Raw genomic sequence first — 59,813 nt, 5'->3', positions numbered from 1 at the left:
TTTCACCGTATCATCAAATTCATATCAAACAAATATTTGAATATTTCATTTACATAAATTTATTTTTAGTTTGTTTTCAAGAATTAAGCTTTTAAATTTAGTATTTAAGGTTTGTATTTGTATTTATTAGGGCTTTAAGATTTATGTGATTTATGTGATAATCGAATTATTTCATGATTAATAAATAATGACACAAGATTAATTCACAGTTATATACAAGGTCTAAATCATGTATTAATAGAATTAGTCCAAATCAATCAAAACAATATCATTTTAAAAAAATTATTTTAAAAAATTAATTCGAGTTTTTTTATCATAACATAAATTAACAAATCATTCTAACTAAGTCACATTAGATCATTTTTTTTTCTTAACTCATATATAATCTAAACTATAAATTGAATTTAGAATCTCATCCAACATCTCCATATCTTAGTGTGATTGGATACAAGATAATGTTTGGCGAGATTTAAATAAAAGTAATAAAATGAAATAGAGAAAGAAGATGATCATATAGTTATCATGCTTCTTCCAATGTATCTTCCACCATTATTCCTCTCAAGTACTCTTTGGAGTCAAGACAAGAACATGTTTTCCATTATGCCTATAAACTACCATATATCATTAACATTACGAACACAAGAACAGATTCACCAGAAAAGAGTTCCCATTTCCAAGAATTCAAGAAACTGTTGCAATCATGGCTTGTTGCCTCACGTACAAGGGTTGTTCTTGCTACAATCATATCGTTCTCCATGTACGCATACTCATTATCAATGGTGAAAGTTGCCACAATTTTACCTCAATCCACCTCAGTCAGTCCCTTAGCCACAAAATTTGATAGTGACTTTGTAGAACATGAGATTTCAAAAAGATTTGAACAACCATTCATATTATATACATAGAAAGCAAAGATTATTCCATAACTTAGCTAAACCTAGGTCATGAATTGATTTTTAAAAAAGTTTTCAATCTAGTTTATAAACTCAAATAGGTTTATCAGGATTGACACGGATCAATTAAAAATATTAAAATAACATCGTTATAAAAAAAATCAAATCCAATTTTGATTAAATTGACTGGTTATAGATTGACTTGTCTAGTTGACCGTGTTAAACTAGACTACTTCTAAGTTTTAATTGAATTAATTGGATTGTAAGTTGACTTATCAAGCCGACTATATCATACCAAATTATTTATAAGTTGATTTTTTAAAAATTTAATATAAACTAGTTTATAAACTCAAATGGGTTTATTGGGATTGACACAAATCAATTAAAAATATTAAAATAACATTATTATAAAAAAAATCAAATCTAATTTTAATTAAACTGACTAGTTATAGATTAGCTTCTCAAGGTGACTGTGTTAAATTAAATCATTTTTAAGTTTTAATTGAATCTAATAAATTGTAAGTTGACTTACTAAGTGATTATATCATACTAAATTATATTTATGATGATTTTTTAAAATATTTTTAATATAAACCAGATTAACCGAATTTCAGTTGACTCGTCGGATGATTATCGCTTAGGGCGTTCAACAAGCAAAAAAGGTAGTGGCTTCGGTGAGACATGGCCACATGGGCGGGGGAGGGGACCATCGACATTAGTTTTGAGAGCAAAGCATGTGGGGGTCTGTGGTCTCCTGAAGGTCTCCATTAAAATACTACGAAGCTACTAAAAGATGCCAGTTGTTTGGTTCTTATTGGTACAGGTTATCACCTGCTCACGTGAACCTATTTTAGAAACTGTTTGAGAATGAATGTTGTGAAAATCATATTTTTAAAAAATTTAATTTTTTTACTAAAATTTGATATGATTTATATATTTTAGATCTATGTTAATTTCAAAAATAATTTTTTAAAAATAAAAAAAATTATTGGAATATATTTCAACACGAAAAGTTATTTAAAAAACAATCACTATTACACTGTCAAACACTCTCTAGTACACAAAATATAAAAGGTACTCCTTTTTCTTTTCTTCCTGATTTCAAAAGTACAATTTAAAAACAATAAATTCCTTTTTTCAAGATGGAATTAATTGGTTTTCAAAAATTTGAATACAAAAACAATATATATATATATATATATATATGTGGAGATCTCAAATAATACCAAATGAACTAGTAAATTCTCTAGCATTACAAAATATACTAAAAAAGCATATAGGTACATACTGTAAACTAAAATAAGATTTAATTTTTAAAAAAAATTAATCAATTTTTTGTATGGCTTAATAAAAGTCTAGTGCATAATAATGAAAGCACTTCTTTGAAATTTCTTTTTTGATTCTGATAATTTTTTTATTCAATGAATAAATATTTGGATAAAGAATTATCAAAAAAATCATATTAATATTATAAAGAGGTGTTAATTAAAGTAATTCCTTTTATTCCTATTTTGGAAAGTTCCAAGTCTACTAAATATTTATTCTAATCTTCTTCGGGTTTTTATTAATGATGTACATTGCTAACCTATGTCATTATTAGAAAATCAATAAATACAAATAGAAATATCGATGGAATATTTTCATTGATAAATTTGTAATGAAAATATTTCTTCGGTATTTATTGATAGAATTATAGTGAGAAAAAAAATAATTAAAACAAAGCAAAAAAAATAATGACGTGCCAATTTTACCAACGAAATTACTGATGGAATAAATTTCGTTGGTAAATGTGAACATTATTCATCATGTCAATTATAAAGGGAATTACTAACGAAAAATTCCGTCGGTATTTTCCAGAGAGCTCTGAAACTGTTCACTTTCCAATTGCACTGTTAATTAATGTTCTTTACAGACAAAATCACCGACGGATTGAAAAGTCGTTGATGATATTTGACGGTTTCTGAAATTTTTTTTATTAAATTAAAAATTTAAATTAAATATGACAAACAGAATCACTGATTGAATAATTACAAATATTAATATTTAATTATTCATTGGTAAAACGCCCCAATAAAAAGTCTAGAATCCTTAATTTCACAACAAACAAGGCTCCTTTCTTCTTCTTCTTTTTCTTCTCCATATGTAAAAAACATCAATATCCATTTCTTTCTTTTCTCTCCTCAACTCCTTCTCTTCTCTTCCATTCTCAGGTATGTATTCTTTTACTTTCTTTTTTTTTCTTCTCAGTTTTTTTTAATTAATATACTTTATGAATTTTTTTTTCTCTTCTTAGCTTCACTTGCAACCATATTAAGGTATCATTTTTTTCTTCTTCTTTCATGTTTTTTTTCACTATATTTGTTTTTTTTTTTTAATTGTTTTTGTTCTTAATAATTGTATGAATATTATTGTAGGATTTTTTTATATGATTTTCTTTTTTTTCCAAGCGTTTTGAGTATTATAGAGTGTTGATTTGTATTAATTTAATTATTTTATAATTTTATAAAATGGATTTTTTAAAAAATATTTTTAAATAATTACCGATAGAATTACATACGGTATTTTTCTGAGGAAAATACAGAAGAAATGAAGCGGATAATTTTTTTTTGCGCCCTTCTTCCATCATGAAATCCATCGGTAATAATATTTTTTTATTACCGACGGATAAAAAATTACTGACGAAAGATTCACCAATGAAGCATTTCCGTTGATGATTTTGTTGGTAAATTAATTACCAACAGAATGATAGTACAAATACCAACGGAAAATTCCGTCGGTAAATCTAAAGATTTGATAGTGTGTCTTGGCCCTTCTTTTTTTTAATTTAATTATCTTATTTTCTTAATGGTATAAAATAAAATTATTTTTAAATAAAATAATTATAATACTAACTTAAAAATCATAAAATGATAACATATTTTTCAAATAAGATTATAAGTTTTTATGGTATTATTAGTTGTTACTTTATGAATAATTATATATCACCCTATATATAATACTTTTTAACTGTGAGTATTTTTATACAATCCTCTCAGGTTAATTATTTATTTATTTTCACATATAATCACATAAAAATTATTAAAATATGATTTTTGCCTTCAAAGAGAATCTTTTTTGGCGTTACTCGAACCATCTCGACATCCCATCATGCCAAGGTGGCACGTGTAAGCTAACTTTCCATGACATGGTACCGACAACTTTTCTCTCTCTCTCTCTTCTTCTAATAGATTTCATGAATTTTTTTTTTATCTTTACAACCTTTATTATTTTTTTGTATTAATTCAAGTTCCTCTACTTCGAATCTCTTTGAAAATGGAAAACTTATCAAATTTTCTGCATAATCAAACTAAAACCCACCACCGAGAAGGTCTCAAAAAGAAAATAAAAACAAAATACCAAGATCAATTGTGAAACAAACCAACTGAAAAGAATCAAATGAAACAAAAAAGTAAAGTGAGAAAAATCTAAAAAAAAAATACATTATACAAATCTACTTAAAACATTATGCAACAACAATTATATCGGTCAATTATCCAATTCAATTAGTTTTTATTAATTAAATGATGTTATTAAGAAAACGAACATGACAAGAGAAAGTAAATTAATATTTGCCTTTTGTTTTTATTTAATTATTTATGGAAAAGGGTATAAATATAAAAAAAATAATATAAAACAAGCATCTCTATGGAATTTAATTTTTTGTTTCATTTTTCAAAGATCAAGAAACAAGGGGGTGAGTGATCGACAAAAGAAAATCTCTCGGAGACAACAACTCATTCATGTCTTTTATTTATTATTTTATTTATATCTAGAACAAATATCTAAATAAATAAATGGAAGTATATACTCTGACCTCACATGCCTATTTGAATATTTGTTTTTAAAAAAGTACAAAAGCCAATCAGAATTCACGTGAGGTTAAGGTGGCAGCTAATAGGCTGATGATGCTGTCTTCCCCTCCCCTCCTGCCTCCACCTCCTCCTCTCTCTCTCTCTCTCTCTGCCAGACCTAGCCACTTGAATTTTTGAGGGCCATATGAGTGGCTGGCGGTGGCGGCTGGCTATGATTCACCTGTAGAGATACTAATAGATTTTCAGATTTCTTTTTTTTTTTAAAAAAAAAGCATGGTTTGCCAAAAGTTTAGGATATTAAAATAAATTAAAAAATTATTTAGAAAGCAGCTTGGTTTGAACATAACTATATTTTACAATATAACTTTTGTATACAATCACTATTTGGAATAGTGGTCAATTCTTATGATATGTATTGTTTTTGCATAAGTAATCTCTTAAATAGCAGTTGTTTAATGAATGTTTTAAATTTTATTTATTTACAAATTAATTAATCTGAACAAATATTAATCAATTTTTTTTATGAAAATTCAATGGTTAAAAAATGAAATTCATGATCCAATAGTTAAGAAAAAAAAAAAAGATAAGGTGATATGACAAGAGAGAGAAATTAGAAAAGAGAATAAAAAAAAAGAAATAATGGGTTATTGAAAACACATCGAGACTTTGTTTTTGACACACTCGGTACCACTAGAAAGATGTCGGTGAGAAAATTCTAACCGCACATTAAAAAAGTATCAAATAAAGTTATAATTAACCATAAATTAACCCCAAACAAAACCCCTAACAAATTACAATCATATTTGGTGGTATTTCAAGGTGTGATTATAATCGTCTCGTCGAAATATTTCTAATGATAGTGGGTGTATAAACAAAAGAATTTCAATATGTCTCCGATAACTCATTCTTTCTTAACTATTAGATCTTAAATCTTATTTATTAGCTATTGGATCTTCATACAATTTAGAGTTGACTTTTCATACATATCAATTAAATTGAGATGGACATGGTTTTTGGACTTAATAATGATTGTTTTTAAATTATATTATTTTCCTAATACTTTTCTAACATATGTTACATTTTCAAAACATCTATGAAATTGTATTAGAATTCTAAAATACACTAGATATTCATGATTGAGTTTTTTACTATTTATATTCGATCAAGTCTACAACTTCTCTGTATATTCATGTTAATTTGGATTGATATTCATCCGGGTCGAATGAAACTATCATCTTTACTTTTCAAGAATCTTGCACTTTGGACTTTGATTATGCAATTTTTTAAAACACAAAAATCAATTAAATGATCATTGCATTTCCATCTCATATGATTTTTTTTTATCAACTAATGCTCAAGGCTTGATTTTTGATTTTTTAAGTTTTAATAGTTAATATATTCTTATAAAGTCTATTAAATTTTAAGAAAATTATTCATCCCACTTGGTAAATTACTGTATTATTCTTTTTAGATTTCAACTGAACATGTGTGCCGAAACTTATATATTTTTTATATTATATTAAAAAGGAAAGGTAAGATCAAAATAAATATCAGTGAAAAAAAAGATATCTAATATATCATATACAATGTAATTATAACCCTTCTTTTCTTTTTTTATTCAGTATTAAGAATATCCTCTAGTCAATTTAGAAATCAATTAAAATTAAGTTATTTTTTTCCTCCTGTTTTTAAATGATTTTAAAATACATCCTTTGTATCAATTTAATATATATTTTAAAAAATTATCATATAAAATAGTAATTATTTAATATGGTTTTTCTAACATGTATTCTATTATATAAATTGACTAATATAAATAAAATGTTTCAATTTCATAATCGAGTAAAATCCTATCCCATGATTCTAATTTATTGATTATATGAATTAAAACATTTCATTTTATCGATTAAACTTTGTTTTTAGAAACCCCCCAACAAAATTTGTTTTTATTTTAATATTATATTTTTATTTCCTTTTTCCTAACCCAATTAAAAAAATCTAATAAATATATTTAAATGATACTTGATATATGTCTTAAAAACATTTGTTATCCTTTGCCATTTATACATAAAAATAATTACATCCATCCATTTAAATGGAAGCCTTCAAGATTCTAAAAAAAAAAATCCATAAAAAAAAAATCATCTTGAAGAAAATCTTTCTTTATATCGACGACAACAATGCAGCCCAAAATCTCTAGATTTTAGTTGCATTTATTAAAGGATAATTAATCTCTTGTCAAATCCGATATGTAGATTATTTTTTCATTTTATACAAAACAAGATATATCTCATTTTGTAATTTTGGTAAAAAACAAATTAATCTCATTTTCATTGGCAGCATTTGCTTCAGAATGCAGTGGCAGAATCAAGCATCATTGGATCTCCTGAACAAAAATATTTGTAATATTTTTTCAAAATATTTTTTATTTAAAATTATATGAAGATAATATATATATATATATATATATATATATAATTTTTTAATATTTATTTTTAATATTATTACATTAAATATATTATTTTTTAATATTTATTTTTAATATTATCATATTAAAATGATAAAAAATATAAAAAATTAATTTTTTTTAAAAATAATTTTTTTTTCAAATGAAATTTTAGTCTAAATCAGGCTATGATAAAAATTATAAATCATCAAAACTTCAAATTTAGATTCATACTCTCACTCTAAAAAAATTTAAATTATAATTATCAGATTTCATCCGAATACCAACTCGAATAAATACTTGTATCATTGGATCACAAGGTTAGCTTGTAGATTATTGAGTCATTTTCTAGGTAATCCAATTAACTTATGTGAATCTTTTATATTAAAATGATATTATTTTATATTTTATTTTTATAAACTCAATCATTAAAAATCAAATTAAGTTGAAAGGTTTTCATCAATCGATATTAACACAAATTGTTAATATGTGTTTAGTAATGCGGTACACTTAGTTTTAAAAAAATATTTTTAATTAAAAATATATTTAAATAATATTTTTTAATTTTTAATATTAATAATCAAAACTATAAAAAAATATCTAAAAAATATAAATTTAATATTTTTTCAAATAAAAAAAGTTTAAGATCTTATTTAGCATTGTGGTCCAACCATGTTTTTAAAACTTTTGAATTTGTTTTAGCTTCAAATTAATTTTTTGAGTGTTTTTTGATTGTTATACTAATGTTAAAAATAAATTTCAAAAAATAAAAAAAATATTATTTTAATATATTTTTAAATAAAAATTATTTTAAAAAATAATTTTTACCCCACTTTCAAGTAAATCCTAAATCTCTCTCTCTCTCTCTCTTCTTTATTAAATGAACCGTAAGAATAAATACATCCGGTCGATCCTGACCGTAGAAATTAAGTAAATTCCAAACTATTGAAGATACCCAGGAGGCCGCGCGCCACGCGCCACCCACTGCTACAATCAGTAAGGACCAGTTTAGCCATGTGGAGAAAAGGGGATAATGGCATGCTTGTAATATTTCAATAGCCAAGGGCATCTTCGTATTCTCTCGCTTTCTGAAGAAAAAATTTTGCGGATAGAGAAAAGAGACAGTTAAAAGAGCCAAAGCAAAAGAGAAAGGAAACAGAGAGAGAGAGATCCAATTGAGTCCGCGACCGAGTCAGGGTCACGTCAATGTACTGAGTTAACACTGTTTGTTAGAGTCGATCCTGACCGTTAGATCGTGCCGATATCAATCGTCCGGTTCTTCTTCGTTTCCTCCTCTCTCGTTCTCTCTCTCTCTCCCCCCCGTTCGTATTGGAAATAATTTGAAGCGGATAATCCAAAGGAGCGGTCGGGCCTGGTCTGGTCGGGTTTTGCGGTTATTCTTGTGTTGTGGTTTCGGGATTTTCTGGTAATTATATTGTTTGGTTGTGAAGAGATGGTATTTTTACTGTTTGGCTGCTGAGAAAATGAAGGAAAAGTCAAAAAGACTGTTTTTTTTTGGGTTTTGGAATTTTATTAATTTTTTTTAGTATTACTGTTGAAAAGTGAAAAGAAAATTGAGTTAGATAAAAACAGTTATATATTTTATTGGGTTTGTTAGGCTTTTAGTTTTTAAGTAAGCAAAAGAAAAAAAATAAGTAAAAAAGGAAGGATATTTTTTTGGTAAGTAGTTGGTAGCCAAACACATAGGATAGTGATCTTTTATGTTTAGTAAAATTTTTAGTTTTTTTTGCTGGTAACCCAGAAAGTTTTTTTTTTCTGGGAATTAATTATGGGGTCTAATTGTTTTGTTCTAATTTATTTCAGATTTGAGCTCTGTGAAAGCTTGATTACAGTATAATGGAGCTTTATTGAAGCGGGGTTAGTGTTTTGAAGGTTGAGATAATGGAGGACATTTGGGCAAGAAAAATGAGCCAGGGTTATTTTTTTTTGTACTAGATTTTGATAATTTGTTGATCTCTTTGGATTGGGTTTATTTTGGTTCTCCCTCATAGAGTTACAAGTTTATTGAGGGAGAAGAAGAGGATTGAACTGTGTAAAACCCTAACTTTGCCGGGTGAAATGAAAACCTAGAATTTGTGGAAGAGAAATGGAACAAAGTTTGTAGCCTAGAGATTGGAATAGAAATATTGCTGGAGAGAAAATCAATGGAAGATTTTTCCAAGTATGCCCATAGCCCTGCTCATTTGGCAGTTGCATGCCGAGATTATGCTACTCTTAAGGGAATTATCTCAACTCTCCCACGGCTTGCCAAGGCTGGTGAAGTTAGTAACGAAGAAGAGTCTCTTGCTGCTGAGCAACAGGCTGATGCTGTCTCGGCTGTCATTGACCGCAGGGATGTTCCTGGCAGAGAGACTCCTTTGCATCTGGCTGTCAGGTTGCGGGATCCAATCGCAGCTGAGATTTTAATGGCGGCTGGTGCTGATTGGAGTCTGCAGAATGAGAATGGCTGGAGTGCACTTCAAGAAGCGGTTTGCACGAGAGAGGAGTCAATTGCCATTGTAATTGCTCGGCACTACCAACCTCTTGCTTGGGCAAAATGGTGTCGTAGGCTTCCGCGAATTGTTGCTTCAGCAGCTCGTATTCGTGATTTTTACATGGAGATCACGTTTCATTTTGAGAGTTCTGTCATCCCATTTATTGGACGCATTGCCCCATCAGATACTTACCGCATTTGGAAGCGTGGTTCTAACCTCCGCGCTGATATGACTCTCGCCGGCTTTGATGGTTTTCGCATTCAGAGGTCAGATCAAACATTTCTATTTCTTGGGGAGGGATACTCCTCAGAGGATGGCAACATATCTTTGGCACCAGGTTCTTTGGTTGTTCTTGCTCATAAAGAAAAAGAGGTGACAAATGCTTTGGAGGGGGCTGGCGCCCAACCAACTGAAGCGGAAGTTGCACATGAAGTGGCTTTGATGTCTAAAACTAATATGTATAGGCCAGGCATTGATGTCACTCAGGCAGAGCTTATTCCAAACTTGAATTGGAGACGGCAAGAGAGGACTGAAATGGTTGGAAATTGGAAGGCCAAAGTCTATGACATGCTTCATGTGATGGTCAGTGTAAAGTCAAGACGGGTTCCTGGTGCTATGACTGATGAGGAGCTTTTTGCAGTGGATGAGGAAGAGAGATTAGGAAATGCTGCTGAAAATGATGAGTTTGATGACGTGTTGACTGCTGAGGAGAGGAAACAGTTAGAATCTGCACTTCGTATGGGGAACTCTGATGGTCTTGGTGATGATGAGGAACCTGGTGTTGTTGATAGCCAAGAAAATGGCTCAGGAGGTGTATATGAAAATGGTGAATCTAATGGTGCTGTTAAGGAGAAGAAGAGTTGGTTTGGTTGGAAGAATAAAGGTTCTAAGAACACTAATGATGATTCTGAAGATTCGAAGATTTTGAAAAAAATTTCAAATTTGGCCCCAGAAGGTGGCGCCCAGAAATCTGACGATCACCAAAAATCATCAGAATCTGCCAGGGAGGATACGGGGGATGCCAAGAAAGGAAAAGATAAAAGCAGCAAGAAGAAAAAGAAGAAAGGGCCCAGTAGTGAATCTAAGCATGAGAGTGAGTACAAGAAGGGTTTGAGACCTGTCTTGTGGCTCACACCAGATTTTCCTTTGAAAACCGAGGAGCTCCTGCCTTTACTTGACATATTAGCCAATAAAGTCAAGGCTATTAGGAGACTCAGAGAGCTTTTGACAACAAAGCTTCCTCTTGGAACATTTCCTGTCAAGGTAAACCAGATCCTCAGATCTCTTGCATTATTTAATTGGTTGCACTGCCTGCACTGTTTTTTATATCTTAGTTTGGTCAATTTACAGTTTCTCCTCCAGTATTTGCTTATGTTATTTTCTGCTTTTGTCGTGATACTAAGCAATCAGCTCTTGTTTTAGACAGTGAGAGGTTTTCTTTTATCTTCGGTGCTTTCTTTCTTCACACCCCCCCCCCCCCCCCTTTTTTTTTTCCCTGGGAAGGAGGAGATAATTAGTTAAAATTTTTGAGCTATAGGTTTTTAAGGTTCTTGGGTGCCTTCTGTTCTGGGGTTTAACAGGAATATCACCAAAGCATTGTTCAATGACTCAATTGTTGGAACTTTTAATTGGGCTTGGCATTCTTTTGTGGAAATCTTAGTGGATAGTCGCTTTTGACTCACAGAAAAATCTCCAATGGTTTTCCTTCAAGCATCTTGGACTGTTCTCCATGTTTTAACCTCTCCTTAGTGGCACATGTGGTTTACTTTTTCAGTGAGCTCAATCGTGTTTGTTCATAGGGCCAGTTGAGATAGTACTAATGAGTTATCATTATCACGATGAAGATTTTTTTAATACACTGGAGATAATATGACTTTTAGGTAGTTAGTACAGGGGAAGTTAGAACTAGCTGACCACTGTGAGAGATCTAACCTTGAATTGATGAATGAATTAATTCAGATTATGAAATCAGAAAAAGAGAATGGTTTTGTTATTGAAGTAATCCAATAATCATTTTGCATTGTTTGGCCTTTATATGACTGTCTTTTTCATCACTTTTCTTATCTCCTTCATTCATGAATGCATCTAGTGGTCTTACCTAGTTGGGGTTTGCCTTTCAATGATACTTCTACTGCATCATGCATTTTGTCGGAAGTTTATGTTAATTGTCAAGTATTATATTGTTTCCATTGATTTCTCATTAAAATGAGTGAGAAATTCTACCAGTTAGACTTGTCATGCCTCCATTTTTTAGTGCATCTTAGTTTCTACTTGTTGGTGGTATGGCCATTAGAATTAATAATGATCAACAATTATGTTATTCTCATTGTATGCGTATTGCATGTCTTTTTAGTGTGTCATAAAATTTCCTCTTAGGTGCTTTCATTCAGAAAGTTTCCGAACAGTATGAAAGTGAAGAACTTTGGTCAAAGATGGTTATCATGCTGCCTTTGACATTTCAGAAATCACTTTATGCATTTCTATTTCTGATTTGGCCATTCAAGTTGCCTCATTTATCATTCGTGCTGCACATAGCATTGATCAAAGTGTCTGTTTTTCTCATGATTTTTTACTGTCATCCAAAAACCACAAGCCATGTGTAGAAGGATGAAGTTGGGACTTAAGCTTGTGGTAGTATAATGGTGCCTTCCATATGTTAGCTGATATTCACTGTACTTTGATACCGCTACAGGTCGCCATCCCTATTGTCCCAACTGTCCGGGTGCTTATTACTTTTACAAAATTTGAGGAGCTACAGCCTTCAGAAGAATTCTCAACACCTCTCTCCAGCCCAGCGCATTTCCAAGATGCAAAGTCCAAGGAATCTGAGGGGGCTTCATCATGGATTTCATGGATGAGAGGGAGTCGAGGTGGGCAATCAAGTGATAGTGATAGTCACCGGTACAAGGATGAAATTGACCCTTTCCTCATACCATCAGACTATACTTGGGTTGATGCCAATGCGAAGAAACGCCGCATGAAAGCCAAGAAAGCCAGGAACAAGAAACATAGGAGAGGTTATCCTGCATCACAGGCTGCAGCCAGAGGTGAGGATGGGCGGGCGCATCATTTGAGTGAAGATGTGGAAGAATAATTGGAACAAGTAGTCCGAGGTACTTGGCCACTTCAAAATCCTTTGCATAATAGGAAAGGGAGGTAAGGCTCTCTGGCACATACACTTGTGACTTGTGATGGATCTTCGTGGAATGAAGCTGTGGATGATTTACAGGATGTCTGTCAGGCGATTACTTCATTAGGAAGACTGCTGCTTCTTCTGTCTATTTTTGTGTGATGTCAAAATGGGGAGGCACAAAATCTTCTTTCCCCCCTTTAATAGCTCACTTTCTTTCCCTTCCCCCCCAGACATCAATCCTTGTATCTAAGCTATCGCTTATCAAGTTTACATTTTTGTGATTGTCATTCTTTCCCTCCTGGTTAAATTGACAGTTTCTTAAAGCTATAATGATTTTGACTTTTATAAAATGTTTGTGACTTGCATTGCTTGTGAGAATAACTAGCGGTTGCATGTGATTTGAACTTTGATCATCAACTGAACTGCTCTGTATCCAGAATTTTGAAGCAAACTTTTACAGTTAGTTGATTCACAAACCTTTAAAGGCTTGAAGTGTCAAAGCAAATTATTTGTATCTAGCATGTGGTTATGAACTGACTCGGTGGAGATTTTTTAGTCAGGAAGTTTAAAGCAACTTGGGGTATCTAGACAGCGCATCTTCTTATTTACAGGTCGGACTTTGGAGGGAGCTAAAGAAGAAAAGAAACAAGTATGTAAGCCGTTGCTGCCATTATATCTTTCTAACCCGTCTTCCTTTTTTTCTGTTGAATATACTGTACAGTTCAAGAGCTCATTTTTATCTTGTTTGTTGCGGAACAATGAAAAAAAAAAAAGAATTAAAGCAAGAAAGAAATAAGTTTTTTTTTTTAAAGCTAGGAATTAAAAGCAAAAGCCAGAAAGGAAATTTTTTAATTTAATTATAAAAAACTGACTCACAAACTGAAAAAGAATCATATAAATAACATAATCTTTAAATATTTAATTATAAAGCTCAATTCATCAATTAAAATTGTCTAACATAAATAACTCAAATAAATAAAGTAAAACAACGAATAGGCTCAAATAAGCGCAGTCTCCCAACCAAATAGTGACAGGCTGGGCCATTATATGTCATCTTCGTCTATATACTCGTGTAATCTGCGGTGTAGTTCTAGTGTCCCCACCAACTTTCTCAGGGTTGGAGAAACTCGACCCTGTTGAGTGTAGCTGTGGGCGACTCTGATAGTACTCCCAAAGATTTGGATTAGTTTGTTGCAAAGCATCTCTAGTGATTCAAGTGCAATCTGAATCAGGTTGGGTCACCCAACGAACTAGAAGCTATTGAACCTTACAATTCCTGGTAAAAATAATTTGTTTATCCAAAATAGTATCAATATTATTCTTTTGTGTTGAGGTCGATGTGAAAAGAGTAGAGGTTTTAATATGATCATTAGGAGGGGAGTTAAGTGGTATCTCAAAAGGATCATTCATAATATGATGTGGTTTCTAGTATGCAACTAGATCCTTAATGTTAAATGTAGAGCTAATGCCCAAATCAAGGGGTAAATCAAGAACATAAACATTTGGACCTTGTAGCACTTTGAATGGCCCCGCACTACGTGCATGCAATTTTCGATTAGTTCCCAAAGGAAATGGCTTGGGTCTAATCCGTATCATAACATATTCCATATTAAATTCATTATGTCACTTATGTAAATCAACTCGAAGTTTATATTGCGTATTATTTGCCTGAATCTGTTTAGTGATCTCAACATGCAAATTCTAAATTCTACGTGCAAAAGACTCGGCTGACTCAGACACCCTAACATGAAAAGACGTAGAAATAAGGTTTAAAGGTTTTCTAGGCTTGTAACCATGTACAACTTCAAAGGTTCTCATGCCTATTGACCTATTGATATAACTATTATAGGCAAACTGAGTTGTAAGAAGAACCAAATCCAATTCCTATTATGATCACTAACTAGACACCTCAAAGATCGTCTAAATTCCTATTAACCACTTCAATTTGACCATCAGTTTGATGATGGTAGACATTATAAAACTTCAACTTAGTTCCCATCATATAACAAAGGGTTTTCAAGAAATAACTCATAAATATAACATCTCTATCTGAGACTATGGTTTGGGGAAGACCATACAACTTGACAATCTCGTCAAAATACAGTTTCACAACTCAATAAGCATCTGTGGTCTTAGTACAAGAATAAAATAGGTCATCTTAGAGAAACGGTCGACAACCACAAAAATAGAATCATGCTTCTTTGTAGAATATGGAAGTCTAAACACAAAATCTATACTTAGATCTTGACAAGGGTAAGTGGGAACATGCAACGGGGTGTAAAAACCAGTATTATGTTTTCTATCCTTAGCTAGTTGACATGTTCAACATTGATCTACCAACTGAGCTACATCTTTTTTCAAACTAGACCAAAAAAACAGATGTTCCACCTTTTCAATGGTTTTATTTCTTCCAAGATGTCCTGAAAGACCTCCAACATGAATCTCTCATATAAAAAATTCACGCACTGATGTCTTTAAGATACAAAGTTTATTATCCCAAAACAAATACCCTTTTTGGATGTGATAACCATTTACAATACAATTATTCTTATCTCTCAAAGTCATGTATATTTCTTTAAATTCTGGGCAAGATTCATACTCCTCTTTAAGTCTCTCAAATCCAGTAACTTTAACACTCATTATGGATAACAGCGTTATCCGGCAACTCAAGACATCTATCGCCTTATTCTCTATTCTAGATTTATGTTTCAAAACAAAAGAATATGGTGATACAAACATGAATAAGATGATCTAAATACTCTTTTTTTTTTTGTTTTGCTATAAATAATGATATCATCAAAATACACCACTAAGAATTTTCCCACAAATGACCTAAGCACCTGTGTCATTAATCTCATAAAAGTGCTTGGTGCATTAAAAAGGTCAAAAGACATGACCAACCACTTATATAATCCATTCTTAGTCTTAAATGCAATTTTCCATTCATCTCCTGAACGAATCCTTATCTGATGATACCTACTCTTTAGGTCAATCTTAAAGAAGATTTGAGCTATTGTCATCATATCTAGCATGTCATCCAATCGAGAAATGAGAAAATAATACTTGATTGTAATCTTATTGATAGCTCGACTATCTACCAATATTCTTTATGATCTATTTTTCTTAGGTGTTAATAGGATATGTATTGTACAGGGGCTCAAACTCCCTCATATAAACTATATTTGTAACAATTTATATATTTGCCTTTGCAATTTAGCATGTTCACTAGGGTTCATCTTATAATGAGACAAGTTTGGTAATGTGGCGCCAAAAACAAAATATATGGCATGTTGAATGTCAAGCATATTGGGTTAGACATTAGGCAGTTTAGAGGGAAAAACATCTAGAAATTCTTTCAACACTTTCCTTATCTTTTCAGGTGGCTCTTTTAAGGAATTTAATATAACCTTCTTGGCCACTAAGGTAAACATAACAAACTCCTTGCAAACTTCCTTGTCAAATTCCTTAGGACTTATTATGTTAAGCCCTATTTCTATGATGTTTTCCTTATTCAAAAAGTTGAATTTTTTTACCAAGAAAAGTGAATGGACAAGAATTTGATCGTCCAAAGATTGTAACATCCAAATCATATAATCAAGGTCTATCCAAAGTAACATGTCCTATGTTCATGGGAATAACATCACACCAAATTTTATTATGATAATCCAAGATCTTTATGGAAAAAAAGACATCTCTTTGATCAATATAAATGTATCATTAACCCATGACACACTATATAACTTAGGGTGTGGAACAAACTTTAATCCTAAATGAGAAATGCTACCCGAAGAAACTACATTGATATAACTACCACTATATCTATAATGATCTTACAACTTTTATTTTCACATTTAATGTAAGTGTAAAAGATAGCAGTTCTCCTCCAATTCCCAGTTCTTTTGGGTTGTGTTAAGGCACATCTAACTACATTTAACCTAATTATCTCCCATCCTACAAAGTCCTGCTCAATTTGAGTGGATATAGACCTAACACATTCTAGTAGATTGGACTCACTCTCCTTATCATTTAGGTCCTGAAAATCATCAGGATTGAGTTCATACACCTTATCATTACAATTGTCGTCCTCATTCATATCCTCTTAATCCTTAATGAGCAAAGCTTTATTGGGACAACTAGAGAAAACATGATTAAAACCCTGACTCACAAACTAAAGAAAAACATATAAATAATAGAACCCTAAAACATCAAACTATTGGGTTCAACCCATCAATTAAAACTGTCTAAAATAAATAACTTAAATAAATAAAATAAAACAATGAAATAAGCTCAAATGAGCTCAGTTTCCAAACCAAAAAGTGACAAGTTGGGCCATCCTACATGATTTCTGTCCATATACTTGTGTAATCTACGATGTGAGTCTAATATCCCCTTCCACTTGTGCATTACATATTGTGGCTTGGTGACAAGCTTAGATTCCTGCAAGGATATTTAAATTTCTCGTTAGTCTCAGTAACAAATCGAGACATCCATAAACAATTTATCCAAATTCATGCTTTTATAAATTTTCATGGGGTGAAGACATTTTGTATATGATACTTACTGAATATATGATCAGTCCAATCGACCTATGCAAAAGATACTACTTTCGGACATGAATTATCGGTCTACAGCTTGATAATGAGAAAAAATTCCAGTCATCATCATCATCATCATCATTTCAGGGCCAATGGAGAGAGGATGGTGTGAAAAAAGGCAGTTTTGAGCTGAGCTTTCTGCATCTCCAGAGTCACTTCTATGCCTCAAAGTCAGCACCTTTCGCTACCGTTGTGGATTCCATTGCCATTGCTGCCAGACAACAGTTGTAACCTGTACGTCCCAGGAAGGCAGCAGCCTGGAGGAATTTGATTTTGCTCAAGTAATCCATGCAGGATTCTGGGTTTTGACTCTTAAGTGACTTGTTAATGCCCTAAATGACTCGTAATTCAGAGTCATCAAGTGTTTGTCTCACTTGGAAACTTGAATTACTTGTCGCTCAATAATTGTTTAAGATAGAATTGTCTCTTTCCCATCGTTCTTTAAGTCAATGTTTGTGCTTGAGTTGATTGGAATGCAGAGATTTAAATCCTAAACAAATATATCATTTCACTTCGTTATATTATTATATTATAGAAAACAATTTTTTTTTTAATTCAAGGGCAATTGAATCAAATTTATTACTATTTATACAGAGAATGCACAAGTGGAACATTATGGTGCAAAAATTAAAACTAATTTACAGATGAGAAATCCCTGACCATCACTCTATTGTTTACTTACAAATCTTCTTCTTAGGGCATATATATTATCCTACCAGAACCGATCTTTGTTAACGCTCAGGTAACCAGCCATTACTTTCCCTCTAGTGTTCCTCATACCATCTATGAGATAGCACCATGTCGAACCCAATGCTCCGACGAAAAAGTCGGCCTCTGTTGCCATCAAGAAATTAACAAGGGGATAGTTTGTGCTGGTTTGCCTGCCCAGACTTGCCTCATATGTGGCCATTGTCATGTTCCCAACTTGTCGTGTTACATTCGTGTAGTAGAAATCCCATTTCGTGTATTGCTTTGACTTGTCGACAACTTCCTGAAAATATATCATTAGATCGTCGACAGTGACGAGAGGAGAGATGGGTGGAAGTAAATGAATAAGAACGCGAACAACTACGAAGAAAGCATGGAGTATGAAGCTCTAACCTGCATTTCAGTTGACAGCCAAACAGTCTTGAGGTGAGGAAAATGCTGTCTGATCCGGTCAGCAAGATGCATGTAACCTTCAAACTCAACCACCTTCATTTCACATGCCTTGTCTCCCATTCTTACATGCACGCTCAACAATGGCCTAGGAATCCATGGTCTGTGACTGGACCATACGAATTCTTCAATATCTGATCTGTGCTTCTGAAAATCCTGTTAGAAGAGGGTGGCGTCACTGTAAGAATCCTTTCACTTCAGGTGTTATAGTGAATATCTACCAACGTAGCTAATTGGGGTTCACTTGAGATCAAGGATTAACAGAACCTTTGGCCATTCTGTTCGGAGACTTGTAAGAACCATCCTCGCGGCTTCCTTCCCAAAAGCAGCATTTCGGGCAATATTCATCAAGCCACACATATACTGAGTTTGGAATCTCATCAAGTATCGTATTGCCTGATGACAGATAAACAATATCTCAATCGCAAAAAAGGAACAAATCTCATGTTGTTTAGGGTGGCAGAACATGGAAGCCAACAGGCTTTAATTCCACAGCGATATCATTGTAAGAAACAAGCAAGACACCACATTCAGGAAGTTTGTTCACTGCCCTCAGCCTCCATCACGCTCGCACTCCTTTTTCTATATGGCTATGGCTAATCATCTCTTAACTAATCTTGGTTGTATCTGGATTAAAATCATAAACTATTTCCTCTAGACGCAAATATATGATAAAGAGAGATGCAGGCAACTTGCAACTCCATGTTTGTGAGATGGAATGTTGGCAAGAAAGTAAAATCTGAGAAGGTTAACAATACCAAGGAACAGCACGAAAGTGAGTCTCACTCCTTTCTAGATTAAATTTAAGTTTTACCTGTGCTCTCCACCATCTTCGATCCATTTTACGATGAAAAGCGACCAAACTCCCATTTATTTCTGTTGTTGGTTGCAAAAAACTCCAGGGTTCTCCCCATACCCTGTAACAAATAGTGTCAATCAGTTGGGAACAAGGACAACAATTATCTCCAAGGGCTAATTCTGATTACACATGCAATGATCACTTGCCTTGGAGTCCTTCCAGTCCATATTTCTTTTGATTTATAACTGTCTTTTGTAGTTATAATTCCCCTTTCCAATGCTTCTTTATTACCCAATAGCTCAAATGCACGATCTCGACATTCTTGGGATGTTTCTGGAAAGAAGTAGCATGACCAACTGGAGTTGTAAGAACCTGCAGAAAGTCGATGGTTGTTTATCAATAACATGATGGTTTTCTTCAAAGTGTTGTCTGCAGTCAAGGCTTCAAACCAAAGAACGCATTCTTGAGATGTTAAAACACAAGGTACACAAAATGTGGCGATTTCTGTTCATAACTTTTGATGCAAGGAACACATCGGATGAGGTTTACACATGCCATCATATCAATTTAATACAATAATCAATTAGACCTGCTATCCATTAATAAGTAAACAGTAAGAAGAAACATTCTTCAATCATACCTTTACAACCATCATGGTCAGCTCTATTGTAGTAGCTGGTAACAAGGACTCTTTTCTCGTTGACTGCAATCGCAAGAAGCCCGCACATTCCAGCTAGCTGGGCTCCAATACCAAAACCAGGTAACCTCTCCCAGTCAGCAACCAGAAATCTTACATTAGGATCCCTGCAGTTCTCGGGATGCTGATGGAGCCATATGTCACGCTGCACTTCCCTAGTAAGAGGATAGTTTTCTTCATCCGATCCGGTAATCTGGGAACCTTAACAATAAGTAAGGAAGCTAAAAAATAGAAACAAAATGCAATATTACATATCACAAATCATGCTAACAAGATGCAACATGACGGATCACAAATCATGACCAAAGTGAGAAGAAAGCAATGTTTGACAATATTTAGTATGATCATGGCCCAGTTTGTTTGACATTTCAAAAGGTTAAATGGAATTAGTATAAACAATCAAGTTGCAACTTGAAATTCTCTTATCTTCCCATCAAATTATTTCAACAAACGATACTTTGAATTCTCTCCACTCCACCTAGCTCCATCTCTCTCAATCCAAATGGTGTTAAGTAACTAATTCCAAGATTAAGTGTGTGTGAAATGCGACAATGGAACTAAACTATAATTACTTTCCGTTTAAGCACACCAGAAACATACCCAGGGAGGATAAGCACCTTCAAATATTGCTTGGTGCCTAAAGTACTTAAGCTGCTCATTGGCCATGGATGCAGGGTGTGTGTCTAATAACCCCTTCCAAGTTGTCCAAGGAGGTAACCTCTCATTTTCAGCGCGCCTATCAAGACGTTCGTTTGTTTGTTCACTCAATTTGCAGTTCTCCAAATGAGGGGCATTTGGCACGGAGGATTTGTCAAGTCCAGCACTGTGCCAGAAAGCACTCTTTCCATCATCTGCTTCGGATAGCAAGGCACTCCAAGCTGAATGCAATAACGAAACTCTCTCATCATCAGTCCCATCTTTACTTCTCTTTGAATCAACCCACCTCTCTGTAACAACTTCGTTTGTTTTAAATTTGCAATCTGCATTCGCAACTGTATCTGCAATTAAATTCATCGAAGGGCTTTCAGGTATAGAATTAAAGCACTAAGTTACATGTGATCAACAATCCAACAACAACTAATCAACAGCAGCTAAAGCTCAGGGATGCACTTGACAGCGATTACTTAAAAGACTGACTACAACAGAATTGAGTTAGATACTTCTTTTCTTCATGAAGGCTAATTTTTGAAGACCACAATTCTTTCTGAAGCATCATCTTATCAATTACAACCTCAAAAACAGTAGTGTTATAGGCTGCTTCAATTCTAAGTATATCAGAGAAAATTTGGATAGATTGATTATGTAAAACACTAGTAAACAGTGATCTAGAAGTTCTGGAGAAGTAACCAACAAATGTATCTAAGAAGTCACTTGAAGTTTATGTTGCTTCAAGTGCACCCTTTGATCATTCCTAGCCTTACTTTGCATGCATGAGGTTGTGCCTTATCTTCACCAAAAACCAATTTAAAATTACTCTGGTCAACCTCAACTAGCAGTTAAGACTTATGAATTTAATAGTAAAACTTGTCTGGACTAAATTCCCTGTTGCAGGACAGGTACCAAAGACAAACAGCAAGTGAAGAACACTGGTAACTTATACTCACTGATAAACCCAGAACTTGAAGAATTCAATGGAGAATTTCCCTGAGACATGGCAGAGAATGAAATGCCACCAAACTCAAAAGTCCCCAGAGAAGTAAGAAGAGCCAAAAACAAAGAGGTGAGGCAAACTCCACTGAGAAAACCCACCACACAAATTTGACATGGAAATGAACTACCAATTTGCAAAGCTTTCTGTGACACCACTCTCTCAAGAGATTTCTGGTTCAATGGCTCCATATTCATGTTTTTTTAATCCAAAACTAGAAAGCCCTAAAGAATACTTGAAACCTTTGCTCTAAGTTTGTGGCATGACAACCAACCACTTCCAGCAATGACTCACATGAAAGTGTACTACCAAACCAAACTTTTCCTGCTCGTGTAAATACCAAGTTTCCTTTTCTTTTGATTTTTTCCGTGTACAAGAAAACTTGAGTATGGCTTATCTGAAAGTACGGAAAGAAAGAACAAAGTTCAAAGAACTGTCCCTCTCTAGCCTCAACCACTCTTTTTTACCGTCCCATAAGTTTTTCTAAATTTTGTGGTCCACTTCCATGTCCCTCCAACTGCAAAATAAATAAGAAATCTGATTAGAATTCACACAAAAACATATGAAAAAAAAAAACATAAATTTGGGCAGAGAAATAGACAGTTTACATAAATATTAAACAATCAAAAACCAACATGGAAAACTCAGAAACCATTAAGAAATCATCATTTTGTTGAAAAATCTGATGGAAAAACAGATTGCCATTGTGTATAATAAAGGAAAAACAGAACAAAGTCACAAACAGCTGGGCTAAAATCCCATTAGAAATGCCATGCACATAGACACATACCATGCTGACACAAAACACTGGCTTCCCACTACGAAGCTTGACAGTTTTCCACCAGATAAACATCCACAAGAACCGACCAGAAATCCCAAAACGTTAAATCTTTACAAGGAGTTGACAAAAACACACAATTTAATCTGTTACCAATAAAAACAATATCAAAGAATAAACCCCTTTTGTCAATCAAAGCCGAAAGAGAAAAGAAAGTGCCAGAATTGTCAGTATGTGATCAGAAAGTACGTTGGGAAGCCAACCACTAAAATCTCATTTTTCAGTTTCTAAAGAAACACACAGGCATGGCATCATCCTTTCACTCACGCTGACTTAAGTGATTGTGGTGTCTTACTTTGGTCAAGTTTCTGCCACTGTCAAGTCCAGTGGTAGTAGAGAAGTATCTCATCATGGATTATTTGGTGAGGTAGAATATATAGAATGGTGGGACCAAGGTTTTAAAGCTCATTATCATCATTATGGATCATCAACAACTGTCAATATCTAAAATGCCAAGAATTACAGAGAATATATAGTATATGGAGTTTGGACCAATCATTCAGGGTTGTTGAGTTGAGCAAGATTAAAGCATGATTATTTAGTGGATTAGTGGTTGGTGAGCTGGGTGATAGTGATGGAGTGTACTAGGTAGTGTTTGGGAGAGAAGCATGAGGTCAAGGTTGTAGATGCTGTCAATGTTTGCTTTTGTTGAAACATGTTTGATTTGGACATAAATTCTCATCTTCATCTTTGTTTAGTTATGTAAAATGAGACAGGGAAAAAGATATAGAAAATATTTAATTTACCTTTATGCATGCTCTTATGCATTATATGCTTAGGATATGGATTTTTTTTTAATTTTTATTATATTATACATATTTTCTATTTTTTACTTGTTTTTATATTTTCTTACTTGTTCTATTTGTTTTCATAAAATTCAATAATAAAAAAAATACATAATAAGTTTATACTTTATTTTCATTAAATAATTTACTTCAATATTAATTTAATAATATGATAGTATATAAATATAAAGTAAAATATTATTAAAAGAATAATGAATTAACTCTTAAATAATTCAAATATAAAACACAAAAGCATATATTTATTGTATTATTTTTGTATAACATAAATAACCAAAAAAATACAAAATTAATATAGTTATAACATAAATAACAAAAAAAATACAAACTTAATATAGTAAATTATTATAAAAAAAATTAGAAAATGATAAGCGAAAGAAAAGTAAATAAAATTGGGTGGGCGAGAATATGCCGGTTGTGAGTTTTTTAAAAAACTGAATTTTCTTGTTTTTTTTTTATCAAAATAAAATATCATTGATAAAAAAAAATCAACACACAATTTAACTTTAAACTTTTTTTACCTAAAAATTCAATATTCATTTTCTAAAGATGAAATAATTTAATTTTAGTGTTTTTATTCGCTTTAAAATAATATTTGTTTACTATTTTGAAATAGAAAGAACAGAAATAGTATAAACAAAAATGTATTTAGTTGAAGAATCAAAGGTAAATATATAAAAATAAATCTATTTCTAAAATAATTTTAAAGTGATTTTCTGTAATTTTAAAATATGAGGTATAGAAAAAACATGTTTCAAGAGATAATATTTATTATTTTTAGTTCTAAAATATCATTGTTAAAATCTCTTAATTCCAAACTTTTACAACAAAGACATGTAATTATTATTATTATTATTATTATTATTATAGTTTTAAAATTCAACTCGTGGGTCAATTCAGGACAAATCCTGGGTCATTGATCAAGGCCTGGGTCACGAGCCAGGTTGACTTGAGTCAACTTAAAAATAAAAATAATTATTATCATAGTTTAAAAACTCAATTCGAATGTCAATCTGGGGTAAAATCCAAGTCATGAGTGAGGTTAACCATTGACCCGAGTCAATATAAGAACAAAAATAATTATTATTATATATTTAAAACTCGACTCGAGGGTCAACCCAGGATAAAGCTAAAGTCACATGTAAGGAGGATCAACTCGAGTTGACTCAGTTCAATATAAAATAAAAATAATTATTATTATAGTTTAAAAACTTGATTTGGGAGTCAACCTAGGGTAAAGCCTCGATCACGGATTAAGAGGATTAATAGAAAAATAAAAATAATTATTATCATAATTTTCAAGGCACATGTCACAAATTAGCAGGGTGAACATGGTTTGACACGAGTTATTGTATAGATAAAAATAATAATTATTATAGTTTTAAAATTTGATGATGTCGACCCAAGACAACGTTCAAATCTTGGGTTGAGAAGTTCCACTCAATTAACGTAAAATTTTAATTTTTTTTTAAAAAACTATAAGGATTTTAACCTCTTTTTTATCCATTTTATTCCAAAAATAGTGATAATTTTGGACTCTCTCTCTCTCTCTCTCTCACACACACACACACACATCCCTTCCTTCTAAAACTTTTACCTCGACCCAAACACTACCTTAAGGGCTGCACTCCTTTATTTCATGATGCAGATATTCATGAAACTCTCTCTCTCTCTCTCTCTCTCTCTCTCGGGTGTGTGTGTGGGGGGGTTGTTTGTAGGGGAGGTTGCTAATGCTATCTATTAATTTATTGGGAGCTTTATTGACAAAATAAAAATAAAAATAAAAATAAAAATAAAAATAAAATTTTTATGCATTTATCACTTATGACAGGCGAAATTGATACACTAAATGAGTCTCAAAATAAAACAATGAGATAATTATCTTTTATCTTTAACATTTACCATTTTTTTAAGGATTGAAATTTGAGACCTCATAATAAAAATTATAAATATTAATCATTAAAATAAAATAATATCCAGAATTTGAAATTGCAGTTTGATTATACTTTTGAAAAAGTCTGTTTTTTTTTTAAGTTTTAAATTATTTTTAGATATTTTTGAATCATTTTAATGTGCTAATATCAAAAATAAATTTTAAAAAATAAAAAAATATCATTTTAATGTATTTTTAAACGATAAAAAACAACATAAACCACACTTTCAGAAACATATTTTTAATTTATTTTATTTATAACATATTATTAACTTCCAAATTTCTATACTTTTTTAGATTGGAATCCATTACTTACCTTCCAAGTCAAATATAAAAAAGCAATTGAGTAAGTATTGTTACTTTTATAATTTCTCCTCATCACATTTTCTAGATTATTTTCCTCAATTATTAAGTCAAAATCTACATCAATTTGCAAGAAAAGCTTCATGCTCTTGAATTTAGACACGTTAATATTTGGATCTAAATTAATTTTTTTTTAATATTTGGGTAATTGAGAGTAGAATATAATGAGCAATCCAAAGCATAAATCAAGTGTAGACTGTAGACTAAAGTGCCTGACAAGCAAAGCATACTTTATTAAGTGAAAGCCAACAAAGATATGTTTGGATTTTAATTGTTGGAAAAGCAAAGCAAGTCGCCATCAGTGTAGCAAAGCAAAGCTGTGGTGATGTGCATTTTAGAGCCGTGTTCTCTCTTTAATCTGGACTGTTGATTGTTTTGATCAGGCAAAACAATACGGGCCCGCATGGATGGTGGTTAGGGATGAGATTCTAGCAATTTCCAGAGTGATTCACAGGCCTTTAACGAGGTGGTCGGCCGTCGGCTGTATATAATATAATTTGAAAAAGTTATTGAGAGATAGCATGCTTGGGAGAATATCGTAGTTTCTAAGCATTGCATCTTAAAAGGCGCACCCTTTTAGAGAATATTTAATTTTTTAAAAAATAAATTTTAAAAAATATTTTTATTTGTAGTTTTTAAAAAGTATATGTTAAATTAAAAATATTACGCGTTGAACTTTTACACGCCGGTCCAATAAATAAAAAATATGTTATTTTAGTTTTTATAAAACTAAGATTTAAAATACAATTATGCATGAGTTCCAATGTAAAAATCAAAAATAATTTTTTAAATGTTTTTCAAATTATTTTTCACACGAAAAATATTAAATTGATGTTTTTTATATGTTTTTCAATAATTTTAATATATTAATAAAAAAATAAAAAAATATTATAGGAGTGAAAACAATTTTATTTATCCAAAATGCCATCTTGTATTTTGTATAGAGAGTTTAAAGATGTGAATTAGAATCGAGGAACATTGTTTAGAATTGATTGTGTTTAGTGCGTGTAAGCTTTCATTTACTTTGAGAACCAAATCCAGGATTAAGAGACTCGTTATCATCACTTATCATTAGATGTTGATAATAATCAATCGAGTATTTAGATTGAAAAATACATATTTTTATGATTTTCATGTTAGATTGTGTGTGTTGTGTTGTGAATTTGCTATCATTTATTGCAAAATCTGAACACAAGATCATGCCACTTGTTCTTGGCTCATATCCCTGAATGTTGATGATCAAGCAAGACACCACGTACAGGAAGTCTGTTCACTGCCCTCGGAAGACGTAGCACGAAAGTGAGGGCTCACTCAACTTTTACGTGAAAAGCGTTCAAACTCCCATTAATTTCTGTTGTTGGTAGCAAAAACCTCCCAGGCTCACCCCATACCTTGATTATCTATCTCCAATGGCTAATTCTGATGGCACCTGCAATGATCACTTGCCTAGGAGGCCGTCTAGTTCGTATTATTAAAAAATTAATTCAATTTAATAGTTTAAATGGTTAGGTAAAGTTTTAAGATATGATATATATTATTTTTTAATATATTCTCTTAAATGAAAACTCTTTAGGTTTCAAACTTGTACATATTTACATTACATTATGTTTAATTTTTATCAAATACATAAGAATAGTAAAATTTAAACTCATGACCGTTTGATAATCAATACTATAATACCATGTTAAAAAACCAATTCGATCCAACAGTTTAAAGAATAAAATCTATAATTCATATTATTTTCCAACCCATACTTCTTTTGTTGTCGGATCATCTTCGATAGCTATGATTCCCTATCCGATGCTTCTTCACTACCCATCAGCTCGGACGCACGATCTCGAACTTCTTGGGATGTTTCTGGAGAGAGCAGCTGGAGCGGGACAGAACCTACAAAACAATATCAACATGGTTCTCTTCGAAGTGTTGTCCTCAGTTATCTCGAAGGCTTCAGGCCAAATAATGCATTCTTGAGATGTTAAAACTGGAGGTAAACAAAATGTGGCGATGAGAGGTCATTCGAAGAACCAATTTTTACCCCTCGAGGCCTTGGGTTTCCTCGGAGGAGCCATTTACCATTGAAGGTGGCCAAGGTCGTAACTTTTTTATGCAAGGAACAGTAACGAATTCGAGGAGGTTCTTACATGCCATCATATCGATTTAATGCAATAATTATCAGTTAGAACTGCTATCAACAATGTCAGGTTCTATATTTGATAAAGTTGATAAAAAACAAAACAGTTAGGAGGTGATTGGAGAGCACAAACATCACATATATATTTTACGAGGTGGTTCCTAGTCCTATTTCTATGAAAAATGTCCAATTTAGATATAATAAAGAATTAAAATATATATAAATGAACTCTTATACAATCATATACTTTTAAATAATTTAAAAGACTTTGATATTAATTGATCTGGCATAAAAGATGGATTTATTGCTTAAATTCTTATTGATTACAATTTAAATATAGTAACATATAAGTAAACCATATATCATAATTATAGCACTAATTTTTTAAATTACATCTAAAAATCATACATGTGAAAAAAAAGATTGGAAATTGTACACTTACCATAAAAAAGTGGATGAGATGTTCACTTTTAGGGCATTAAAAAATAAAGCTATAGTTTTCTATATAAAAGAAATAAATAGCTTGTATAAAAGAAATAGCTATAGTTTTCTATATAAAAGAAATATATAGGGCATTAAATCAAGCTTTATTTAGCACTGAGTTGCTGAGATACATGTCCAGAGTGAAAGAAAAAGGAAAAAAAGAAGAGAGAATGGGAAAAAGACCTTGATAATTTACAATTGTAAATAGGTGACATCTATTATTTGCCTGCAGAAATAGAGGGGTCAAGTACGGTCCTGGTAGGACAATGTCACATGGATTGATGCTGAAATGAATGGGGGGTTCAGAACGACTGCAAATTGTACATTATTTTGCGTAGCTTGCAATGGCTTTGCCTGCGTCACTGAACCTTTTGTATAAAACTATGTGGATTTATCTCCTACAGTATCTCCACGTCTCTACATATCATGGAACAACCTCCGTATCTGATCAACGTTTGCTGGCATCAATGTCACTGGGCAGCGGTTATACTGCAGCAATGAAATAAAATGGCATCATGGAATAAGTATATTTTGGCCACGTAGGGCAGGAGAATTGGGAGGAAAACCAAGCTTGAAGCAGAAATATGGATATTGACAGAGAATGGAACTAGATTCCTTACCTGAGATAGATATTTGAATATGCAAGCGTAACAGAAAACAAATCCTGAGATTGTAACAACCGAAGGGTTTGCACGCTTTTGGGAGCACAACGGGCAAATTGTTCTATCGGGTGGCAGTGGAATCCCCTCTTTGGCAACCTGTTTAATAATAAGGAGACCATTATGTATCTTTGAACCTTTTGGATTTTCACGTCTGACAGAACCTAATAACAAGATCATGAAGAGCTGAAAAATATTTGATAATTGTTGAAATTTGACATGCGGGAGACAGTTACATGAAAAGTAATGATTAAACTTCATTATCAACAGCATGACATAATATATTTTCCATCATCTCTATCATTAAAACACCATAGCTCTATCGACCAAATAAAAAATATAGGTGCTCATGCATAATTTTCTATTATTTAAAGTAGATGCTTTCATGGATTTACATAGGAAAAGGAAACCATTAATATAACACTAGTATGTGTGAGTTTGTTTGCACGAGGATGCGAGGATGGGGGGGGGGGGGGGGGGGGGGGGTACCCCGTCATGAAATCCAAGACTGAAAAGCTCCTTTCTCACCTTTGGGGCTGGAGGTGGTGGGGGCGGGGGATACACTGTTGGAGCTGACATTCTCTCCTCAGCAGATTGGTACCACCACTCCATCATCTGCGTGGTTCACACTAACAAAAAGTTAATGCCAGTCTATACTTATTGTAAAGAGCAAAGATGTAAAAAGAAAAATGAAAATTAATGCATGAAAAACATAAATAGGACCATCAAATCATTGCTATTGCATGAAGTCTACTATCTCGACGTTAAAATGAACATGATATAACAAGATATAAGCTTAGTTCTGAGAGGTTAGGGTCTCAAGACAAGTAAAGGCATGGAAATGAGTGCAGTGGAACTTTAGGGAGTGTCAGATTTGATACTGTCCAGCTGAAATAGGTTAGATGCCAAAAACATTTTACCATTATTTTGTAAAAAGAAATCAGTTCACATTTGGTTATAAAGGTAAAACTTTTTTGAAACAGAAAGCACTGTTCAGCAAAGGATCGTAAAAACCTGCAACTGTAAAGGATCACTGGTAATGTTGATTGGGAAGGGGAAGCGAATTGAGCATTGCTAGCATTAGAAACAATGACAACAAGAACAACATGACATCTACAAGTAGCTACAGTTTTTGCAGACAATATTACTTGATAATGGACAACTCCCCAAGCAGGTAAACCACACTCACTTTAAAGATGAACACTGCTGCAATTAAGCCAGTTTGTGCATAGTCAAGCATTGTATATGCGCAGCTTAGCAATGCTCCTTGTAACGTCTGCACAGTTATGATGGCATGTCAATATTCTACAGTGGAAAACAGCTATACAACTATATTGTTAATTTCTGCAAACAAATACTGAATAGCAAAAGGTTCCAAATCAAGTTACTCAAGCAACTAAATAATTTAAATTATTATACCTTCAACCATGGGGGGCCATGAAGTCTCTCACGTTCATTGCTTCGTATCTTTGAAATTCTAGAAGTAGTGTCCATCTACCTTGACATCAAAACAATTGGACAGAGCACTAAGATATGTATCATTTGTTGAGGTTTTTCGAACGTCAATAAAATAGCAGCAAGCACTATAATTGAATATTTGTATTTCTGAATTTATGTATATCTGAATACTTATTGATAAAAATACAAGGGTAAATTCTCTATTCTATTCAAATCTAGTACCAGCTCTTGCCCTGTAGCTCGACAAACATGAATCCCAAGCGCATGTAGTCCTAACGAATAGAACCCGGTAGCATCCAGCAAATATAAGAGCTGATAAGCAAATGACATTCCTGCATTGCAACACTTCAGATCAGATTCGACATTTTGACAAACACAAACTATTTCCAACCAAACATGAAGACAGAAACCGGTTTGGCACACAACAGCATGCTATAAAAGTTTCAGAATAATGATCAGGATACTGCATTGTAATATTCTAGATTAGATTAAAAAAGGCTGTATTGTTGGTCCAGAGCTTTGCTTGGGGTTCAGTAAGTAGCTAAGGGAAAGGATCTTCCAATTGACCAGTAAAATATAGAACAACTTCAGTAGCCAATACTGGAAACATGTCACAAATTTGTCAGAAGATACCCTAATTGGATTGCTAAACATTAGAATTCCCTCACAATACACAAAAAGTTACAACGGCATTCGTGCTTCTAAAATTATTTAGTATCCATACATAAACGAGCATAAGGAAATATGTTGAATGTTATTGCAATAGATGAAACTTGAATACAACTTCTTCATGATTGATGTTTATGTTCCATGAAGAATACAGACATGTAAACTTTACATCATCATGTTATGAATTAACTCATCCCAACTTTCCTCAATTGCAAGCTCTTGCATTTGACTTGAAAGACTAGATTAACAAGTACTATTCGAATGAGGACAAAATGAAAACTTTACCTTCACTACTAGCATGCAGCCATGGGTAGCAAACAAACATAATTTTCTGAATTTTCTTCATCAAACGTGTTCTAATTGTTGTTTCTCTAGAAACAAGAGAAGCCTCCCCTCCACTAAAATATTCAGCATCTTCAACTGTTTCATCACCATTTCCCCACAAACTTGCTTGAAGCCTGGCTTCCCTTTCTTTGTTATATATTGAATACAATTTTGACTTAAAATAAGGCAACACAACCTAGCAAGATGCATAAAAAAAGTCATTAACTTACATCGTAATGGTTTGAAAGTAATTTACTTATTATGATACCATTTATATAGAGTGAAACTAGGTAACAGTTACTGTTTATAAACTTGTTTTAACTACCCTTCACAATGTTATGAGGAAAACAACTTCAGGGAAGAAAAATATATCAGCTAAAGGAAGGAGGGGATGGTACCAAAAATACAACTGAAAGAATTCTTTGCTGCTTTTCTAACCCTGAGTGCTGAATTCCATCCCCTGAGTTTGGACGCGCATCTTCCTTCTTTACTCTTATCTTCGCTGTCCTTCTTCGCAATCCATATAGGGATTCAGAAAAAGAAGCATCTGCAGAGGAATATACATACAAATTAATGAGCCCTATGCAACAAGTAAGGAACAACCTTAGTAGTCCAACTTAAACAAACAGCATGCTCAAATTTAGAGACAGCGCAGCAATTTAAGAAACAAAATTAAATCAAACCATCACCACAGCCATGTACCCAACAAAGCCTAATTAACAGCTTTCACACAACCAACCAACCAACACCACCACCACGTACCCAACAAAGCCTTATTAACAGCTTTCACACAACCAACCCTCCAACATCAATTTGGAAACATCCCCGATCCCATTTAACCAAATGAGGATTAACCTCATCATCTATTCTTGAAAAAAAAAATGAATATCTCTAATATTTACTTTCTATGTCACCAAGAGAGGTTATCTAATCCAGGGAGGGACAAACAATGGGATTAAGCAAGTTACCTAACTCACAGAGCACATAACATGTCAAATAAACTAGAAGGATGGAATCTCCAGTCAAATAAGAAACAAGAGAAAACACAATCGATCACCCACTCACTTGGTAGTAGCAATGGCAACAACATAAGCCAAAGTTAATGTGAGTATGCAGTTAGATTTATTTATATAAAAAAATGCAAATGGAATTATCAAAGAAACAGCAAGGCCATAGAAAGACGAAATTAAACCTGTAGTCCGCAAGCTATGAGTCTCAAGGACCAACATAAGCAATGAAAAGAATTCATCTTCATGGTCCAACACCTTATGCAGAAATGGTCTTCTTAATGCCAATACCTTCAAGACGACAAATCCACAATATTCAATAATGCAAATATTCAAAGGAAACATAAGCACAAGCCAACCTTTTGAATAAAAGTAAGTCAAGTAATTGCATCTTACCAAGAACATAAAAAAAACATTTAAAAAAAGAGATTTGATTAACACATGAAATTGACAAACTCAAACAAAAATGAGAGAATTAAGAGAAACCCAGATGAAAATCTCAAGTGGGTCACAAAAATATCAGCTTCCCATCCCTTAAAAACTTGAAAAATTAAGTTGGTGGGCAAACAATTATATGCAAAACGAGAGATGTGGACATGCAGGTATGTATAAGTATGGGCAAACAATTACACCGATGGAGTAGGTGAGGGCAGCACGGAGACTGGCCGGGAGTTGTTGAGCAGCAGCCATCTCGAAGAAGGTGGGTCGTGTCCCTTGTCCTCCTACTTGAAACAACATCTTCTTCTTCCTTCCTTTCTTGCTTGTTTTTCAAATTTCTCAGTTCGGGTTTCCTGAGGTTTTATAACTAGAAGTCTTTTGGACTCTGCAGTTCTTATCCTTCACTTTGGCCTAGCATATGATTGTTGTGCAAGGTTTTTTTTAAAATGATTTTTAGTTTAAAAATATGTTAAAATATAAATTTTTTAATTTTTAATATCAAATATTTAAAACTATTAAAACACTATTTTCTAAATGAAATATATTTAAAAACAATTATCACACTCCTAAATACTAACTCAAAATCAGGTGATTTCCTTTCACGTCATATATATATATATATATATATATATATATATATATATATATATATATATATATATATATTTATATATAAAATTAAATATTTTTCCTACTTAGAATATCTCATAATAGATTTTGATAGTAATTTTATTTTCCAAAGAAAAAAAATAATATGTTATCCTTTCTTTTTATTCTACTATAATGTATTTTGAACTAGTTTTAACCGATACTATTATTTTTTAATATTTCAAATATACATTTCACATATTATATTTTAAAAAATAATTAAGTGCATATATATATATATATATATATATATATAAGGTCAAGTCTTTCAAATAACGATGACTATTCATGTCTATCTAAATTTATATATTAAGAGAGAGTAAATTTCTTTTTTTATACTCAAACGGTAACTTTTAAATTTTAATACCTATTCAAATAGATACAAGAAAAGAGATAAATTAAATTTTTTATTATTAATTTTGATGAGATCAAATATAATTATATCTCATTTTATTATATCTTTCTCCTATATTGAGTAAGTATTGCTTTATATTTGATAATTCATTTGTTATCTAAATGATAATGTTTTTTTTTAATAAAAAAATATGTTAAATATTAGGAAATATAACAAGAACAACTTCAAGATCATGATTCAACTGACTTGTGCGTGTGTGTAAAAACAATTGTCATATAATTGTTTTATATATATATATATATATATATATATATATATATATATATATATATAGCATTAATCAATTTTAAAAAGATGAGAAACTTGATTTTAGTAGAAATTAACTACTATAAATTACTTAATTTATTTTTGTATAATTAAACAAATCTGTAAATGTCACTATGTTTTTAATAATATTTTTGTATAATATCCTCTTTTTCAATAATTACTTTCGTCAAGTTCTTACATCCAAATTTAAAATAATTATATTTATATATTTCAGAAAACCCCTTAATTTATACAAAAATTTAATTTTTATTTTTTAAAATTGTAATGATTAAATAATTTTGAGATTTCTTACTTCTTAAAGTATTTTAAGCAATTTTCTGTACATTTCAACAACATTTTTTGAAACTACATCAAAAGACACATTTATCCCGCAGGAGAAACCATAACAAAACCCCCTAATTCCGGCAATGAAAATTTAAAAAACCATCCCTGAAAATTACTCAGGTAGGTAGGTTTTTCATAAACTAATAAAACAACATCTTTACTAAATATACACAAATGGGTATCCATTATTGTATCTATACAGTATGTTGTCACTGCTTCTCTCCTGTATGGAACTCTTTATCTTTCCTTTTGATTTCTCTACTTCCGAAAGAGAAAAAAAAAGGTAAAAAAGCTTCTTATTGTAAAAGACTGATATTCTTGGAGGTATGTATTTGCTAAGAAATATATAATTATTTTATTTTATTATTTATTAAGGATAGAATAGACTTTACATGTTCTTACCCCACTACCTTTAAATTCTACTTGACCAATTCATACTAATTATTACACAGGTATTGACACTTTATTCTTTGGTAATGTTCTTACTCCATTTTCTTTTATGGTCCCCAAGCTCCATTATTTGAGATTGTGGATCCATTTTTACGTCAATCCATACGTATTTGTAAGTTCACAAAGTTATCAAAATTTGCCTAGTTATTCTTTATATTTTACTTTTTTTTAGCTTCTATTCATTATCTCTCTAAGTCCTCTTTCTATAAAAAGACAATTCTTGATTCTCTTTAACAGCAAGCTGTGAATGAGGAATTTTCAGTTTTGCATAAGACAAATACTTGGGATTTGATTCCCCTACCTCCTAGTAAGAGTGTTGGTGGTTGTCAGGGTGTATAAGATTAAGACTAATTCTGATGGATCTATTGAGCGATACAAAGTTAGGCTGGTTGTAAAATGATACTCTCAACAATATAATATGAATTATGAGGAGACATTTGCTCATATTGTAAAAAATGACTACTATTCATACTCTCATTACAGTAGCTTCGGTTCGTTAGTGGCATATCTCTCAACTTGAAGTTAAAAATGTTTTATTGAATGAAGATCTTCAAGAAGAAGTTTATATGGCACCCCTTCCTAGTATTTCACATGATTCTGGGTATGTTTGCAAGCTTAAGAAAGCGTTATATGGTCTCAAACAAGTACCTCGTGCTTGGTTTGAGAAATTTTCTGTTGTGATTTCTTCCCTTGAATTTGTTTCTAGTAGTCATGATTTTGTTTTTTTTTTGGTAAGTGCACTGATGCAAGTCGTATTATTTTATATTTATATGTTGATGACATGATTATTACTGGTGATAATATTAATGATATTTCAGTTTTGAAGACAAAGTTAGTTAGGCAGTTTGAAATGAAGGATTTAGGTTCTTTATGATATTTCTTGGGTATTAAGATAGCCTAATCACCCATAGGATATCTTCTTTCTCAGTTAAAATATGTTACAAATATTCTTGAGTGTGTTAGACTTACTGATAACTCCCATTAAGGTTAACTCAAAGTATTCTTCTTCTGATGGTTTGCTTTTATCAGATCCTATTTTATACCGTACTATTGTTGGGAGCTTGATACATTTACTCATTCAGATATTGTATATATTTTTCATGTTGTTAGTCAATTTGTTGCTTCTCCTACTACTACTCATTGGGAAGCTATTTTTTGTATTTTGCGAAATCTTCGGGGTATAGTTTTTCAGAGTCTTTTACTTTTATCCACCTCTTCCTTGGAGTTGCGTGCATGCTCTAATGTTGATCATGACAGTGATCCCACAAATCGCAAGTCTATTACTAGTTTGTGTATTTTTTGGGTGATTCTCTTATTTCTTTGAAGAACAAGAAACAATTTATTGTTTCTCAATCTTCAACTGAAGCAGAATATAATGCTATAACATCGATTACTAAAGAAATTGTTTGGTTACGTTGGTTACTTGCAGATATGAGAGTTTCTCTTTCTCATCCCACTTCTATGTATTGTGACAACTAGAGCTCTTCAAATTGCTCACAACTCAGTTTTTCATAAACGAACTAAGCATATCGAAACCGATTGTTATCTTACTCATCATCTTCTCAAGCATGATACAATTACTTTGCCCCTTGTTCTTTCTTCTTTGCAAATTGCAGATTTCTTTACGAAGTCGCATTCTATGTCCTGCTTTCATTTTCTAGTTAGCAAACTCTTGATATTTGTAGCTACCGTATCGTGAGTTTGAAGGGAGATGTTAAGAAATATAAAGTTATTTTTTTATTGTTTATTAATGGTAGAATAGTCTTTACATTATCTTTTTAGTTTTCTTTGTTTAGCCTATATATAATTTTTTTGTATTTAAGTTAAACTTATTTATTTTGATTGCATTATTTAGTATTAATGAAACTCTAGCTTTCTTATTTTTTATTTTTGTATTTCTTTGGATTGTTTAACAATACTTGCATGTCTCGCTTTAATACAATATTTTTTTAATGCTTATCTATCACTTTCCAAGTGTCCTTTTTTTTTTTATTGTTTGTTTCATTATTTTACTCTCAAGGTCTCAAATTTTGCTTTAGCAGTTGTAGTGTTGTGATGTTGTGTTTGATTCCTGAGAAAATAAAAGGGAAACGAATAGGAAACTTGGTGAAAAAAGTGATCCTGGGAAGCCTGTGAAATTATCTTTATTAAATGAATAAACTTTGAACAATGGTTTCCAGAAATGCCAAGTTATTTTCTACTGGCTGATAGAAAACGATGATCTTTGAAATGGGTTTTACACAGGATAAAGACTATTTTTCACCCCTTGTAAATGGTCTTTCGGGGTTAAAGTCTGTAGCCCACTAGTGGCAATTCTTTATTATCATGTGGAATTTAACTTATATATTGTTGTTTTTCTTGCTTTCCCACCGCTGATAATATACTGTCTTGATAAATCACTTGCATTTCTCTCTCTTTCTAAGATGGAGAATGGACAGTTCAGCCATGAGTCCCATGGCCATGCGTTGACTTTTTATGAGGAGAGTGAGGAGAAGCTCAAGACGATTGCCAAGCTATCCGGGGAGGAGATTGGATCTCCCTTATGCTATGGTTGCTTTGAAACCATTCATGGTCCAGCCTATTTTTGTGAAATTTGTGGTGACTTTTGGCTGCACAAATCATGCTTTGAATTGCCCTCTGAGCTACCAAAGCATTCTCTTCACTCAATTCATCCTCTCACCCTCATTGTTAGACCTCCTAGCCTTGCTGGGTTCTTTGTCTGCGATGGATGTAGAGATATGTGCCCTGGCTTTGCCTTCCACTGCAAAGCATGCCGGTTCAATCTTGATGTCAAATGTGCGATTTCAACTGACGGCGAGGATCTGAGATCAAGAAAAGGTGTGAAAAATACCGAGATTCCCTACTTCGGTGATGAGCACCTGCTAGTTTCCTTCAATGCCAAGCAGGAAGTTGAAAAAACTTGTACTGGATGCCAACTGCTCCTTTCAGGTCCTGCCTACGGTTGCTTGGACTGTGAATTCTACCTCCATGAATCGTGTAAAGACATGCCATCGGAAATACAACATCCATACCACCCTCTGCACCCTCTCCACGCTCAAGTTGCTGAATATGGCTCAGAATGTGATGCCTGTCACACGCCAATTAGGAAGGTTTTTTATCGATGTTCTGAGTGCGACTTCAATCTGCATATTCTATGTGCTAACAAGTCTCTACAGGTAGCATCTTCCTTAAAATTCAAGGGCCATGAGCACGATCTCTATTATTTTGTGGCGAGCTATTTCAACGAGTATTCTCTATGCAACACTTGCCGTAAGGTTTGCAAGGGCTCCTACTATATCTGTTTAGAGTGCAAATATTATGTTCATCTGGACTGCATTCCTTTACCGCGAGTTGTTGAGAATGATCACCACTCCCGCGACTATTCCCATTGCCTCACCCTTAAGGATTGCTTTGTTGAAGACGACTCGGGCCAGTATTACTGTGAGCTTTGTGAGAAAGAAAGGGATCCAACGTATCCTGTTTACTACTGTGATCAATGCCCTGATCGCAATCCATATCTCGCTCATATTGAATGCCTGATGTTGGAGGTAAGGCCAAATTAAAGCCCTTATGGAGGAAAAAAGTGAAAGCCATGTTTGAATTGTTGTCTAATTTTCAACTAGTATCATGCAACTTCAATTTGCTTTGCTATATATACATATTCAAAATCTCTTAATCAGACATATAATGCTCTGAACTTCATGCGGGACTCGTCCTTACATGCTTTGAGTTGCATTTGTTTGTGGTATAATGAGTCTCATGTTTTATTTGTTGGACATGGTGGACTTTCTTCGTTTGGAAGAAACTTCTCTAGAGGCGATAACATGGGTTGTTTTACAGTTAATGGAAGCAGAGCTCAACTCTGCGAGGACCTCTGCCAAGATGGTTGATGATGGAGATGTAAAGGGTGATACGAAGTGCCTTGCTCTCGTCAAGTACACAACTATCCCACCTGAGAATCAAATCAAGGTTAGGCCATTTGAGTGATCTTAGTTTATTTTTGTTATTTCAACTTCTGCTCCTCTTCTCTTGATTTAGAATGGAGGTTTTAAAATGTCATTTCCTTCTAGTTGTTAATGTGAAAGAACCAATTCAGCTCAAAACTTTAAGTTATTAGACAATATTTCAAGATATAATTTATATATTTTTTTATATAAACCTACATTACTTTATGTTTAATTTTTATCAAATAAATAAGGATGATGATATTCGAACTCGTGATCGCTTGATCATCGAGGCTCTAATATCATGTCAAAGAACCAATTTAACCCAAAAACTTAAGATATTATATAAGATCCCAAGATATAATTTATATTATTCTCCCGTTATTTCTACAGCCATTAGGCTGAATGACATACTTACTCTAAATTTATAAAGTCTATTTTTGTAGCGTTTACTTGAATACTACAGCAATTTACTTGAATCAACATAGAAAGAGAAGGCACTGATGCATTCAAAGCTGCTCACAATGTTTTACCCTCCAATTATATTGAATAGACGTGTAAGTTTTGTTTGTTAATTCTCTTCTTTCTCTAAGATGCAGCTTAAAGGTTTCAGGCATGAACATATCCTGGTCCCTGACAATAAGGAATCAGATGCAAGGGGAACTTACTGTTCTTGGTGCAATGGCAAAATTTTTGGTCCAGGCTATTTCTGTCGAGAATGTTCGGGAAACTGGCATATATCATGCGCTAAATCGCCCCCTAAAAAGACACACTATCTTCACTCACAGCACACCCTAACTATGTTTTATCCTCATTATTTTGAGTACTTTATATGCGATGGCTGTAGGGATCTTTGCCATGATGTTGCCACTTATCATTGCTATAAATGCCGCTTCTTCCTTGATATGAAATGTGCTTCTCTACCTGATGATCAGTGCGAGAAATTGAAGAAGACAGAAAGCAAAACTATAGATTTTTGCCACAAGCATAAATTAACAAGAGCCAACTGTGCAAAAGGAATTAAAGAGAAATGCAAGGTCTGTCAGCTGCGTATCTCCGGTGAAACATATTGCTGCATTAACTGCAACTTCTTCCTTCATGAATCCTGCCTTGAAACACCACAAGAAATACAACACCAGTATCACCTGCAGCACCCCCTTCTTGGTCGGGACTTTGATGGAAATCCAAAAAACTGCAGAGCCTGCAATCTGCAAATTTGGGATATTGCCTATTACTGTGATATCTGCGATTTTGCTCTCCATTTTACATGTGCTACTTACTTAACTTCCACTCTCAAACATGAGTTCCACCATGAGCACACACTCTTTTCCTTCGTAGCATCGGATCTAGGGGATCAGGGCTTTATCCAGTCGCTAGAACCACAACCTTCAAAAGGCAATTTTCGTTGCGAGACCTGTGGAAATGATTGCAGTGATTCCATCTATCGTTGTGTTGAATGCAACATTAATCGACATCTTGAGTGCATTCCATTGCCATTTAAAGTTCAGCATGAAGACCATTCGGATCCTCTTACTCTCATGGAAAATGTAGTCGAAGATGATTATGGAGAATATTACTGTGAGATTTGCCAGGATAAAAGGAACCCAAATCATCCTGTTTATTGCTGCAAGATGTGTAAGGATAACTGGTTCATTGCTCATATTGGATGCGTGATTAAAGAGGTGAAACATGTTATTCCATAAATTGCTTTGATTATTCGTTAAAAAACCTCGGTAACAAATCATCTGCAAGCCTATATCTTTAGTACCTGCTACATTTTCTTATGTTGATCATTTAAAATGTTTGATTTATCAGGGAGACACTTCATTAGAAATACTGGAATGGTGGAATAAAGATTTGGGACCAGACTATGAGGAGACCTCTGGCAAGGAGGATGATGGGACTTCCCTTGCCAGTCATTCTGATCTAGAGAGTTATGCAATGGGAGAGCATAATACGGAAGGCCCTGGAATTACTGAGCTTGATTAAAACATCGAGGGTAATGCAAAGGCAGTAAGGCAATGAGAGAAACGTGCCTGCAGGGATCCTTGCGATGTTTTCTTGCCTGCAATAGACCAGTGATTGGTATGTTGAAACATCTTCAGCTAGCTTGTAACGCTCGGTATATTGGTGAATGCACATAAAACAATCTGTACATTGCAAATTACTAAGAACATTGTTACAAAATTTATCTTATCGAAAGTGGCGAAGGAGCATTTGTTCTAAGTAATTAGAAATCTCATATGCTTTTGGTTTGAATCATAGTTATAAGATGTTAAGATCTGATTAGTCCTTCCTGTACCAGAAATTCTATGTATTTCCTTCAGGATAACTATACACATAAAGGTAGGAATACTAACATAAATATTTAGAAGAGGTTGACAGAGGCTAAGCATAGATTCAACCTGGGAGATATGCAGAGGCTTGTACATTTAGAATTAACTCATAAGAATTTAAATTTTATTTGAAAAATTCATAAAATTAAAAAAATTTAACTTGGTGTATTTGATTTTAAAGAACATATATATATATATATATATATATATATATATATATATATTATGATTTTCAAAGTTAGGGTATGTCTTCTTAATGGCAATTCTAAACTAAGAAAAATTAAAGTTAATGGATATTAATCAAAATGAAAAAGAATTAGTTCTTCTTTGACAAGATGAACATTTACTGTCTTTATTATTCTATTACTTCAAATCACATTTTTGTTTATTGTGTATCCCAGGGGTAATTATTTTTGATTCAGTTCGGTTTTTATTAAAAAAAAGTAACTAAAACAATTTTTTTTATAAAAAAACCAAAATCAAACCGAAACCGGTTCAAAATGACCGGTTTTGGTTTTTTTTTAAAATCAATTTTTTTTTTGTTTTGACTCAGTTTTGGCTTGGTTTTTTTTCTAGTTTGGCTCGTTTTTTTCGGTTTGGTTTTTCAGTTTCAGGCTTATAAAACCGAATCGAACCGAACCGAACCGGTCAGTTTTTTCAAAATTTTAATCGGTTTTTTTCACGGTTCGATTTTTTCAATTATTTTTTTCCAGTTTTCTCGGTTTAATTGGTTTGTCAGTTTTTTTACTCACCCCAGTGTATCCATTCAATCCTTACGAGATTACATTTATATTCTGATATGTTAGAAGAAGATTTGAGAGGAAAGCAAGTTTTTCTCTTGTTTATATTCCTTTTTATATATTTTTAATCACAAGTTTATTTATAAATATAAAATCCTAGACAATTAAACATTTAAACTAAATAAAAAAACTAATTCTAATTAATCTGATCGAGAAAGCATGCCTAGAAAGCATACTGTTGACTTCACCTATGCACCAATTCAGACAATTCTTTACCATATCAAGAACAACAATTTCCTATTTATTTTAATTATCAAGTATCGAGAAAGCATGCTTTTAACGTTACTGCTTTGCTTTGCTTTGCTGAGTCCTCGAGTCATCATCAGTTACCACTCAAGATTCCTGCTCAATATTGACCAGCACGCGGCCCAGGAAAGTTAACGACTTTTCGACCTTGCTCCTTCTCCTTTACGACTTTTCGACATGGCTCCTTCTCCTTTTTCCGAAGTCAATAACGAAGCAGTTTCCTTTTTTTTCGGGGCTCTAAAGGGAAAGTTTACGACTTTTCGACATTGCTCCTTCTCCTTTACGACTTCTCGACATTGCCTTTGGAATATTCCGAAGTCAATAACGAAGCAGTTTGTTTTTTTTTGGGCTCTAAAATGATTATATATTTTTCAGAACAAATTTCCTATTTTAATTTCTGAAACAAGGATAAATCATAATTAAGCCCCATAAATAGGTAATTAAACTATATGATTGATTTGTTGATATTAAAAATAAAAAAATGTTAAGATATATTGTTTTTTATATATTTCTAATTAAAAATTATTTTTAAGAAGTATAGCAAGACAAATATACAAGATGCACCTCTTCTTTTTAATTTCAATTGTATTCATGAAAAAAGAAAATTTTCTTTCTTCTCCGTATAGACGCCTCACAACAGCTGTTCATTTAGATGAATTTGAGCGTGTTTGGAAGTGTGGTTGTTTTTTAAAATGTTTTTTATTCAAAAACACATTAAAATAATGCTCCACTTTGCTCAAGTTTTGATAACTATCGTCCTGGAACATTGCCTAAACCAATTTACTTTACATTGCAGCAATGACATGTTGCAGCAACTTCATAAATTCTAATACCATTATCTACATGGAGCATAATTTTGTGATTGACTTTGTTGTTGTCTTGGGTTGTGAAATAAAAGATAATTCTAAAACAGTTTCAGTTGTAAGTGTCCAAATATCTTCTCTCTGCTTCTGCCATTTTGCACTATTTTCTTTCTATATGAGAAATAAAGTCGCTGCTTCTGGTACCAGAACCTGTTTCCTGGCCTTGCATAATGTCGGATCAGATGGAAATATTAGCTTTTAAGATCCTCAGATGATGAAGTGACAGGCTCAGTTTAACTCCCGTGAACGCTTCCTCTTTTGTGAAATGAATCATCTTCTTTCTGCAATGCTAGTCCGGCAACAGGTTAAGCCTGTGTGATGCAATAAATTCCACAATGTATCAGACTCTGTCGCATATTATCGTGGTTGAATGCTCTTCAGTACTGAATTGGCATGTATTAAATGAAAGGCATGCAGATAGGTTTTAAAGTGATAACTACAGCACTTAAAATAGTTGTTTTCTTTTCTTATTATATGCCATTCAAGGAATCTAATCTTCATAATCACTTGTTTTAGTAGATTATCTTTCGGCGTGGGATTGGAATTGATAAAACAACTGATTATTTTGCCCTGGAGAAAGTGTACACGTCTTTCGGGATCTCTTTTAAGAGTAACTTGGTAATAACATAAAAATGATCTAAAATAAAATATAAAATAAAATATTTTAATTTTTTTTTAAAAACACTTTCAAAATATAATGTAAACACTGCTGAAGAGTCATGCTAGCAATGAGTATAAGCAGGTCAATAATTCTAGCTATGAATATAAAATATAAAATATTTTATATTTTTTTAGTATATGATTGAAAAATATTTTTTAATAATGATAGTGATAGTAGTGATTGTGATGGTGATAAAAATAATAAAATGATAATGATGAAGGAGATAATTATAGTAATGATGGTGAGATAGAAATAATGATAGAGATAATTGGATGGTATTATAAACAAATTATTATTTGTAAAATTATTTGCTGAATTTTGTGAGTTAAAAATATTTCAGATGGGCTTTTTCAGAAATTCCAAAACTGGGGTGAGTTCATACGTATGATTGACCAAACCATTACAAATACTACGGTAGTGTTTTTTAAATAAACTAGGTGTTATTTTTTAAAGTATATTTTATTTAAAAATTTATTAAAATAATATATTTATTTTTTTAAAAAATAATTTTTAATATTAATATATTAAAAAAAATTAAAAATATTAAAAAAATTAATTTAAAACTAAAAAATTTTCAATTTTTTTTTAAAAAAGCAATTAGACCTTAATACCAAACCAGACTCATGAATGCTAGCTAGCTTTAACATTATTGAGGCCTGTCAAATTTGTTTGGAGTTGCTTGATCCTTATACTCTTCTCTCTGCGCTATTACTGTAACAATCTCGTTATACCATTCTCTGCTCCCAGTAAATCATTTCTTAAAACCATATACTCTTCTCTTGCCTGTGCTTAATTTCTCCTCTCTTTTGTCTGAATACTGCTCAGGCAAAGCAGCTCTTGCAGAACATCTTGAATCCACGTAAAGTATTTATACTTCATTATTGAGGTCCAACGGGTTTCTCCATTATTGTTTCTGCTCGATCCTTGTACTCTTCTCTCTGCGCTATTACTGTAACAATCTCTTCCACATCTCATCTCATTATACCATTCTCTGCTCCCAGCTGTAAATCATTTCTTAAAACCATATACTCTTCTCTTCCCTGTGCTTTCTGCTCTTTTTTTTTTCTTTCTGAATACTGCTCAGGCAAAGCAGCTCTTGCAGAACATCTTGAATCCAGGTAAAGTATTTATACTTCATCTTGTCGGTGTTTTTGTTTTTCACAAGCAACTATTTTTTGAATCTTTTTAAGTAAAGGACAAGTATCACCAGTAGTTTCCAAAAATAAATCAATCGATCTTTCTCGGTTTTTATAATCCATGTCTTATGGAGTTAATTGACCCTTAACCTTGAGCTTTTATATATATATATATATATTCTGTTTTAATCTTTCTTTTTCCAATTAATGTAACTTCCATTAATTTTTATTCAATACTGTGACTTTTTTTTTCTATAGGAAAAAATGGTTCGATCAAACGATCCATTTTGGAATGATGTTGAAGATATGAGAAATGGTCGCATGAAGTGTAAATTTTGTGGGCATTTATTTTCCCAGAATACTTCCATTTCGAGGATCAAATGGCATTTGTCAGGAGTGCCAAGGCATGGTGTAAAAATATGTGAGAACGTTCCTGAAGAAGTTAAAGATGCAGCCCTTGCAGCTATTGATGGCCCTCCAGAAAAAAGAAATAAAAATGAAGCAGGATCGAGCAATAATGAGGTCACTAATGCAATTTCAGCTCCTGCAAAAGAACAGAACAATGAAGTGATGCATTTAGACATGGCACAACAAGAAGAAGCCTTTTCCCCTGGAGCGCTCGAACGTTGGATGGATAGCATCACTGATCAAGAGATCGAGTCTATGTTGGGACGTAGTTCTCCTGAAGAGCTTCTGCATGATGCATTGGAGACTGTACCGAGAACAGAAATGGTGCAGTATCTGGAGAGAGGTAGCTCTCATGAGAGGACATCAATTAATCAAGCTGATGAGCCTCAAGGAGATTCATCCGGACCAACAGATCTATTGTGTCTTGGCCTTGGAAGATGTTATGATCAACTCTGTTCTCCACCAGTAAACAATGATGGCATGATGAATGAAGTGCCATCAATTAATCAGCCTGATGAGTCTCAAGGAGATTCATCCGAACCAACAGATGTATTGTGTCTTGGCCTTGGAAGATGTTATGATCAACTCTGTTCAACAGTAAGCAATGATGTCATGATGAATGAAGTGCAGAACATGGTTACTGTGAGGACAGCACCAGTGTTACAACTGTTGGAACAAAGCAATGCAGTACATCACTGTTTGGCAGGGGATGCTGGAAGGATACTAGTGGGAGTTCAGGGCACGGAACAAGGAGCGGGGGAAGACGGAAATTGTTCACATTTAGAAGCGGAAAATGGCATGGGAAACACTTGTGAAGGATCTATTCAGCATGTTGACAGAAGTTTCTCTCTTGGGAGACGCCCAGTTGATGCACATGAGAATAGAGGAGAAGCAACACAAAGAATTGATCTAGTGAATCAATCAGATGGTTTTTCAATGGAGGAGGAGGAGGAGGAGGAGGATGCGGAGGACAATAGAGGAAGGTTAGTGCAGCCTGGCGCAGGAACTAGCTCTTCTAGAGGCCTTAAATACAACACAAGTGAGACTAGAGGAGATCCAATTCCTTCTAGCTCTACAAAGTTAGTGGGTCGAGCATTTGAAGAGAATAAGAATGTGATATGGTCTCTGCTAATGGATGGTAAATTCTCAACCATTGGCATTTATGAAATGGGAGGAGTTGGTAAAACAGCAATACTACAATATATCTATAATGAGCTTCTAAAAAGAAGAGACATTTCTCATCATGTATACTGGGTGATTGTGTCTCGAGATTTCAGCATTAATAGATTGCAAAATCTTATTGCTAAATGTCTTGATTTAGATCTTTCAAGCGAAGATGATGATTTGCATAGAGCTGTCAAATTGTCAAAAGAACTAGTGAAGAAACAAAAATGGATTCTCTTCTTAGATGATTTGTGGAACTCTTTTGAGCTACACGTAGTGGGAATTCCTGCCAATTTGAAAGGATGCAAGTTAATTATAACAACTCGATCACAAGAGGTTTGTAAACGGATGGATAGCCAACACAAAATCAAATTGAAGCCACTTTGTGAGAGGGAAGCTTGGACTTTGTTCATGGAAAAACTTGGAGATGACAAAGCACTTTCTCTAGAAGTGGAGCAAATTGCAGTAGATGTTGCAAGGGAATGTGCTGGTTTGCCATTAGGAATTATTACAGTTGCAAGAAGCTTAAAGGGAGTGGATGACCTACATGAGTGGAGGAATACATTGAAGAAATTGAGAGAATCAAAATTTAAGGACATGGAAAATGAGGCATTCCGGTTATTGTGGTTTAGTTATGATCAGTTATAGTTATGATCAGTTAGATGATTTAACACTACAACATTGTCTCTTATACTGTGCATTATTTCCTGAAGATTATATAATTGAAAGGGATGTCTTCATAAATTATTTGATCGATGAGGGAATAATAAAAGGAATGAGGAGCAGTCAAGCAGCATTTGACGAGGGCCACACAATGCTTAATAAACTTGAAAATGTCTGCCTATTGGAAAGTGTGTATTGTGGCGGTAGACGTGTCAAGATGCATGACTTGGTTAGGGACATGGCCATCCAAATACAGCAAGAGAACTCTCAAATCATGGTTAAAGCAGGTGTGCAATTAAAAGAATTGCCGGATGCAGAGGAGTGGACAGAGAATCTTGTGACAGTTTCGCTAATGTGTAATCAAATTCAAAAAATTCCCTCAAGCCATTCACCAAGGTGTCCCAATCTGTCAACTCTATTTCTTTGTGAGAATACAAGGTTGCGATTTATTTCAGATTCATTTTTCATGCAATTACATGGGTTCAAGGTACTCAATCTATCTACCACACGTATTAAAATATTGCCTGATGGTATCTCTGATTTGGTGAGTCTCACTGTATTATTGCTCTGTGAGTGTGAGAACTTAAGGGGTGTACCATCATTAAGAAAGCTCAGGGCACTAAAGAGGTTAGATCTCTTTAAAACTGAACTTAGAAAGATGCCTCAAGGAATGGAATGTCTATCCAACCTCTGGTATCTTAGACTCGGTTCAATTGGAAAAAAGGTGTTTCCCAGTGGGATATTACCTAAACTCTCTCACTTGCAATTGTTTGAATCTAGTGGTGTGTTAAATGTTAAAGGAAAGGAACTAGGATGCTTAAGGAAGTTGGAAACTTTGAAATGCCATTTTGAAGGTCACTCTGATTTTGTGGAGTTTCTCAGGTCTCCACAAAATCAAACCAAATCTCTAAGCACATACAGAATTTTTGTAGGGCCTTTGGATGATGAAGATTATTATGGAATGTTTTGGGGAACTCCCAGCAGAAGGAAAACAATTGTTTTGTGTAACTTGAGTGTCAACGGAGATGGAGATTTTCAGGTCATGTTCCCAAATGACACTCAAAAACTGGAAATTTTTAAGTGTAATGATGGAACAACTTCATGCGACATTTCATCCTTGATAAAGTATGCAACTGAACTAGAGATCCTCAACATTTGGGAGTGCAATAACATGGAGAGCTTGGTTTTATCTTCTTGGTTCTGCTCTGCTCCTCCTCCATTGCCATCTTCTAACAGTATATTTTCTGGTCTTAAAGAGTTTTATTGCCGTAATTGTAAGAGTATGAAGAAGCTGCTGCCTCTTGTCTTGCTGCCAAACCTCGAAAAACTGGAAAAGCTTGTAGTTCAAAAATGTGAGAAAATGGAGGAGATAATAGGAACAACAGATGAAGAAATCAGCAGCAGCAGCTCCAATCTGATCACAAAATCCATACTCCCAAAGTTAAGAATTCTGATAATGAAATATTTACCACAATTGAAAAGCATATGCATATGTGGTGTAAAGGTGATTTGCGATTCTCTTGAATATATTGAAGTAGACACATGTGAGAAGCTGAAGAGGATTCCAATTTGTCTTCCGTTGCTTGAAAATGGCCAGCCATCTCCTCCCCCTTCTCTTCAAAATATCGTTGCATATCCAGAAGAATGGTGGGAGACAGTAGTGGAGTGGGAGCATCCTAACGCTAAGGACGTCCTTCTACCTTTTGTACGTTTTCAACCATATTGAATTACAGGTAACCATCGTGTTTTAATTACTCTCTCTCTCCCTCCCTCTCTTAATCTTAAAACTTGTTTTTCTCACTGATTCCTCTGTTCATTTATTATTTATTTAATGTGGAATGGGATGGCTCTTCATCTTTTCATGGCTTTTAAATATTTGGTGATCTTTTTTATAGGCAAATGGTGAAGGAAGACAAGCCTCTTATTCAACAAGGATTGAAAAGAAGGCGTGTTGCCTCTTCCGGATTCGCTGCATTCAAATATTGATCCCGAGTTCTTCATTTTACTGTTGAGCAATGCTTTTCTGCAAAGAGCTTGGTTGCTTCTCATTCTTTTGAGATCAGGATTTATAGCCCTGTCAGGATTAAGCTATTATGATTATTTTTCTTTATGATAAAGATCTTGTAATCTTTGATTTTGTCGATAAATAAAATTGGAGGTGTTAAATTAATTGAGATCAAATAGAGAAAGGAGACTAGAATTCTGAATAATCTGTATTTTATGAATGCATAGTCTTAACCTAAATACAAATAGAGTATATATAGGTCAAACTGAAAGTACTATTCTACCCTTAATAAATAAGACCATATAAATATTATTTAACATCTCCCCTCAAACTCACAATGCAGTAGCTACAAGCATCGAGAGTTTGCCAACCAGAAAACGAAAACGAGAAATGGAATGCGTCTTAGTAAAGAAATCTGCAATCTGCAAGGAAGAAGGAACAAAAGGCAAAGCAATGGTGCCATGTTTGAGATGATGACGAGTAAGATGACAATCGATCTCAATATGCTTAGTGCGCTCATGAAAAACCGAGTTATGAGCAATCTGAATAGAACTCTGGTTGTCACAATACATAGGAGTAGGATGAGAAAAGGAAATTCCCATATCAGCAAGTAACCAACGTAACCAAACAATCTCTTTGGTAGTAGATGCCATGGCACGATATTCTGCTTCGGTGGATGATTGAGAAACAATAGATTGTTTCTTGCTCTTCCAAGAAATAAAAGAATCACCTAAAAAGATACAGAACCCGGTAATAGACTTGCGATCTGTGGGATCACTACCATGATCAGCATCAGAGTATGCATGCAACTCCAAGGAAGAGGTGGATGAAAGTAAAAGACTCTGAAAAACTGTACCCCGAAGATATCGCAAAATACGAAGAACAGCTGCCCAGTGAACAGTAGTAGGAGAAGCAACAAACTGACTAACAACATGAACAACATATGCAATATCTGGACGAGTAATGGTGAGATATACCAAACTCCCAACAATAGTGCGGTATAAAGTAGGATCTGTCAAAGGTAAACCATCAGAAGAAGAGTACCTTGCGTTAACCTCAATAGGAGTATCTACAGTTTTGTTATCAGTAAGTCTGGCCCGCTCAAGAATATCTGCAACATATTTCGATTGAGAAAGAAGGTAACCTCTAGGTGAGTATGCTACCTCAATACCCAGGAAATATCGAAGATAACCCAAATCCTTCATTTCAAATCGTCTAGCCAACTCTGTCTTCAAAACTGAAATACCATCAATATCATCACCAGTAATAATCATGTCATCAACATATAAAGACAGAATGATACGACCTGCATCAGTGCACTTAATAAAAAGAGCAAAATCATGACTGCTAGAAACAAAGCCAAGAGACGAGATCACAATAGAGAATTTCTCAAACCAAGCACGAGGTGCTTGTTTGAGACCATATAATGCTTTCTTAAGCTTACAAACATATCCAGAGTCATGTGAAATACCAGGAGGGGGTGCCATATAAACTTCTTCTTGAAGATCTCCATTCAAGAATGCATTTTTAACATCAAGTTGAGAAATATGCCACTGACGAACCGAAGCTACGACAATAAGAGTGCGAATAGTAGTCATTTTTGCAACCGGGGCAAATGTCTCCTCATAGTCCATACCATACTGTTGAGAGTATCCTTTTGCAACCAACCTAGCTTTGTATCTTTCAATAGACCCATCAGAATTAGTCTTGATCTTATACACCCAACGACAACCAACAACACTCTTACCAGGAGGTAGAGGAACCAGATCCCAAGTATCTGTCTTATGCAAAGCAGAAAGTTCCTCATCCATAGCTTGCTGCCAAAGCGGATCAAGAATTGCCTCTTTATAGGAAGAGGGCTCAAAGAGACAATGAATAGAAGCTAAAAAGGAAGTAAATGATGAAGAATAACAAGAATAAGCAAAATCTGGTAGTTTTGTGGACTTACGAATGCGGATGGACTGACGTGGAGGTGGATCCACAATCTCAGATGAAGCTTGAGGGGCTGTAGATGAGAATGGAGCTTCAGATGTGCTAGAGAGTAAAGTACCAGTACCTGCAGAGTTATGAGTATAAATTGATTGAACATAGGAAGAGGTATCATTACCAGAATCCTCAGAAAAAGGATCTATATGAATAAGATCAGATTTTGTCAGGCTATGAGTAGTGGATGGAATAGAAAAGAAAGGTATATGCTCAAGGAAGACAACATGACGAGACACATAAAGTTTCTGAGTTATTGGATCAAAACAACGATACCCCTTTTTACCTTCACCATAACCTATAAAGACACAAATAGCGGATCGAGAGGATAGCTTACTGCGTTCTACATGAGGACGAAGAACGAAACAAGTACAACCAAAAACTCTAAATGAGGAATAATCAGGGACATACCCATATAACTTTTCAAAAGGAGATATACCCAAACTATGAGAAGATGGAATTGTATTAATCAAACTTACAGCAGTAAGAACAGCTTCTCCCCAAAACTCACTAGGAACAAAGGCAGACAACAAGAGAGAACGAGCAGTTTCAACAATGTGCCTATGTTTTCTTTCAGCTACACCATTTTGTTCAGGAGTATCTGTACATGAAGTTTGGTGGATGGTTCCATCTAAGGCAAGCATTTGACAAAATTTATTAGAGGTGTATTCCCCACCCAAATCACATCTAAAGCATTTGATCACAGCAGAATGTTGAGTTTTGATAAGAGCTCGAAAAGCTGCATATATCTCAAAGAATTCAGAACGATGTTTCATTAAATAAACCCAACAATAACGAGTATGATCATCAATAAAAGAGACATAATATCGAGACCCTCCTTTTGTGGAAACAGGAGAAGGTCCCCATACATCAGAATGAATCAAATCAAATGGTGAAGATGAAACAAAAATACTTCGATTAAAAGGTAAAGCAGAAAATTTTGCCAGTTTACATCCACTACAATCAGAAATGTCACAAGTTTTCAAATTTCCTAAAGCTCCTGTGGATGCCAAAAATCTCAAATGAGAAGATGAAACATGACCTAGACGGGAATGCCATAAATAAAAACTAGAAGATGAAAGACTCAAACGAAAAGAAGACAAATCAGCAGTAGTAGCAGCAGTGGTAGCAGTAGCAACTGGCACTTTTAACTCATCCAAAATATATAGTCCATTCTCCCTACGGCCTGTCCCAATTAGCTTCTGAGACTGCAGATCCTGTACACAACAAAAAGAACTAGAAAACATGACTAAATAATCACCAGAATCACATATTTGACCAACAGACGCAAGATTCAATTTGAGTTTTGGAATAAGATAAACATTAGGGAGAGACAAGTGAGGTGTGACAACAGAACCAACACCTGCTAAGGGCATGGGAGTGCCATCAGCAGTCATAACAGGAATGGAGGACAAAGGGGACACTGAGGTAAAAGATGAGGAATCTGGAGACATATGATGGGAAGCACCAGAATCCAAGACCCATTCAGAGTGTGACATACCTGAGGAATTATGAGGCAACTGACCTATGGAAGAAGCGGACATTGCTTGTGGCTGCAAGGAGAGAAACTTCTGAAATTGCTTAGCCAAAGTATTAGGATCGGTAATAGAGCCTGGGGAAGCTACTGCTGCAGTATTGTGGTGTGGTGGTTTATAACCCTGAGGTGGTCGATGAGCATTAGATTGTGACTGACTGCTAGACTTCCAAGCTTGATTCTGCTGTCTCAACTTAGGACACTGAGCCTTCCAATGACCTTTCTGCTTACAGAAACTGCACTTATCAAAGCCAACCCTTGTGTAAGGCTTATTCTGATGATTAGAGAATGGCTTAGAAGGTACTGTTAGTACAGAAGGATTTGAAGCAGAAAGAATTCCCTTTTCAGAATAAGACTGAAGACGTATTTCTTCAGCCAATAACTCACTGACAACAGAGTCAACAGAAGGCAGTGGAGTACGATGCAGAATTGAACCTCTAAGTCCTTCGAAGTCACTGCGAAGAGCTGTTAAAAACTGTACCAATCGTTGCTGCTCTCTACGCTCAACATAGGCACCACATGCCTTTAATTCTGCTGATTCTGTAAGAGCCAATTGATCCCAAAGATCTGTCATAGCAGAATAAAACTCTTGAATACTCATATTCTTCTGATGAAGAGCTCGTATGTCATTCTCTAATTGGTACTGTTTTGCAAAATTTGATTGCGTGAATAACCTTTGCAGATGATCCCAAACCTCTTTTGCTGTCTCATACTTCGCCAACTGCGTACCTATCGAATGCTCTACAGAATTGTTGATCCAAGTAATGATCTTTGCATTATTTGCTTCCCATGTATCTATCAAAACAACATCCCCCTCCTTAATATTCTTAGGTATTATATAAGTTCCACTAACATACCCCCACATCTTCTTACCCTTAAGAAAATTTCGCATTACATAGCTCCAATATGAATAGTTCTTCCCATCCAACCTCACACTCACAGACTGAAGCGAATCATCTCTTTCAGTAGCCATAATTAACAATCACAGAGAACCAGAATGCAAAAGCAGCGAAAAACAAAATACCAAATTGCAGAAACTGAACAGAGATTGCAGAAACTAAACAAATATCTTCTCAAAATTAAACGATTACTCCAAAACACAAAACCAATTTGCAAAAACTGAACGCAAATACCAAATTACAAAAGCTGAAGGGTAGACGAAATACCAAAATAATTGCAGAAACTGACAAAATACCAAATTTTGCAGAAGCGGAAGACAAAATCTCACTCCAAAAAATTAATTGAGATCAAATAGAGAAAGGAGGCTAGAACGGGTTTCTCCATTATTGTTTCTGCTCGATCCTTGTACTCTTCTCTCTGCGCTATTACTGTAACAATCTCTTCCGCATCTCATCTCATTATACCATTCTCTGCTCCCAGCTGTAAATCATTTCTTAAAACCATATACTCTTCTCTTCCCTGAGCTTTCTGCTCTCTTTTTTTTTCTGAATACTGCTCAGGCAAAGCAGCTCTTGCAGAACATCTTGAATCCAGGTAAAGTATTTATACTTCATCTTGTCGGTGTTTTTGTTTTTCACTTGCAACTATTGTTTGAATCTTTTTAAGTAAAGGACAAGTATCACCAGTAGTTTCCAAAAATAAATCAATCCATCGTTCTCGGTTTTTATAATCCATGTCTTATGGAGTTAATTGACCCTTAACCTTGAGCTTTTTATATATATATATATATATATATATGTAATTATTTTCTGTTTTAATCTTTCTTTTTTCCAATTAATGTAACTTCCATTAATTTTTATTCAATACTGTGACTTTTTTTTTTCTATAGGAAAAAATGGTTCGATCAACCGATCCATTCTGGAATGATGTTGAAGATATGAATAATGGTGGCATGAAGTGTAGATTTTGTGGGCATTTATTTTCCCGGAAGACTTCCATTTCGAGGATCAAATGGCATTTGTCAGGATTGAAAAAGCGTGGTGTTAAAATATGTGAGAAAGTTCCTGAAGAAGTTCAAGATGCAGCCCGTGCAGCTATTGATGGTTCTCCAGAAAAAAGAAATAAATATGAAGCAGGATCGAGCAGTAATGAGGTCACTAATGCAATTTCAGCTCCTGCAAAAGAACAGAACAATGAAGTGATACATCTAGACATGGCACAACAAGAAGAAGCCTTTTCCCCTGGAGCGCTCGAACGTTGGATGGATAGCATCACTGATAAAGATATCGAGTCTATGTTGGGACGTAGTTCTCCTGAAGAGCTTCTGCATGATGCAGTGGAGACTGTACCGAGAACAGAAATGGTGCAGCATCTGGAGAGAGGTAGCTCTCATGAGAGGACATCAATTAATCAAGCTGATGAGCCTCAAGGAGATTCATCCGGACCAACAGATCTATTGTGTCTTGGCCTTGGAAGATGTTATGATCAACTCTGTTCTCCACCAGTAAACAATGATGCCATGATGAATGAAGTGCAGAACATGGCTAAAGTGAGGACAGCACCAGTGTTACGAGTGTTGGAACAAAGCAACGCAGTACATGACTGTTTGGCAGGGGATGCTGGAAGGATACCAGTGGGAGTTCAGGGCATGAAACAAGGTGCGGGGGAAGACAGAATTTGTTCACATTTAGAAGCGGAAAATGGCATGGGAAACACTGGTGAAGAAGGATCTATTCAGCATGTTGACAGAAGTTTCTCTCCTTCGAGACGCACAGTTGATGCACAAGAGAATAGAGGAGAGGCAACACAGAAAAGAGATCTTGTGAATCAATCAGCTAGTTTTTCAATGGAGGAGGAGGAAGAGGATGTGGGGGACAATAGAGGAAGGTTAGTGCAGCCTGGTGCAGGAACTAGCTCTTCTAGAGGCCTTAAATACAACTCAAGTGAGACTAGAGGAGATCCAATTCCTCCTAGCTCTACAAAGTTAGCGGGTCGAGCATTTGAAGAGAATAAGAATGTGATATGGTCTCTGTTAATGGATGATAAATTCTTAATCATTGCCATTTATGGAATGGGGGGAGTTGGTAAAACGACAATGCTACAACATATTCATAATGAACTTCTAGAAAGAAGAGACATTTCTCATCAAGTTTACTGGGTAACTGTGTCTCAAGATTTCAGCATTAATAGATTGCAGAATCTTGTTGCTTCATGCCTTGATTTAGATCTTTCAAGAGAAGATGATAATCTGCGTAGAGCTGTCAAATTATCAAAAGAACTAGTGAAGAAACAAAAATGGATTCTCATCTTAGATGATTTGTGGAATGCTTTTGAGCTACCCGTAGTGGGAATTCCTGTCAATTTGGAAGGATGCAAGCTGATTATGACAACTCGATCAGAAAAGGTTTGTAAACGGATGGATAGCCAACACAAAATCAAATTGAAGCCACTTTGTGAGAGGGAAGCTTGGAAATTGTTCATGGAGAAACTTGGAGATGACGAAGCACTTTCTCCAGAGGTGGAGCAAATTGTGGGAGATGTTGCAAGGGAATGTGCTGGTTTGCCATTAGGAATTATTACCGTGGCAAGAAGTTTAAGGGGAGTGGATGACCTACATGAGTGGAGGAATAAATTAAATAAATTGAGAGAATCCAAATTTAAGGACATGGAAGATGAGGTATTCCGGTTATTGAGATTTAGTTATGATCAGTTAGATGATTTAACACTACAACATTGTCTCTTATACTGTGCATTATTTCCTGAAGATCGTATAATTAAAAGGGATGACCTCAAAAATCCCAGAATAAAAGTCTACTCCATAGTTAAATTAAAGAGAAACAAACTTGATACGATGAACATCACTCAAAAGCAGAGAATTTCAGTGGAAGAGATAGGTGTCCTCCCGGTCTTCAATATTTTTGCCTCTGTTCTTGTTGTTCCTGTTGGTGCCGCCTCCTCTATTTTTCTTTGCTATGTTCAGGGTTTCTAAGTGTCTCCACACGTTTTTCAGACCCCCAAACTCTTCTTTTATACTGTGGCTTTTCTACCCCTGCAGTCATGAGGAAAATTTCCTTTTCTGCATTGATTTCTCCTACCCAGACATTGCGGGCCAGATTTGAGGTAGGAAACGTGCGAATTCAAAGATCTCTATTTCTGGAGAAATTGTAGAGAATCAAATTTTCTTTCCAACAACACTGATCGTGCAATTTTTGGACCTCTGAGCGTTGAGATATGGGCTATAAACCGAAACAGTCTTTGCAGTGCAGGAATTTCGGGCTGGTTCAATCCTTGTTTTTCAACTCGCTTTTTGGGCTTCGAAACAACAAAACTGAGTTATATGTCCTTCATATGTTTTGTAGACCTTCATCTCAGCTATTTGAAAATGGTTACGAACATCCGGAACTAAATTGTATAGCTTCTTTACAGCACATAATGAATCACTGTTCAGTTTCACTGCCCGGCTCTGCCTGTTCAGTAACCTAAGATCTGAAAACACATTAATTTCCCACGAGGTCAATAGTTCAAAAAGAGATTCAAAATTCTAATTGTCTTGTGCAACATATTCAAAATATTTAAAAATCAAGCATGAATAGCAGAAAATATACATGCTAAAAATTCCCTTATCAAATACCCCCAAACTTGAATGTTTGCTTGTCCTCAAGCAAAAAGGAAACCATGAAAGCATAGTGCTAACAGCTCATGATAAGTTCAACTTTGACATTTAAAAGGCTCCATCATGCAGCATTCACTTCTTGACTTAGCTCATAGACAATATTAGATAATGGAAAACTAAGCATTCCTACTCTCTGTGCAGACCGTTGTACAAACTTCCAACTCATCCATGTGTTTCATGTTTTTAGCATCCTTGAACTGTGCACAGTCATTCTGCCTTTTTTTTGTTTTTGTTTTTTTTTTTTGAACAAGGTAGCCAACTTTAGGAGTAATAACACACTTTTACTTGTCTTTTGACAAGGGTGACTTTTTTAAATTTATCACTTGTCTTTTGACGCGAATACAAACATTTGTGATGAATGCACCCGGTTACTTAACAGGTCATAAACTTAAAATGCTTTGCATACTCATATTTTAAGCTGCCGTTTGACGTAAAAGTAAACATTTGTGATGAATACTCCTAGTTACTAAGCAACTCAAAACATTGGAGTAGATACACACCATATACTTATTCATTCACTTTCATACTCATTATCACTCCTTGTTTTGATATTTTTCTTAGAGGGTAATAACAAAAAAGAACAGCACACTTATCTCTTATGCATAACTACACAATTCACCTGACTGTGCTGGAAAAGTGTACTTCAATAATTCAACAGAAAATAGTCATGCTTAATCCAACTTTATAAGATATTATCCACTCTAAGCCTAAAAATATCATGGATACATCATGAAGCACCTAAAAATGTCAAAGTTGGTCTTAAATGCATATCACTTTTCACCCTCTGTTTTCATGGTTCTAGTGTGCAGTGTCTTTCATAGTCAAAGCATGCAATGTCTCCCCCAAACTTAAATATCACATTGTCCTCAATGGAAAAACAAAGAATAGAAAGGCTTACGAATACTTCCTTTTGACTATGTGGGTGTGAGTTTGTTGTTGCTCCTGGTTATTTGCTTGTATGATCAATCCCTGCACAACTCAATAAAACAAATAAGGTTTTTGTTTTTTTTTGTTTTTTTTTGGGTTGCCTCCCAATCAGCGCTTAGTTATAGTCATTAGCTTGACTTTTCCATTTAGCTAAGATGAAGTGAGAGGGATATCATCCCTTTTTCCAATAGACTCTCCATTCCTATAATGCTTCAGACGCTGCCCATTCACTATGAATGTTCCCTTTTCATCATGAGTGACCTCTACTGCTCCATAAGGAAATACCTTCACAACCGTAAATGGTCCTGACCACCGTGATTTGAGCTTACCAGGAAACAATCGGAGCCGTGAATTGAAAAGTAATACCTGCTGACCAGGGACAAACTCCTTGCGTACAATATGTTTGTCATGCCATGCCTTGGTTCTTTCCTTATATATCTTGGCATTCTCATAGGACTCATTACGAAATTCATCCATCTCATTAAGTTGCAGGATTCGTTTCTCACCTGCAACCTGCAGATCCATGTTCAGTTGTTTCATTGCCCAGTATGCCTTATGCTCTAATTCAACAGGAAGATGGCATGCTTTTCCAAAAACTAATCGATACGGAGACATTCCCAATGGTGTTTTGAATGCTGTCCGATATGCCCACAATGCATCATCTAGCTTTCGTGCCCAATCTTTCGGAGAATTACTTACTGTTTTCTCTAAGATTTGCTTCACCTCTCTATTTGATACCTCTGTTTGGCCATTTGTCTGAGGATGATAAGCTAATGCTCGTTTGTGTCTGACTCCATACTTAGATAGCAGTGCTTCAAACTGCTTGTTGCAAAAATGAGTTCCTTCATCACTGATGATGGCTCGAGGAGTACCAAATCTGGTAAAGATGTTCTTTCGTAGAAAATTAAGTACCACTTTGCCATCATTTGTAGGCGTTGCAATTGCCTCGATCCACTTTGATACATAATCCACTGCTAAGAGAATGTATTTGTTGTTATAGGATGAAGGAAAAGGTCCCATGAAATCGATGCCCCAAACATCAAATAATTCAACTTCTAGGATATTCTGCAGTGGCATTTCATTTCGTCGAGATATATTCCCAGTATGCTGACATCTATCACAAGCAGTAACAAAAGCATGAGCATCTTTAAACATAGTGGGCCAATAAAAACCTGACTGCAGAACTTTGGCTGCAGTACGTTGGGTTCCAAAATGCCCCCCATATTCAAGTGAGTGGTAATGCTTCAATATGTTTGTCATTTCCTCTTCTGGAACGCACCTCCTGATGACTTGATCTGCACAATGCCGATAGAGTATCGGCTCCTCCCAGAAGTAGTGTTTGACTTCAGAAAAAAATTTCTTCTTTTGCTGGTAAGAAAAATCTGGTGGTATGATTTTACCTGCAAGAAAGTTGACATAATCTGCATACCAAGGAAAGAATTTGTTAGTGGAAATTGCTAAGAGTCTTTCATCAGGAAAACATTCATTTATAACCGTGAATTTAGGCTCCAGCTGCTGTGCCAATTCCAGCCTTGAAAGATGATCTGCCACCACGTTCTCAGTCCCCTTTTTATCTTTAATTTCGACATCAAATTCTTGCAGTAACAGGATCCAACGGATGAGTCTAGGCTTGGCATCTTTCTTA

General features: G+C 34.1%; 5 protein-coding genes and 1 pseudogene across 9 annotated transcripts; 4 read left to right on the top strand and 2 right to left on the bottom strand.

The window, feature by feature from the left end:
• The first annotated feature begins 8,300 nt into the window (after positions 1-8,300).
• On the top strand, positions 8,301-13,168 carry LOC133667933 (uncharacterized). The gene is made up of 3 exons (XM_062087647.1): positions 8,301-8,616; positions 9,015-10,948; positions 12,378-13,168. Exons 2-3 carry the CDS (start codon positions 9,356-9,358, stop codon positions 12,777-12,779), a joined length of 1,995 nt encoding a protein of 664 aa, XP_061943631.1. The 5' UTR covers positions 8,301-8,616; positions 9,015-9,355; the 3' UTR covers positions 12,780-13,168.
• Positions 13,169-17,978: 4,810 nt separating this feature from the next.
• Positions 17,979-22,982, bottom strand: LOC133667996 (uncharacterized). 5 transcript variants are annotated; one of them, XM_062087719.1, is made up of 9 exons: positions 22,849-22,982; positions 21,672-22,232; positions 20,668-21,065; positions 20,011-20,260; positions 19,577-19,742; positions 19,386-19,488; positions 18,839-18,967; positions 18,515-18,727; positions 17,979-18,404 (listed from the first exon to the last, which is right to left on the bottom strand). In XM_062087719.1, the coding sequence occupies exons 2-9, from the start codon at positions 21,910-21,912 to the stop codon at positions 18,126-18,128; spliced, it is 1,779 nt and encodes a 592-aa protein (XP_061943703.1). In that variant the 5' UTR covers positions 21,913-22,232; positions 22,849-22,982; the 3' UTR covers positions 17,979-18,125. The 5 variants fall into 5 exon arrangements, with proteins under 5 accessions (XP_061943703.1, XP_061943704.1, XP_061943702.1 ...); XM_062087720.1 differs by having other exon boundaries at positions 20,668-21,059; positions 22,506-22,978; XM_062087718.1 differs by having other exon boundaries at positions 22,821-22,978.
• Positions 22,983-28,351: 5,369 nt separating this feature from the next.
• On the bottom strand, positions 28,352-33,247 carry LOC133668061 (peroxisome biogenesis protein 12-like). Its single transcript, XM_062087804.1, has 10 exons — positions 33,014-33,247; positions 32,569-32,674; positions 31,775-31,923; positions 31,338-31,572; positions 30,606-30,715; positions 30,345-30,419; positions 30,115-30,201; positions 29,454-29,540; positions 28,887-29,024; positions 28,352-28,755 (listed from the first exon to the last, which is right to left on the bottom strand). The coding sequence occupies exons 1-10, from the start codon at positions 33,119-33,121 to the stop codon at positions 28,684-28,686; spliced, it is 1,167 nt and encodes a 388-aa protein (XP_061943788.1). The 5' UTR covers positions 33,122-33,247; the 3' UTR covers positions 28,352-28,683.
• A 4,034-nt stretch (positions 33,248-37,281) lies between these two features.
• On the top strand, positions 37,282-41,095 carry LOC133706345 (uncharacterized). Its single transcript, XM_062131861.1, has 4 exons — positions 37,282-38,473; positions 38,766-38,894; positions 39,469-40,551; positions 40,685-41,095. The coding sequence occupies exons 1-4, from the start codon at positions 37,349-37,351 to the stop codon at positions 40,856-40,858; spliced, it is 2,511 nt and encodes an 836-aa protein (XP_061987845.1). The 5' UTR covers positions 37,282-37,348; the 3' UTR covers positions 40,859-41,095.
• Positions 41,096-44,657: 3,562 nt separating this feature from the next.
• Positions 44,658-49,299, top strand: LOC133668205 (probable disease resistance protein At4g27220; annotated as a pseudogene).
• A 4,644-nt stretch (positions 49,300-53,943) lies between these two features.
• Positions 53,944-56,557, top strand: LOC133668116 (uncharacterized). The gene is made up of 2 exons (XM_062087857.1): positions 53,944-54,162; positions 54,458-56,557. The coding sequence occupies exon 2, from the start codon at positions 54,464-54,466 to the stop codon at positions 56,555-56,557; it is 2,094 nt and encodes a 697-aa protein (XP_061943841.1). The 5' UTR covers positions 53,944-54,162; positions 54,458-54,463.
• The last annotated feature ends 3,256 nt before the right edge of the window (positions 56,558-59,813 follow it).

Source organism: Populus nigra, chromosome 11 (assembly GCF_951802175.1).
Source record: "Populus nigra chromosome 11, ddPopNigr1.1, whole genome shotgun sequence".
NCBI lineage: Eukaryota > Viridiplantae > Streptophyta > Magnoliopsida > Malpighiales > Salicaceae > Populus > Populus nigra.
This window is presented reverse-complemented; position numbering and strand designations above follow the sequence as displayed.

Excerpts from the sequence above, each read along its gene's own strand:
- LOC133667933 (XM_062087647.1), top strand. The coding sequence starts at position 9,356 with ATGGAAGATTTTTCCAAGTATGCCCATAGCCCTGCTCATTTGGCAGTT. Across the intron at positions 10,949-12,377 it reads TTGGAACATTTCCTGTCAAG|GTCGCCATCCCTATTGTCCC; the intron begins GTAAACCAGATC and ends ATACCGCTACAG.
- LOC133667996 (XM_062087719.1), bottom strand. The coding sequence starts at position 21,912 with ATGAATATGGAGCCATTGAACCAGAAATCTCTTGAGAGAGTGGTGTCA. Across the intron at positions 19,489-19,576 it reads TGGACTGGAAGGACTCCAAG|GGTATGGGGAGAACCCTGGA; the intron begins GCAAGTGATCAT and ends TATTTGTTACAG. Across the intron at positions 18,728-18,838 it reads TCCGAACAGAATGGCCAAAG|GATTTTCAGAAGCACAGATC; the intron begins GTTCTGTTAATC and ends CTCTTCTAACAG.
- LOC133668061 (XM_062087804.1), bottom strand. The coding sequence starts at position 33,121 with ATGTTGTTTCAAGTAGGAGGACAAGGGACACGACCCACCTTCTTCGAG. Across the intron at positions 32,675-33,013 it reads CCCTCACCTACTCCATCGGT|GTATTGGCATTAAGAAGACC; the intron begins GTAATTGTTTGC and ends GTCGTCTTGAAG. Across the intron at positions 30,202-30,344 it reads ATGGCCCCCCATGGTTGAAG|ACGTTACAAGGAGCATTGCT; the intron begins GTATAATAATTT and ends ATAACTGTGCAG.
- LOC133706345 (XM_062131861.1), top strand. The coding sequence starts at position 37,349 with ATGGAGAATGGACAGTTCAGCCATGAGTCCCATGGCCATGCGTTGACT. Across the intron at positions 38,474-38,765 it reads TTGAATGCCTGATGTTGGAG|TTAATGGAAGCAGAGCTCAA; the intron begins GTAAGGCCAAAT and ends GTTGTTTTACAG. Across the intron at positions 40,552-40,684 it reads TTGGATGCGTGATTAAAGAG|GGAGACACTTCATTAGAAAT; the intron begins GTGAAACATGTT and ends TTGATTTATCAG.
- LOC133668116 (XM_062087857.1), top strand. The coding sequence starts at position 54,464 with ATGGTTCGATCAACCGATCCATTCTGGAATGATGTTGAAGATATGAAT.